The 60,948-nt window shown below is 57.3% G+C and overlaps 1 protein-coding gene across 5 annotated transcripts; it reads right to left on the reverse strand.

Annotated features, from left to right (window-relative positions):
- Positions 1 to 14,141: 14,141 nt before the first annotated feature.
- On the reverse strand, positions 14,142 to 59,005 carry CELF5 (CUGBP Elav-like family member 5). Of its 5 annotated transcripts, none has more exons than XM_086699552.1 (12): positions 58,710 to 59,005; positions 40,156 to 40,238; positions 29,927 to 29,978; positions 27,601 to 27,729; positions 25,333 to 25,412; positions 23,280 to 23,426; positions 22,538 to 22,679; positions 22,293 to 22,439; positions 20,684 to 20,746; positions 20,017 to 20,100; positions 17,232 to 17,375; positions 14,142 to 15,039 (listed from the first exon to the last, which is right to left on the reverse strand). In XM_086699552.1, exons 1-12 carry the CDS (start codon positions 58,966 to 58,968, stop codon positions 14,912 to 14,914), a joined length of 1,458 nt encoding a protein of 485 aa, XP_086555678.1. In that variant the 5' UTR covers positions 58,969 to 59,005; the 3' UTR covers positions 14,142 to 14,911. The 5 variants fall into 5 exon arrangements, with proteins under 5 accessions (XP_086555678.1, XP_086555676.1, XP_086555680.1 ...); XM_086699550.1 differs by having other exon boundaries at positions 29,930 to 29,978; positions 58,710 to 58,970; XM_086699553.1 differs by having other exon boundaries at positions 14,882 to 15,039; positions 17,232 to 17,334.
- Between the last annotated feature and the right edge of the window lie 1,943 nt (positions 59,006 to 60,948).

Consider the following 60,948-nt stretch of genomic DNA (forward strand, 5'->3'; position numbering starts at 1 on the left):
TGTTGAATGGATGAATGAGGGAATAAATAAGGGGTCAGGCCTTTGCCAACAATGGCGTTTCCTGCTGACTGTTACAAAAGGCATTTTCATGTTGCCACAGAAGATGCAGGTCTGGCAAGAGGGGTGGGGAGGGGCCGGGGGCCGGGCGAGGCCACGCCCCAGCCGTCTCACCCAGCAGAGGCCAGCGCAGCCCCGCCCAGCGGACGCTGCTCGCCCACATGCGGGCCCCCGCCCGTAACTATAATTTGCCTCAGTACCTTGTGGTCGCAGGAGACAATTACCCCACAGATGTGCGGTCGGAGTAAGGCATTCAGACGGCGGGTCAGAGCCCGGGCCTTGGCGGAAGGCAGATGTGGAAAGCCGGCTTCAAACAAGGAGGGGGGAGAGAGTGCGCGCGAGAGAAGCAGAGAGAGAGAGAGAGAGAGAGAGAGTGGGGGAGAGAGACACAGAAGGTGAAGAACAGAGACACGCACACGGGGGAACGGAGGAGGAGAGGGGGCAGTGAGAGAGAGACACACAGGGAGAGGCAGAGACGAGCAGAGACAGAGAGACAACATGAAACAGAGAGAAAGACCGAAACACAGAAAGAACCAGGAAGGCCAGGAGACAGGCACACCCCGGCCACGGCGGCAGGCTGGGGGGCTGCTGGGTCACATACCATCCGCTCCCAGCCCCACGGGCCTGGATTCTCAGCTACAGTTTCTGCTCAAGGAAATTGAGACCCCTGAGGACCGGCCCAGACCCTCAGCAGCACCTGAGCTGGGCCAGGGCCTGGGCCTCTGTGAGCTCCCCTGCCCTGACGACCTGTCCCCCCATACCAAGGACAGAGGGCCCAGGTCCACAAGCCTTTGCCCACTCCGTGCCTCAGTTTCCCCAGCTGCCAAATGAGCAGGCTAGTTTAGGGAAGCCCTGCTTTCTTCTGTCATCCACAGACTACTCTCCCCATGTTGTCCACGTATTACTGAACATTTTTTTTTAAGTTTATGTATTTATTTTTGAAAGAGAGAGAGAGAGAAAGGGAGGGACAAAGGGAGAGAAAGGATCCCAAGCAGGCTCTGGGCTGTCAGCACAGAGCCCAATGTAGGGCTCGATCTTAGAAACTGTGAGATCATGACCTGAGCCAAAATCAAGAGCTGGGTGCTAACCGACTGAGCCACCCAGGCGCCACTGAACATTTTTCTTTCTTGTTTTTTAAGTTTATTTATTTATTTTTGAGGGAGAGAGAGAGAGAGAGAGAGAGCGAGCATCCCAAGCAGGCTCCATGCTGTCAGTGCAGAACCTGATGCAGGGCTCGAACTCACAAACCATGAGATCATGACCTGAGCTGAACTCAAGAGTCAGACGTTTAACCCACTGAGCCACCCAGGCACCCCAAACACTTTTCTTTTGATCAAGCTATTTATATTTAAAAAAAAGATGTAGATCTATTTTTCCTTCCCTTTTTGTTTTCATTTTAGAGAGAGGGAGAGCAAGCAGGGGAGAGGGACAGAGGGAGAGAGAGAATCACAAGCAAGATTCACACTCAGCATGGAGCCTGACTGGGGGTTTGATCCCACAACCCTGGGATCACAAACTGAGCTGAAATCAAGAATCGTACACTCAAACTGACTGAGCCACCCAGGCACCTCGAGACTTAGATGTATTTAAAGAAAAAAGGATAACTCATCACTCAGGCTGCCATTGAGTCAAGGTCAGCTGTAAAGGTAAATGTAACAAACACCTCAATCTTATCCAACTCTGACCTGAGAGCAAGCCTAAAGCCTGCTCTGTCTTCGTTAAGAAGATAACCAAACATTGGAGAGGTGTTACAGACAGGTCAAGAGCATCCAGGGGCTGTGGGACAGGAGCAAGTGATCTAACACATGTGTAATCACAATCCCAGAAGGAAAAAAAAAAAAAAAAAAAGAATCCCAGAAGAAGACAAGAGGCTGAAGAATATTTTAAGAGAGAATGGCCAATAACTTTAAAAAATCAAAGACATTAAACCACAGATCCCATAGCTCAGAAAATACCAACAGAATAAATACCCACCCAAGCACATACTCAGGTGTCATATTCGAAAAGCATAAAATTAAAGATACAGAGAAAAATTTTGAAGGCGGCCGAGGACAAAAAGACACATTACATACAGAGGACCATCAATAAGAATCACCACAGATTTCTCATCTGAAACTGCACAGGCGAGAAGACAATGGACTGGTATCTTGTGGATGGGAAAAGACTGTCAACCCAGAATTTTATACCCAACGAAAGTATCATTTGAAAATGAAGGAGAAAGGAAGGCTTTCTCAGCAAACAAAACAACTGGAAAAATTCGTGATTAGCAAGACACTCACTTTAAATATAAAGACAGATAAAGTGAAATGACGGGGGAAATGTATGAGAGAACACGAATTTAAAATATACTGGAGTGGATACATTAAAGCCAGACAAAGCAGACACGGTAGCAAGGTACATACACTGATGATGGGGTCAATCTGCCAATCCTGAAAGTGTGTGTTTTTACACACATACAATCAGCAAACGATCTCACCAAGGACAATTACAATACAGGAAATGAAAATGAATAGAGCTTAATGGAGAGTTTGGCGAACCTACAATTATACTTGGAGGCCTCCACACTATTCCCTCGACAATTGATGGGGAAAATGGACAGGAGGTCGGCAAGGCTGTGGAGGACCCAGACAATGCTGTCAACCAGCTTGAAATGACATGGACAGAACATTCTATCCAACAACAGGACAGTGTGCATCCTTTCCAAGTTCATCTGGACCATTCCCCAAGAGAGACCCTATTCTTTCATTGTATTCACCAAAATAGGGCATGAAAAGAACCTTAATAAATTTAAGAGAATTCAAGGCCATAACAAAACTATGTATCAATAACACGAAGACATGTGGGGAAGAAAAAAAAAAAAAAAAAACAAAAAAAACCTCTCCAAACAACCAACTTCTTAATAACCCAGATCAAAGAGGAAAGCATAAAACATGAGAAAATACTTTCAAATACAATTATTTATTTATTTTTGAGAGAGAGAGAGAGAGAATGAGTTGGGGAGGGGCAGAGAAAAAGGGAGAGAGAGAATCCCAAGCAGACTCTGCACTGTCAATGCAGAGCCCTATGCGGAGCTCGAACTCATGAACTGTGAGATCATGCCCTGAGCTGAAAACAAGAGCCAGATGTGTAAGACTGCACCACCCCAGGTGCCCCGAGAAACTACTTTTAATTCAATGAAAATACAACATACCAACATGTATGGGATGCAGCCAAAGCAGGACTTCGGTGAAAAATTATAGCAGTAAATGTTTATATCATAGATTGCGTGAATGTGCTTAATGCCATTAAGCTGTATGCCTAAAAATGGTTCAAATGGTAAATTTTATGTCACACTTGCTTTACCACAATTGAAGGAAAAACACAAGAGGGAGAAAGTAACCTGGCCATGAGAAGGAAACCATCACCCTTGCCATATTCTCTTGGTTGGAGCAAGAGGCAGGTCCTGCCCTTGCCCAAGGGATGGCATGATCCAAGGGCAGGTCTCAGGGGATCAGATGCGCATAGCGCTCTTCTCCGCATGGGACAGACTTACCAGCTCAGGAACTTTCCCCCTGACCCTCGAACCCCACATGACCTTCCCGTTGGGTGGCCAGCTGGATTTCATCCTTTGCAATCACATGACTCAACGCTTGCTCGTGCCTTCCTGTAGCCCTTGTGCTGGCCCTTGACCCCTTACCCTCACCCTTCCAGACCCCCCTGAAATGCCACCTCCCATGGATTAGGACCTTCCATGACCACCAGAGGGCTCTTTTGTGTCTGCCTGGCTTTGTTCAGGCAAACTTCTTCCCTTCTCTGAGTCTCAATTTCCCCACCTGTAAAATGGGTCCGATGATGTTTTCTTTGCAGCTTTGTTGTGAGATTCAATGCGATGTCAGATGCCTCCTAACCAGGGTTCTGAGCATGAGACATTCATTTATTCATTCATCAGACTTTTATTGAGCACCTTCTGTATGCTAGGTCCTGTACTGAGCCCCGGGGAACACCGCAAGACTGAGGCAGACCCCAAGCCTGCCTTCAGGGAGCTCACAGTATGTTGGGGGAGATGGACATTAGATAATTGTATATTGTCATATTTAAATGATAAAGGTGACAAATCCTGACAGGGGGGCTTCTGGGGAGCTCTGGCCTCATCTAAGCCACACCACTGTTTGCCTGGAAGCCAACATAAGCCTCCTCTTTTTACTCAGCTTCCCCTGCACTATTTTCTCCATCAGTCTCGTCCTGAGGAACATCCGCCTGGAGATGTTGGGCAGATTCTTGGATCAAGAGCTGGGCTCATTTGAGGCTTTGATGGAGGGCAGACAGGCAGAGAAAGAATAGGCCCTTGTTCCTGTTGGGCTGGCTGAGGACCTGGGGTTCTTTCTGGATCCTGTCCCCAGAACCTCGCCACACAATCCACCCACCCACACAGGACCCTCTGGCCAGGCCCTGGATCTGTCCACGACCCCCGGTGCTGAAGCTCCGGCTGCAGGCAGCGAACCCGGTGCTGGAGTGAAGTGCTTGGCAGGGAGTGAGCGCTCGAAACCTATCCCAGGGCTTCACCCAGGTGCCATTGGTCTCTATGCTCGGCACACCCCAACTTGCATTGTATAGACCTCCAGAGAGAGGCAGGCTCCTTTCTCTACAGGCGGTTACTGTACCTTTAAGGATCACTCACTGCGTCACTCTTTTTTTTTTTTTTTTTTTGGAAATTAATGTGTTTTTTTTTTAATTTTTCTAACGTTTATTTATTTTTGACACAGAGAGAGACAGAGCATGAACGGGGGAGGGTCAGAGAGAGGGAGACACAGAATCTGAAACAGGCTCCAGGCTCTGAGCTGTCAGCACAGAGCCTGACGTGGGGCTCGAACTCACGGACCGTGAGATCATGACCTGAGCCGAAGTCGGACGCTCAACCGACTGAGCCACCCAGGCGCCCCAATGTTCTTTTTTTATTTTTTTATTTTTAAAAATTTTTTTCAATATATGAAATTTATTGTCAAATTGGTTTCCATACAACACCCAGTGCTCATCCCAAAAGGTGCCCTCCTCAATACCCATCACCCACCCTCCCCTCCCTCCCACCCCCCATCAACCCTCAGTTTGTTCTCAGTTTTTAAGAGTCTCTTATGCTTTGGCTCTCTCCCACTCTAACCTCTTTTTTTTTTGTTTGTTTTTTTCCTTCCCCTCCTCCATGGGTTTCTGTTAAGTTTCTCAGGATCCACATAAGAGTGAAAACATATGGTATCTGTCTTTCTCTGTATGGCTTATTTCACTTAGCATCACACTCTCCAGTTCCATCCACGTTGCTACAAAGGGCCATATTTCGTTCTTTCTCATTGCCACGTAGTACTCCATTGTGTATATAAACCACAATTTCTTTATCCATTCATCAGTTGATGGACATTTAGGCTCTTTCCATAATTTGGCTATTGTTGAGAGTGCTGCTATAAACATTGGGGTACAAGTGCCCCTATGCATCAGTACTCTTGTATCCCTTGGGTAAATTCCTAGCAGTGCTACTGCTGGGTCATAGGGTAGGTCTATTTTTAATTTTCTGAGGAACCTCCACACTGCTTTCCAGAGTGGCTGCACCAATTTGCATTCCCACCAACAGTGCAAGAGGGTTCCCGTTTCTCCACATCCTCACCAGTATCTATAGTCTCCTGATTTGTTCATTTTGGCCACTCTGACTGGTGTGAGGTGATATCTGAGTGTGGCTTTGATTTGTATTTCCCTGATAAGCTTCTGCACAGCAAAGGAAACAACCAACAAAACTAAAAGGCAACCAACGGAATGGGAAAAGATATTTGCAAATGACATATCGGACAAAGGGCTAGTATCCAAAATCTATAAAGAGCTCACCAAACTCCACACCCGAAAAGCAAATAACCCAGTGAAGAAATGGGCAGAAAACATGAATAGACACTTCTCTAAAGAAGACATCCGGATGGCCAACAGGCACATGAAAAGATTCTCAACGTGGCTCCTTATCACTGCATCACTCTTGACGTCACAATTACCCAGGGTCGATAGACTGGCCGGAGTTCCGGCTGCGGATTGGCTGATGGATCATGAATATATAGATCACCTCCACCTCCACCTCACTCTGGTAGGCTCGGGGAAAGAGAGGGGGCGGGGTGAAGGCGGGGCTGGGGCGGGGCGAGATGCCTAGATGCCAATTGGGAATTCTGTGCATTTTGTTTCCTGTTGGACCGCCAGGACCTACACCGCGTGTAGCATACAGCAGGCGCTCAATAAATGCTGGCAATCCAGCAGGACTGATGTCTGGGAGTTCGCTTTCCTGATTTGGAAGGAGGTTCTGTTTTGTCTTGTCACCTTACATTAAGTTGACAACGGCTGTTATTTATGTGCCTTAATTAATCTCCCTGATGGTCTCCACAGTCCTGGATGGGGCGCACTATCGTGAGTCCCATTTTGCAGATGAGGAAACTGAGGTTTGGAGAGAGAAAGAGGTTGCTCGAGGGCAGGCAGGCCCCGACTTGCACGTACTGAGAACCCAGAGGTGAGCGTCCCAGTCCGTGTCCTGGGGGTGGGGGTGGGGGGCCGCAAGCCCCGTTTGACCACCATGCACCCTGCTTGCGTCCTCTCTGCAGTCCTGAGGCCAGCCAGGCCAAGGGCCCCCTGTTCCGTCACTAGGACCTGGGAAATCCCTACCTGTCCACCTTAGCCACGGGTGTTCTCTGTGCTCAAGAGACTATGTGTGCCTCCATCCCAACCCGGCATCTCAGAAGCCAGGGCGGGGAGGAGAGAGAAGGGCTGGCAGCTGGACCACTGTCAACGTGGGGAGGAGCATGGGTAAGCGGGAGGTGGGGCTGATCCCGTTGACTTTAAGGGATAGGGTAGCCCTTGTACCCAGCAGAGAGTCCAGGGGTCCCCTCACCACCCCCTGCAGCCCGCGGAGCACTGCGTGGCACACAGTGGGTGCTCAATAAATGCTTGGTGGCATTTCAAAGTGGTGACGCCAATCCTGCACGAAGGTGTGGGTCTCTGCTGCCCCCTGCTGGTGTCCTGGGAAGAAGCCTTCGGAAAGGAAACTTCAAAGGGATTGATTTGACACCTCATAGCGCTTGCTCCAGGCTTCCTTAACATCAACTCATTCGTTCCCACAACAACCCTCAAAAGGTGGTGTCCGATTAGCCTCATTTTGCAGAGGGGGGACACAGAGATCTGAGCTGAGGGATTGGCCACTGGTCTGACAAGTGTCATAGTTGGGATCCAAACCCTGGGCAGAAGGCCTCCAGACTTAACCACTCTGCTTTTAGGACGTGTAGTTTTTACATTTTTATTTAAAAAAAATTTTTTAATGTTTATATTTTGGAGAAAGAGAGACAGAGCGCAAGCAGGGGAGGGCCAGAGAGAGAGGGAGACACAGGATCCGAAGCAGGCTCCAGGCTCTGAGCCGTCAGCACAGAGCCCGATGTGGGGCTCGAACCCGTGAACTGCGAGATCATGACCTGAGTCGAAGTCGGACGCTTAACTAACTGAGCCACCCAGGTGCCCCTCGTTTATGTCTTTCAATAAAATATTATCATTTTCTCTCCAGATTCTTCTGAGGCTCATCCTGGGCATTTTGAAGCTTTTGCTGTGCTTGATGAGGTTTTGTTGATGTGTTAGCTATCATAGCTGCATAGTGACTTCTCTTAACCTTAGTGGCTTAAGCCACTGATGATCCAAGTTTCTGTGGGTCAGGAATCTGGGGGTGCTCAGCAGAATTCTGGTTCAGGCCTCTCATGGGCTGCAGTCAATGGGGTGGCCGGGGCTGGGTCTCATCTGAAGGCTCCACGGTGGAAAGGCCCACATCCAACCGTGTGTAGTCATTGGCAGGACTCAGTTCCTCATGGGCAGCTAGCCTTGGCCACGTGGGCGTCCCCGTAGGGCAGTGGAGCAGGTATGTGAAACATAGATACTTTCCCCAAAATGCCTCCCATACCTGCCTCTTCCATTCTTTACAAAATGTATTTAAAATGAGGGGCGCCTGGGAGGCTCAGTCGGTTGAGTGTCCCGCTTCAGCTCAGGTCATGATCTCACAGTTTCTGAGTTTGAGCCCCACATCGGGCTCTGTGCTGACAGCTCAGAGCCTGGAGCCTCCTTCGGATTCTGTGCCTCCCTCTCTCTCTGCCCCTCCCCCACTCTTCCTCTGGGTCACAGGGAAGCCAGCTGCCAGGTCACGAGCAGCCCCACAGAGAGGCCCACGTGGTGAGGAGCTGAGGCCTCCCACAAGCAGCCCCGAGAGGGCATCAGCAAGAACGGCTCTTCCGGCCCCGGTCCAGCCTTCAGATAAGGCAGCCCCGGCACGTCTGTGTTGACCACAACCTCGTGGGAGACCCTGAGCCACCCAGCGAAGTTACTCCTGGGCTCCTGACCCACAGAAACTGTGACCTAATAAATGTGTATTGCTAAATTGGGGGTGGGGAGAGATTTGTTTTGAGTGACAGCGAACCAATACACCCTGGGTGTCACTTTGCCTATGCCCCTGGATGAACAGTGACATCACAGCAGGGCTGGGCCGCCCCAAGCATCCCCCTGTTCGCTCCATGGAGACACCCAGCCGGAACGGCCGTATTGTATGGCTGCAGGTTCCAAAACGTTCAACAACTCTGAGTTACACTTCAAAGCTTAAATTGGAGTGTTATAATGACTTGTATTACAATCTCATACATTTGAATTTTAGCCACTACACACGGAAGTGAGATAGCCCAGTGGTTAAGAGACCAGCCAGAGAGCCAGGATTCGATTCCTGCTGTGCTGCCTCAGGCAGGTGCTTAATCTCTCTGGGCCTCAGTTTAGTAGCTCATAGAATGAGGCTATCATCGGGACATACCTCCCAAGGTGGTGGCAGGTGAAGTGAGTTCAGTCACATAAAACACAGCCCAGTGCTGTCCGGAAAGACATGGAGCGATTGAGACCTTGAAATGTGGCTTAACTTGGCTGAAGAAGTGAATCTATGATTCGGTAAACCAATTTAATTTTTTAAAATTTATTTATTTATTTTGAAAGAGAGAGAGAGAGAGAGAGCGCCCATGCAAGCGGGGAAGGGGCAGAGAGAGGGAGAGACAGAATCCCAGGGAGGCTCCACGCTGTGGGTACAGAACCCAATGCGGGGCTTGAACTCATGAACACTGAGATCATGACCAGAGATGAGATCAAGAGTCCGATGCTTAACCAACTGCGCCATCCAGGTGCCCCTTGATTTAAATTTAAATAGCCAAGGGGTACCTGGGTGGCTTGGTCAGTTGAGTGTCCGACTTCAGCTCAGGTCATGATCTTAGGGTTCCAGAGTTCGAGCCCCGTGTTGGGCTCGCTGCGGTCAGCACAGAGCCCGCTTCGGATCTTCTGTCCCCATCACTCTCTGCCCCTCCCCCGTTTGTGCTCTCTCTCTCTCTCTCTCAAAGATAACTAAATCTTAAATAAATTTAAATACCCACATGTGGCTAGCGGCTACTGTAGCGTATGGCTCAGGCTTGACACAATGCTTGGCAAATAGTAAGCGCTTAATAAATGCTGGGTAGGAATGTTATCCTGCCAAGTTATCTGCCAGGGTGCCGATTTCCATCCCATAGCAGCATGGAGGTCACCCAGGTGTCCTCATACCTGACTCTGATCAAGAGCCTCTCCCCTGCTCAAAGCCCTTTTGTGGCTCCTCACCGCCCTCAAGATGATGGCCCAGCTTTGCTAACCTCACCGTGGTTATGACTTTTGGCACACGCTGCAAGTACTTTTTCCTGCAGGGGTGGGCACTTCTGATTTTTGCCCACCTTTCTCCTCGACCAGGGGCTTGGGAGGATGGGGACAAGGCCTGGCACTGGGTAGATGCTTACTCACCAGAGGCTGTCTGGAACTGAGTCTCTATCGCCTCTGCGTCCACCTCTCCACCCAGTGCCGCAGTCAAGTCTTAGCCCACCGTCCAACCGCCACAACATCTCGGCCTCTGAGCCTTTGCCTAGGCTGTTCCTTCCACCCAGAAAACCCTTCCAGGCGGACTCAGACTCCTCTTTCCAGCTCCCACCCCGACTGGGCCTCGTTCTTTCTGCAGTGGTCCCTGTTTCTGAATTTCCTCAACTCCAAAATGGGGTGCGTTATCGATAAGGTTGAAAGACAAGGCTACTTCCAGGTGCCTGGTAGGGTCTTAAGTGCCTCATTGGTGGGGGCATCAGCTGGGGGGTGGCCGTCTCCACTATTCACGCCCCCGCCCAGCCAGACCCTGTCCCGGAGCCTGGCGTCCCCCAGCGAGGCCTCCCCAGGAGCGCGGCAGGCCCCTCCTTCAGGCCTCACCTCCGGAACACCACTGGGTCCTCAGCTGCTTCGGTCCAATTGCGGGATTTGTCTCTACCGCGCAACTGGCGTGGGCAACGGTGCAGAGAAGGCGGAGCCCCGGGCCAGGCTGGCGGGGCCGCCTCGGAGACTGGCCTGGTGGCGCCTCAGAGACCTCGACACCCAGTGAGCGACCCAGCAGGTCCCCGCGCTGTACCCAAGGGGACTCAAGCAGGAGCTTCCCCGCACACGCGCGGGTATTCATAGCGGCACGATTCACGATGGCCAAGAGGTGGCAACACCCCAAGCCTCCAGCAGACGAATGGCTACGCGCGTCCACCGCGCACGCGCGCGTCCACAGATGAGCGTGTCCACTGCGCACGCGCGCGCCACTCAGCTGTGTCCACTGCGCACGCGCACGTCCTTCGGCCGCGAGCAGGGGCGAGGTGTCCACACCCGCTGCCCGGTGTAAGGATCTCTGAACACACGACGCTCAGGGAGAGAACCGGCCACGAGAGGCCACACGGGGTGTGAGTCCACATTTGTGAAATGTCCACAACAGGCTCATCCACGGACGGGAAGGGGGCTCGTGGGAACCAGGGGCTTGCGGGGGGCGGTGACTGTTCATGGGGTTGCTTCCGCAGGTCAGAATGCCTTGGTATTAGAGGTCATGGCCGCACAACCTTGTGAATGTACTTAATGCCGGGTTGTAAACTTACTTTAAAGTAGGAAAAATGGTGGATTTTATGTTCCATACATTCTACTTCAATTTATTTTATTTTTTAAGCTTATTTAGTTATTTTGAACGAGAGTGAGAAGGGGAGGGGCAGAGAGAGAGAGAGAATTCCAAGCAGTCTCGATGCTGCCAGTGCAGAGCCTGACGCGGGGCTTGATGAGATCACGACCTGGGTTGAAACCAAGAGTCGGACGCTCAACCGACTGAGCCACCCAGGTGCCCCGATTTTACTTCCGTGTAAAGAAAATGCATATTGTGTAGCGTCTCTCTCCTCCGATGGGCCACCTCCACAAGGGCAGAAACCAGAGCCACCGGGTCTCCGGTCTGCTACTGCGGCAGCCCTGGTGGCCAGGACACGGACGGGCACACAGTAGGTGCTCAGTGTTTGCAGAATGAATGAACGCGGGAACCCACGAACACAGGCACCTGATCTCCTGGAGGAGGAAAGGTTCCATTTCCTCAACTTCTGGAAGAATCAGATGGATTCTTCAGACCTCCCTTCTCGGAGTATCTCCTCCCGCATCCCCTCACTTGAAACCTGGGTTTTTCTCTGGCCCCGGGGAAACTCTCTGGGGCCGGACGCACGCGGGCTTTTGCGGACGAGAGAGGGAAAATCAGGGAGGACCGGTCCTTTAGCAAGTAAAACTTTTATTAAATAAACTTTCAGTTTCTCCAGACCAAAGAGAGGCGTTTGGACATTAAGATGATGGTTGCAGCTTCTCACCTGAAACACACCACAGTGCCAAGGACCTCTCCAGCCAGAAATGCAAACCCAGTCCACCCAAAGTTCCCTGTAAGTTCCTTTCTTGTCTTCCTTTTCTGTGTGTGTGTGTGTGTGTGTGTGTGTGTGTGTGTGGCGATTTGTCTCCAAAAGTCGGTTTGCAAGTTGAAACTTCATGAAATTACTCGTAGCAGAAATAAAGTACATCGTACAAATCACGTAGGTCTTCGATGTGGAGTATAAAAATGGTATTTACAGCCAGTAAACATGGACCAGAAGGACACAACGCCACTGCACGCCAGCACGCTCTCCCAAGCAGGCCTGGCCGGGGCTGGGCAGGTGCCGGGGACGCGGACGAGGCCCCCTCGTGGCCCCTGAGCACACGCTTGCACACGCAGACGCACAGGACACAGGCACGCTAGAGTGTCTCGGAACAATTATCAAACTCTGGAATATCGAAACAAGTTGGTCATAAGATTTTTTTTTTCTTTTCCTTTTTTTTTTTTTTTTTTTTTTGCTATGTGGTTTTTTTTTTTTTTCTTCTGGGTCAGTCAACACATTTTGGTAGAAACAAAAGGGAAGGCTGTTTTTTCTTTACAAATTTTTTTTTTTCTTGAGCTTATGAAGTTCTCTGGTGCCTCATTTGGCAAGAGGCCCCACTGGACGTCCAACGAACTTGACTCTGTGCTTCAAGATGGGTTTTCGCGGTTTGAGTAGCTATACAGAGGCGCCCCACAAGACCTCCCTCCCCGCCCCAACTAGGAAACAAAAATCCGCTGTTGTCTGATTTTTTTCCCCATTTTTTTTCTCTTTTCTTCTTTGTATCTTCTCAGAAAGACCAAAATTCAAAAAAAAAAAAATTATTTGTAGAGGTATCTCTGGTAAAGGGGTGCTGGGCCAGAGCGGGTTGGGTTTGTCCAACGCGCGTGGCGATCTTGGTCATGAGATCGTGAACTCCAGGCTGGTGATCCGAAGGCAGGGAGGGCGGCTGCCTGCCCTTGGGAGGGGGCGCGAGGGGCAGGGGGGCTCCCCCGACCCTGTCTGCCCCTGACGGAAAGCTAAGGGCTATTGGTCACATGAGTAAGGCTATGACGGGGGTGGGGGTGGGAGGCCAGGGGGGGTCTCTTCTTTGCCTACGTCGGGGAAGGCAGGGCCCTGGGGTGAGGGAGGGGGTAGGGGTTCCAGAAGCTGCAGCTAAGACCAGGGACACTCGAGCTGGCCGAGCCCAAGGGCCTGCGAGAACGTCGGTGGCAGGGGCCCAATGTCCTGGAGGTATATCGCGTTGGCTGATGATTCCCAGTGCTTCTCCGTGCCCTGGTCTGACATGACAGCGGGAGGTGGGGACACACTGGGCTGCCCGGTCATCCTCAGCCCTTCTTATGTCCCTGCTGAGTGACCGGGCCAGGGTCACCTTCTCTTGGATGGAAGGAAGTCGGAAAAGTTTGGTCCCATGATCTATACTCAAAAAATATATATACTGTCTATAGCTCTATATATATATGCATATATATATATATAGGAAAAGTTGTGATTTAATTTGGGGAAGCCACCAAGGGCGGGGGCAGTGAAGCCCTCGGCCCCCAACTCAGGAGCCCCCCTCCCCAGCTGGGGCGGATCACGAAGCCCCCTTCCCACTCCGTGTGGCCCGCAGTAGTGTTTCACATTAGGGGGCGGGCGGAGGGCAAGGGGAGACGGGAGGGGGTGGGGCTGGTGTCCAAACTCGGTTGTAATTTACGGAAAAGTCCGGGGTCGGTTGGAAGCGGGAGGCCCTCCTGGGGTGGGAAGGCCCCTCACCTGGCGGAGAAGGGAGGGGTGTTAGGGTGCGGTGATGGGGGGCATGCAGGCCGACGACATCGCCCCCCGCCCGCCCCCTTGCCCTGGCCAGGCTGGGTTCCAGGAACCCAGGGGCCCCTGTCTGCTCAGAGAGAGTCCATTTCCAGGTTCAGAGGCCAGCGGTCCACCTTGGAAAAGGACTGGCCACCGAGGCTGTTTCCTCATCTGGCAACCCCCGGGGGCAAACAGTTGTGTTTATTCTTGTCTCATCTTGTCTCCCCTGCTCCCTGCCACGAAGGCAGTTCTCCCCCAACCCCCGCCCCGTTTCTGGTCATTCACAGCTGTGTCCCCGAGCGCTGTCCCCAAACAGTGCCTAGCGCATAGTAGGTGCTCAGAAAGGATTTGCTGTCCCAGGGTGTTAAAGTGCATGGGTCGCCTGTTAGTTGCCTGATCCCGTGACCTTCGACTCTGCGGGTGCTGATTTGGCAGGGTCTGAAAAGCATGCGCAGCCCCTAACTGAGCATCTACTTCGCGCCAGACCCCAGGCGCGGCGCTTTGATGACGACGGCGCTCATGATTAAAAACAAAACAAAAACAAAATGAAAACAAATGATCAAGAGCTTTCCAGGTGGCGGGTCCTGGGCTCAGCTGGGAAAACACCGCGTCCCCGAGCGGATCCTCCCTGCTGCTTCTGGGGAGGCGACTTTCGTGAACCCATTTCACAGATGAGGCTCATCAAGGCTGTGGTCAGTTATGTTTCCCTACTGGCCCCTTAGGCTCACTGTTCATTCCCCCAAAGAAGGTGCTTAGTTGTTGATAAAGTTGTTCTCTCTGGTGGCAAAATACGCTCTTGGGGATTTGTTGGGGGGGGGGTCTCTTTGGGGGGGGGCATGCTGGTGAGCGGGGCAGACATTCCACTTTTTCGCCAGTTCACTGAACGCGGGTGACACCAAATGAGGAACTTGGACAGGGGCCCAGCTGGGAGAGTCACAGGACAGGACAGAAGCCCCTCCCTCGCAGCATGCCCCACCCCAGACCAAACCTGGCCTCTCAAGTGAACTTCTATTCATCCTTCAAAACCTTCTGGAAGGATTCCCCAACCCCCTTCTACTCTGGTTCCACCCTCTGTCCCAGCCCTGATCAAAGGGGGGATTGGAGGGTGACTCTCTAGCTCTGTCCCCACCATCCCAACCTGGGGGCTCCTTGTGGTCTCCAGCGGCATCCCCCCTGGGGGGTGGGGAGGGCATGGAGAACGAGGGGGTGTTTGGCCAAGACGGGGGGTGGGGTGGGGGGCAGGGGTGGGGGCGGGTGGGGCCGCCTGGCGGCTCACCTGGGCCAGGCCCGCAGCCTCCGGGCGGCTGTGGGCGCGGTCAGTAGGGGTGTCCCGGGTCTTTGGGCCGCTTCAGCTGCACTTTGAGTCTCTTCATGCCGATCTGAAAGCCGTTCATGGCCTGGATGGCGGTCTGCGCGCTGGCCGGGTTGTCAAAGCTCACGAAGCCTGTGGAGACCGGGGCGGAGCCGCGATGGTGGGCCACGTGGGCGTCCTCTGCTGGCTCCAGGGCGGCAGCCCAGGCTTCCCTGGGGTCCTGGGGGCGGGGCGGGGGGTGCGCTGGCAGGGGCAGATGGGGCGGCGGGGAGGGGTGGGGGGGGGGGGAGGGCTGGCCAGACACACACAGCAGCCCGGGCCTGGTCCTGTCCCCCTCTGCACTTGCTTCTGGGGATGGGACGCTTGCTCCTTACCTGGGGTCTGCTGTGCTGAGACTTCCCGACCAGCGACCAGCGGTGGGGGACAGGTGAGGCCGCATCCTCCCTCCCTCCCTGTCCTGAATGGTTGCCTCCATCTAGACCCCGGATGCTAACCGTGTGGCCCCTCCAAGACCACTATCCCTCTGGGGTCCTGACGGCGCATGGGACTCTCTCTCTCTCTCTGCAAATGTCCTGGGTCTCTCCTCTCTGTCCTTCTTTTCTCCCTCCCTCTGCCTTTTATCCCTCTTTCTCTATCTCTGTCTTTGTCTCTGGCAGTCTCTCTACCCCTGTCTCCCCTGAGGCCATGAGAAACATTCCAGCCTGGGGTTCCTCAAACTTCCACCCCCCCAGACCACCCTGCCCTACTCCTGGCCCCTCACCTCTTGGTCCTCGATGGTGTGGAGGCCACAGGGGCTGGGGGGCCCTCTGGGGCGAGTCTGCATGCACAAGCATTTGGAGGTGGGGGTCCCTGAGCTCCGTGTAGGAGGCCGGGTGGGAGGTCAGGCGGAGCTGGGGGCAGGGCTGAGCAGTCTTGCTGAGGCCCATGGGGAGCCATGGGGGAATGAGGAATTGGGGAGGGGTGACATCTTATCTATCATCTCCCCTAACACCTGTCCCCCATCATATGGATGAGGAAACTAAGGCTCAGAGAAGGCATAGGACCCCTCACTGTGGAAAGGGACTGAGTGCCCCCCCCCCCATTTCCGTCTTCCTCCTGGAAGCAGGATGCAGAGGAGGGACCTAGGCACTGGCGGAGGGTCCTTCCTGGTGCGGCTGCTGGGCCACTCTGTGCCTCTCTTTCCTCCAAGGATATTGGGGCAAAGCTTCTTTTTTCTTTTTTGGAGATTTTTTATTTTTACGTAATCTCTCCACCCGACGTGGGGCTTGAACTCACAACCCCGAGATCAAGAGTCACAGGCTGCAGCTCCTCTGAGCCAGCCAGGCACCTCTGGGGGCAAGTCTTCTATTTTACGGTTGGACACGGAGTATATACAGGAAGTGCTTAATAGGCAACAGTTAGCCTTTTGAATAACACAGGGTGGGATTAAGAGTCCCGAGTTTGGGGTCAAACAGACTGGTTCTAATTTAGGTTCTGTCTCTTTGCTGCTGTGTGAACTTGGCCAAGTTGCAGTGCCTCTCTGAGCCTTAATTTCCTGTGTCCGGGGACAAGGAAGTCCTCCCAAGGCCTTGCACGACGTCCCCTCCCTGCCCTCCCCTCCTCCCTCTCTTCCCCTTGCTCACTATGCTCCAGCCACATGGGTCTCCCCATCGCTGTTGCTCCAACATGCCAGACAGGTCCTGCCCCAGGGCCTTTGCATGTGCTGTTCCCTGGAACCCTCTACCCCACATATCCCTTGGCTGGAAAATCTCCTCATTTGGGTCTCAGTTGAAACATCACCCCCTGCAGATCAGTTTCTATTTCCTTACTGATGGCGTTCTGCATTCCATCTATAGCCCCCTGGCCTATGTCCCGCTTTATTTCCAGCTCCTACCCAGAAACCTGTGCTTTTCAACGCCCTCATCGCTGACCACAGGCGGTTATTTAAATTTAGATTTAATTAAACATTCCGTTCTTTGGTTGAACTGCCACACTTAAGGTGGCTGGTAGCCATGTGTGGCTGAGGCTCGGGTGGCAGAGACGCGCAACATTCCCGCCGGTGGAGAATATTCTGTTGGACGGCGCAGCAGGACTGCGAGCTTTCGAGGGCAGGAGCTTTGTTGGTTTCCCTCACTGCCGTGTATCCGCACCCAGCACGGGGCCTGGCACACCGTAGGTGCTTCATAAGTGCTCACTCTAATTCACAAATGTGATCCCTTTGGACCACACTTGTCTCCTGCCTGACTACGCCCTCCCTGGCCCCTGTTCCTTGGCAAGCGGAGTGGGGGACGGGGCGGGCGGGGGCGGGGGCGGGGGGGGGGGTGGTGCCTGCAACAGGGACTCACCAAAACATTTGCTCTGGTTGGTGGCCCGATCCATAAACACCTTGGAGGAGATGATATTGCCGAAGGGCAGGAACATCTGCGTCAGCTCCGTGTCTCCAAACTCCTGGGGGAGGTGGTAGATAAACAGGTTACAGCCTTCGGGACCTGCAGGTGGGGGAGAGAAAGACATAAAGCCCCCAAGGAGAGGAGGCGGACCCCCCCGGGGGAGGGGCGCGGGACCGGAGCCCACATCCGGCATCTCCAGCTGTTGGCGGACGGCGCCGTGACGTCAGGAGGGAGGGCGTGGCGATGGCGGGGAGGGGCGCGGCGTGTGCCTACGTTTGCCTGTCTCATCCCACGCTTGGGGCCTGCGAACCTCCGGTGGCCCTCAGGCCCCGGATAATTTACAAAATTGAGCCGGTCCCTCCCCCCAAACCTGAGACAAATCCCTCAGTGCCAGACCCTGGATAATCCCCAAATCCCAGACAACCTGAACCCCCTGAAAACCCCCTGAAACTCCAGACCGTTTACAACATGAGATGAATTGGGGGGGGGGGGGGGGGTATACGGACACCCTGTACTAGCTTTGCACTAATTCTGTAAATCTAAAACTGGTTTTAAAATAAAATGTTCATTTATTTTTCCCCCTACAAGTCCGATGATCACAGAATACAGTACGACAACCAATTCCTGGTCCCAAACCCCAAATATCTAGATGTTTTTCAAAACTTTGGCTAATCCTCCAAACCTTGAATCATCTTCGAAACTCAGACGACACAAAAGTAAAATCAAGTAAAAGAAAAAAAAGAAAATTCTCTAGTCCCCAGACCCACATATCCCGAGACCGCCAGGTCATTTTAAAAATGATACACGACACCACCCGGAAAGAATTTTTTAACGGCACAGCCACGTCTCCAAACCATCCCCTCTGCAAATAATCCCCAACGCATGACTCATGTAGAATCTGTAAATAATAATCCAATTAAAAAACCTTCATTGTCTGGAGTCACGAACATTCTCCAAACCTGCCCCTCATCCCAAACCAACAGATGCCCTTCCCCCCGGATATGAGCACTCCCCGCCCTGGCCAATGTTAAATCCCAGATGACACGTTCACATCCAACCCTTCCTTCCTGATTAGGACCCGAGTTCTAATCATGCTTGTTTTCAAAATACAAGCGTGTTCCAACGTGATCATCGCGACTGACGCGGGTGGCACGGTTTTGACCGTAACACAAATTTCACGTTTGCTTGTGTGCTATCTCATGTCCACGACGCGGGAGGTGAATGCAGAAGCCGCACCCAGCTGAGTGGGACCTCGTGGGAAAACAGTGTGCGCACCCCCCCCCCCCCCCCACACACACACACACAGGTGGCTCCAACACCTACCACTTTCTCGGGCCCCGGAGCATGTTGCGAGCCACACGCATCCCCCTCTGGGGATCCGACTCCCCTTCTGACTTCAGACAAGCCTCTTTCTGTCACTTAACAGCACCTCACAGCTGCAGCCCTTCCTGTGTCCACGTCCACGCGTGAACGAACGTGAGGTCTTTTCCAAGAGAAAGTGCCACCTCTATTGTATTTTTTTTAAGGCCGCTAACACGCATACCGCTGTGCTATCATTTCTCTTAGGGTTCTGTCTTTTGTTTTGTTGTGTCACGGACACAGCTTTTCAACGGTGCATCCTGGCCCCATTCAAGCAGGAACCTTGTAGATTGTGTTGCGAGGGTCTGCATGCTGGGCAGACTCTCCAGAACCCGCGGCTTGACTGCATCTGAACTAACGTTTACCTCCTCGGCCCAGGGTTGAGGGAAGTTGGAGAAGGGAGACACCCAGGTCCGAGCCATCAGACCTGAGACACCTGGGCCCTCTCTGAAGCTCCCACCGGCCCTCCCTGGGGGGGGGGGGGAGTGTTGGGGGGGGAGGTTATTGAAAGTCATAGCGGAGGTGCAGGCACTGCCAGATCCTCCTGTCTGCTGTCTGTGACTTTGACCACAGAGCCCCCTGGAGGTAGAAAATCTGGGAACCGGTAGCAGCTGCTGGGCAGAGCTGGGGACCCCTCAGCCTAGGCCTCACCTCCAAAGCTCAGCGCCTGGACCCTGGCAATGCCTCCCGGCCTTTCACAGGCCAAGGGCAAGGGAGAAATGGGGCAGGGCCTCAAAGAACTCAGTCTGCGGGACTCCCCTGGCCATGGGAGTGTCTGGGGGCTTTTCTAGCTGGTCACCTCTTCCCCACCCTCACTAGCTGCATGACAAGAGAAAGGGCCTTGGGGGTGCTGAGCCACACACTCTGTGTCAGGACGGGCCCCGTCTACTTCCCAGTAGCGCCTCTTGACGCGGATGGCTGCTCCCGCTGCAAGTGAGGAAACTGAGGCACAGGGCAGCGAGGCGCTTTCCTTATGATGTCACAGTCAGAACTGGGTGCGTCTTAACCCCGGTTGTCTGACTCCAGAATCCACCTCCTCCCTCCTTCCACTTTGCTGGGGAGGCCTCAGCTCACCCCAGAGACGTCATCACCACCGCCCCCCACCACCTCGAAACGAGTGTCCTTTCCAGAAATTCAGGGAACCATCCATCCCGTCTTGCAGAGGAAGGCTGGTGGGGGTGGGGTGGGAGGAGGGTCACCGCTAGTCCTAGGGGGTCGAAGCTAGCACGGTTCCCACATTCCAGAAGAGGAACCCGGGTCTGTCTGGCCCGCGGGCCGCACTCTTAGAGAGCCGCGGTTCCCTGAGGTCTCGGGGTCCTGGAGGTGGAGGGGGCGGTCAGAGGGCTGGGCTGGCGCCCGGGGGAGGTCGCGGCCCCCTCACCTTCTCGCTGCTGCTGCTGCAGGAGGGGCGGCGGCTGGGGGACGCTGTGCGCGATGGGCGTGATGGCCGCGGTGGGGTACATGGCTGCGGAGACCGGGAGCGAGACACAGGGCGGAGGCAGGTGTAAGGCCGGTGGGCGGGGCGGCTCAAGGCGGGCGGGGGCGGGGCCACGATGGGGTGGGGCCACAGTTGCCTTGGGAGCGGAGAGGGGCGTGCCCACGACGGGGGGGGGGCGGGCCCAGGGAGGGGCCAGGGCACGGGGAAGAATGGGGCGGAGCCATGATTCGACGGCGTGGGGGCAAGGCCTCCTAGCGGGAGGGGGCGTGGCCACAGCCGAGGCCGGGCCTGAAGGAGGGGCCAAGGCCACCGAAGATCCGAGTGGGTGGGGCCAGAGCTTGACCAGCAGGGCCACGGCCGAGGGCGGGGCCCTGGCAGGACCCAAGAGGCGGGACCAGAAGCTGCAGGGGGCGGGGCCAAGACCTGGGATTGGGCCGGGGCCAGAAGTAGGAGGCGTGGCTAGGTGCAGGCGGGAAGGCCGAATGAGAGGGCGACCGCCGAGGGGCGGGGCCAGAGGCGGGGTGTGGCTAGGGGCGTGGCTAGGCCAGGGGGGAAAGCCGGGGCCCAGGGGCGGGGCCACGCCCGGACCGGGCTGGACTGCCCTCCGTACCTGTGTACTGCTGGACTCCGGAGAAGGCAGGATGGAGGGTCTCGGCCACGGTCGGGCTCTGAGCTGCGGGGCAAACGGAGGGACTGAGTGGGACGGGGGCAGCAGAAGTCTTCCAATTACCCCCGAAACTTCGGAGCCAAAAGGAGAGCAACATCCGCCCCAGCTTCACCTCCGCATTAACCTTTTACAGGTGTGGCCCCCATTTTACAGGTGGGAAAACTGAGGTTCAGAGAGGTGAAGCAACTGGCACGGGGCCACTCAGATAGATAATGGCGAAGTCGAACAGGACTCCAGAGAGGTTAACCATCACCCCCATCTCTCTGTCCCCATCTGGACCCTTTCCCTCTTCCCTTTTATTCTCTGGATTCTCCAGGACTTCAGGCCTCTGCTCCCCATCACCCCCCACCCCTATCCCTTTCCCTCTCTCGCACCCCCACATGTCACTCATCAGACACCCTTTGGATCCCTCATGTGGCTGTGACCACCCACCACCCAACTGCCCCAGGGCGGTGCGGGGGGGGGCGATGGTGGAGGTAAGGGGAGGGGAGAAGTTGTCCAGACCACTAGAGCTGGTGCCTCCGGGGGGAAATTCAGCTAAAAGATTCTGCTCGAATGGAGAGAGGCTCCTAGAGGACGGGGTGGTGGTGGGGTGTGCCCCTAAAGGGGTCACACGCACCAATCCCTCTGTATTGATGGAGAAGTTTTGTATCTTGATTGTGGTGGTGGTTACCCAAATCTATACCTGTGATAAAATGGCACAGAATGCCCCCCCCAACACACATACAACAAGCGAGTGCACGTACAAAGTGGCACCCTCTGAGTAAGATCTCCAACTCCTGTTGAGTTCATCGTACCCCACCAACGTCAGTTTCCTGGTTTCAACAATGTGCGGCGGTTATGTAAGATGTTAGCATGGTGGGCGGGGGTGGGGGGGTGGGGGACTGGGTTGGAGGTTCCGGGACCTCTCTGTACTATTTTTGAAACTCCCTGTGAGCTCCAATCATTTCAAAGTAAAAATAAGTTCTCCTCAATGGTGGAAACACAGAGACTGCCAGATACTGGCAGATGCTTGCCTGGGGATTGTGGTCTAAGAAAGGGAAAGATGGGGCCCCTGCTTCAAGGCAGGGCCGAGCCTAGCTCAGGGCATGGTTAGTACTGAACGAATGAATGAATGAATGAATGAATGAATGAGGCTACTGACGTCTTCCTAAACAGCAATGATTAATAACTAAGATTGGTGGTGCTGCTGTTGTCAGTACAGGTGACACGTTCAGCATTTGATACACTGATTCCACTGTCCGTGCAACCTCATGAGATGTCTGATGTTATCTGCCCCATCTCCCGGGTGAGCAAACTGAGGCCCAGAGACTCACAGAAACCATTTAGGGCCGCCAAACTGGAATCTGCACCCATAAATGCCTGGGCATAACGTTCCCATGTTTACGCACCCGGCTACAGCCCCCTTCTCTGTGCCCACCGCTCACATGCGTCCAGCTGAGACCGCCTCTGTTTCCCAGGCACCAGGGGGCACAGGAACTCCGCTAGTCCCGGAGATGCCTTCCCGGCCCCACCCCCTCTCCTCGGCCCCTGGGGGAACCACTCACGTTACCTGGGTAGGGCACGAGGCCATTGGCATACACGGTCTCTAGGGCAGGGTGCCCCCCAGGGAAGGGCACGACACCTGCGAAGCCATTGGTGATGGGAGCCACGAGCCCGGGCACGGCAGTGGAACCAAGCAGCGGGGGCGAGTGCAGTCCTGTGGGGCAGAGGAGCGCGATGGGGAGCCTGAGCCTGGCCCTGGCCCCGCCCCGCCCTGCCCCGCCCACCATCCGCAGGCCCCTGGCGGACTCTCACCAGAGGCAGGGGCGATGGGTGTGGCAGGCAGCCCGTTAAGGCTGACGGCGCCGATCTGCTGGATGTGGCAGGGTGAGAAGGCCACGCCAGGGCTCAGGTAGCTGCCCGACGTGGACAGGACCGTTGTCTGCTGCTGCATGAGCTGGGGGTGGAGAGGGAGTCAGCGTGCACAGTCGGGGTGGCACCTGCCCTGAGGTCATGACGCCCTGGGGGAGGCCTGGCCCTCTGGTAACTGGCGGGGGTGGGGGAGCGGTCAGCCTGGCTATCGTGGCTCAGGCCTCAGTTAGGAATTGTGGGGCTCAGCCTGGGATCGAGGGTCAGTCTAGGATCAGGGTTCAGTCTTCAGGTCAGGGCTGAGTCAGGAATTTGGGCTTGGTCCGGGATCCGGGATCAGCCAACACTGAAGTCAGCCAGGGTCGGGTCTCAGTTGGGAGTCAGCCTGGATTTAGAGGCTCCTCTTGGAGCTAAGCATGGGCTTGTGTCAGTCCAGAGTTGGGGTTCAGCTTGGGCCTGGGGCTCGGTTCGTGGCTGGAGGGCTCGGCTGGGGCTGGGGCTCAGGAATCAGCCTGGATCTGGGGACTCGGCCGTGGCCGGGATAGGACCCCGAGTCAGACAGATTGGGCAAGAGACAGGAAGAGGAGCAGAGAGGCAGTGGCCCTCGACAGAAGGCAGAGAGAGAGAGACTGAGCTGAGCCCCCAGAGTGGCCTTGGGAGACAGAGTGCGTCTGCCGGGGTCACTCACGGCCTGGGCGTAGGCACTGTAGGGGCTGAAGGGCAGGGTGAGGGATGGCGTCAGGATGCCCAGCTGGCCCACCATCTGCTGCATGCGCCGGAGCGTCCGCTCCTTGTCCGTGTCGGCAAACTTGACCACCAGGCTGGAGGAGGCACCCTGCAGGGGCGGTGGCGGGCAGGGAGGGAAAGAAGGAGGGAGGTAGCCAGGACTCTGGGTTCCCGGAACCACGCCGGCTCAGGGCCTTGGCCGCGCGCGGTGTAGATGCCGGGCGCTCTCGATCCCGCCCACGGGCCCGCCGCCGCGGGACACGCAGGTCGCGGCGAGAACAGCTCAGAGCTCGGCGTCCCGGGTCTCGCACTTGACCGTGCGGCCGCCTGTGCGCACAGGTGGGGCCTCTGGGCCCCGGGGGGTGGTGTCCGGGGCCCAGGAGAGGACCCGGACTAACAGCCACGCTCTCAAAAGTGGAGAAGCCAACTGCTGGAGAGGAACGACGGGGACCTATAACTGACTCACACCTGAGAACAGGTGAGACACCGACCATCAGAGAGGTTGCCCCCTTTGATGGTGAGCTCACTCCCTGAGACACCTCCTCACTGGTCAGCTCCCTGCAGGAGAAAGCCTGAATGAATCCTGCCACTCTAGGGACTAAAACTGATGCTCAAGTACCCAGAGGGCAAGGGACCGGAAGCTCTGACACTGTCCTGCCCTTCACACCTAGTTTTTTGGGGTTTACTTATTTATTTTGAGAGAGAGAGAGAGAGAGAGAGAGAGAGACAGGGAGACTGAGTGGGGGAAGGGCAGAGAGAGGGGGACAGAGAATCCCAAGCAGCTCTGTGCTGACAGCACACACATGGGGCTTGAACTCACGAACGCTGGGGTCACGACCTGAGCCGAAATCAAGAGTCGGATGCTTAACCGACTGAGCCCCCCAGGCGCCCCCCCGCACACCCATTTTGAGACCAGCTGAGAGCAGAGTTGGTTCCGGAAGGCCTGTCGTCCCCTGGCAGCTTTGGACATTCACGTACAGTGATGGTGGCCCCCGGCGCCTGCTTCCTAGGGGGCAGGGCCACTCCCAGAGCCCGGCTGGTCCTCCCCGGCCTCTCCCTGCGCCAGTCCTGCCCCCTGCCCATCCCCACCCTGGACCAGGGGACGTGTCCAGACGGCCTTCCCTCCCCTGTCAAAACTTTCCGTGGCCTAAGAAGCCGTGCTCCTCAGCTTTGGACCGCAGCCCCTCCAGCCGCCCCCCTGCTCCTCCGCTGCCCCCCCATCCGTCTCGTCATCCCCCACGCCCCACACGTGCCCCTGCTGGCCTCGACAAAGCCAAACCACCTCTCGGGATCTCGCCCCTCCAGGACACCCTCTTGTACACCCACATGCGTACACATGCTCACACACACACGCACGCGCGCATACTCACACGCATACCCACACACGTGCACACAAATGCCACCCATGCAGACTTACACGCTCACACACACGCATACACTTGCCCTCACAGATTCCTGCAGATGCACACATACGCCCCTGCCCCCGCGCCCCCCAGGCACACTCACACATACACACGCATGCACTCAACACACACACGTGCCCCCACCCACGGACGTACTGCACCGTCGACTCGCACAAAAACACCCACTCGACACACTTACACGTGTGCCAGCACACACACTTATCCGCACGTCTTCTCACACGCACACAGCTCACGTGCACGTTAACAATCACCCACTGCCAGGCACACACACACGCACTCACACCCACGTATTCTCTCCCTCGCACACACGTGAACAGGCACACACGCGCTAGTCCACGCGCAGCCCCACACTCACTCGCACGCTCGCGTCCTCGTACGCCCCGCGCGTGCGCAGTCACCCTCGTGTGCGTGCACCCGCCCACGGCGCCATCAGAGACGCGCTCCTCCTCCGCCTGTGCCTCGCTGACGACCAGCCAGAGGCCGAGGACGGCTGGGAGGGTCGCGAGCGCTGGGACGGTCGCGAGCGTTTCCGTCCCTGTCCCCTCCCCCCTCCCCCCTGCCCGCCCCAGGGCCCGGGACAGTCCTACTCACCGGCATGGTTTGGCTGCCGTGCAGCGCGTGGATGGCCGCCTGGGCCTCGGTGTGGGAGGAGAACTTCACAAAGGCACAGCCTGCCCCAAGAGAAGGAAGGAGAGTGCGTGAGGGCAACGGGGTCTTTCCGGGGGGGGGAGGGGGGCAGGGGCCGCAGGAGAGGGGACCGGGAGCCCTGGACGGCCAGTGTCAGACAGGCAGCCGGAAGGCCAGATAGTCAGAACAGAGAGACAAGCAGTCATGTGTCCAGACAGACAGCTGGACAATAAAGGATCAGGCAACGAGACGAACACACAGCCAGCCACAGAGGTCGACATCAGCCAGTTGGCCGTCCATTCACTCAGAAAGCCAGGCAGCCACACAGCTATTTGTCACACGCACAGTCAGACGGATGTCGCGAAGGGGTGCACAGTCGGGGAGGCAGGCCCTGCCCGCTGGAACAAGGCAAGGGCACAGGCTTCGAGAACACCCGCCAGCCCCTGGCACCATGAGACCCAGAGCTGAAATCAGAGAAGCAGAGGGATGGTGACAAACCTTCAGACACAGGCACAGAGATACAGTCCTGTGGGTACAGTCAGGCACAGATACATTCAGACCCAGACAGATATGCCCATGTCACCAGAGTTAGAGAGATGGGGACCAGAAAGAAAGAAAGAAAGAAAGAGAAAGAGAGAAAGAAAGAAAAGAAAGAAAGAAAGAAAAAGAAAGAGAGAAAGAAAGAAAGAAAAAGAAAGAGAAAGAAAAAGAGAGAAAGAAAGAAAGAAAGAAAGAGAAAGAAAGAAAGAAAGAAAAGAAAGAAAGAAAAAGAGAGAAAGAAAGAAAGAAAAAGAAAGAGAAAGAAAGAAAGAAGAAAGAAAGAAAGAAAGAAAGAAAGAAAGAAAGAAAGAAAGAAAGAAAGAAAAGGAAGGAAGGAAGAAGGAAAGAAACCAGACACGGCAGACCCAGCTGGCTAGTCACACAGGACCAAATCAGAAATCGGGCAGACAGATAGCCAGGGACCACCAGACATAGGTAAATTCAGACACACAGTCATAGGGAGAGACCACTAGACATAATTCCAGAGAGAGTACTATGGAAGAGCCAGGCAGGTGGGGTGAGACAATGGAATGTTCTGGAATTAGAGAGTGGCAATGGTTGCACAATTTTTTGAATATACTGAAAAGCACTTCACTGTACGTTTTAAAAACGAGTTTTTACAATATATGGATATCAATTTTTTAAAAAAGAGAGAGAGCCAAGCAAATAGGGACCATGGGATACATTCAGTCCTAGAAGAGTAAAAGTTGCAAGAGCCAGAGACAGGCAGGCTGAGAGTTGGTGCCAGACAGATGGACCAAACGGGTAGAATCAGGTAGACAGACAAAAACTACCAGACTCATGAAAACCCAGACAGCAATAGTCATTTAGACACTCAGGCATAACGAGTCAGAGACTAAGAGAGGCAGGCGTCCATAGTCACATACAGCCACATGGGCAGACAGGGAAACATTGGAGACCATTAAAGTCTTTCCTGGATGGTACAGCCAGGATCAGGCCGACAGTCCACAGGAAACTGTCCCACAGAGCCAGGTGGACACAGGCAGCGTATCGAGACATGGCACACAGTTAGGACCCCGTGGGACGTGACAGTCCCGGCCACCCAGTCCGCGCCCCCAGCCGCCCTGCCCCACTGCCTTCAGGAGTCAGTCCCGGCCCATCAAGTACCTGTAGGCCCCACCCCCAGGAGCCAACCCCGCCCTCCCACGTGCCTGGCCCCGCCCCCAGGAGCCAGTCCCGCGTTCTCAAGTGTCCAGCTCGACCCCCGGGAACCTACCCCGCCCTCTCACGTGCTCTCCTCCCCCCCCCCCCCCCCCGCCCCCAGGAGCCAGTCCCGCCCCTCCATGTGCCCGGCCCCGCCCCCGGAGCCGGTCCCGCCCCCTCAAGTGCCCAGCCCCACCTCCTCAAGTGCCCTGCCCCGCCCCCAGGAGCCAGTCCCGCCTGCCCACGTGCCAGGCCCCGCCCCCGGAGCCAGTCCCGCCCCCTCAAGGGCCCCGCCCCCAGGAGCCAGTCCCGCCCTCTCACGTGCCCGGCCCCGCCCCAGGAGCCAACTCCGCCCTCCCACGTGCCCGGCCCCGCCCCCGGAGCCAGTCCCGCCCCCTCAAGTGCCCCGCCCCGCCCCCAGGAGCCAGTCCCGCCCCCTCAAGTGCCCAGCTCCGCCCCCAGGTGCTAGTCCCATCCCCACCTACACGCCCAGCCTCGCCCCAGGGCCAGTCCCGGCTCGCCGGTCACCTTTGCTGCTGCCGTCAGGCCCGCGGAGCACGGTGCATTCGTCGATGACCCCAAAGGGCTGGAACAGCCGCAGCACGTCCTCTTCCGACTGCTGCTTGTTCAGCATCCCCACAAACAGCTTCCGGTCCCCTGTGGGCGGAGACACCCCCTCAGCCGAGTCCTGGCCTCCGGGAATTTCTCGGTCCCGCCAACCGAACGGAGGCAGCAGGGCCCGGGGGGAGCACTGCCGGCCCCTGCTCTGCCTGTGAGCGGGAGGACACAGCCACGAGCTTCCCCGCCCCGGGTCTGTCCCCCCTCCCACGTGCGCTGCTCGGGCGCATCTTGGAGCCTTCGCTCACGCAGTGCGCCCCTCCTGGAACGGCCTCCCTTCAGTCCTCAGGGCCACCGCTCACTGCTCCCCACCCTCGGGCAAAGATGCTCTCTCCCTCCTTGCCTTCAGAGCACCCACACACAGTGCTGGCGTGACAACTGCCTGGCCTGGGCCCCTGTCTGTCTGTCTGCCACCTAGATTTCCCCGTCGGGGGTGAGCGCCGCTGGCTCCTGCATCCCCAAAAGGAGCCGGGCAGGTGCCTCCCGAATGAGTGAGGGCATGTGTGCGCCCAGGACCGGGGGCCTGGAAGCCTGGAGCCCCCGTCTGGTGGGGTTGGGGTGGGTGCCTGGCTGCAGGCCTGGCTGGGCCGGCGTCTCCCGTATGAGGCACCAGAGTCCTGCTCCCTCCGGTAACTGCGCTGCCCCCCTGTAATCAGGAACGTGGCAGCTCCGTCTCCCAGGGATGCCGAGCCGGGTTACTATGGAAACCTGTTCTCTGGCAGCTGTCACTCATGAGGGTGGGAGGGAAGGAGGGACAGACGCGGAGAGACTGAGAGTCAGGGAAAGAAACAGGTGAGAGAGAGAGAGAGAGAGACTGAGAGAGACAGTAAGAGACAAAGCGAGACACAGAGAGAGGAGTACGGAGAGAACCAGAGAGACAGAAGGAGAGAAAAAGATAAGGAGAGAGAAAGAGGTATGGAGAGGGAGAGAGGGTGAAACAGAGAGAGGAAGGAGGAGGAGAAGAAGAAGGGAGAGGAAGGGGAGGGGGGAAGGGGAGGAGGAGAAGGAGGTAGGGAAGGAGGAGGAAAGGGAGGAGGAGGAGGGGAGGAGGGGGAGGGGAGGAAGAGGAGGAGGGGGAGGAGAGGAGGGGGAGGAGGGGAAGGAAGAAGTGAAAGAGGAGGGGGGAAGAGGAGGGGGTAGGGAAAAGGGGAGGAGGGGAAGGAGGAGAAGGAGGTAGAGAAGGAGGAGGAAAGGGAGGAGGAGGAGAGGAGAAGGATGGGGAGGGGAGGAGGGGGAGGAGGAGGAAGAGGAGGAGGAGGGGGAGGAGGGGGAGGAGGGGAGGAGGAGGAAGAGGAGGAGGAAGGAGGAGGAAGGAGGAGGGAGGAGGGGGAGGGGGGAGGAGGGGGAGGGGAGGAAGAGGAGGAGAGGGAGGAGAGGAGGGGGAGGAGGAGGAGGAGGGGGGAAGAATTACTAAAAGAGTGAGAGAGAAGGGGAGAGATGGAGAAACACAGACCCCCTCTCCAACCCCTGCCCTACACTCGCAGCCAGCTTGGAGAGTGTGAAAACAGGCCCCAACCCAGGTGGGCTGTCCCAGGCTCCTACACACACACAGGAGTCCTAACAGCCCTGCCCCGCACGCCACCCAGTCCACCTGAGATGGGGGGGGCGGGGAGGAAACTCTCCAAGAATGACTAGCCCCGATGCCACTGGGGACAGCCGAGCACGCCCCCGTGGGCAGGTCCCCAGCAGGGTCCAGACCTGCAGCCGGAGAACCCGCTCGCCCAGCCTCGAAGGTCAAGCACACACGCTCGAACACGCACGCCCACGCACAGGCGTGCGCACCGGCAGGCAGGCACCCCCACCACAGGAGCCGCAGAAACGCGCGTTGCACATGTGCGCGTGCTCACGCACATCTGTACACAGGCGTGCCAAGGCATGCGTGCTCCCACGCACACGCACAGAAAAAGCGATTCCCCTCAGGGACCCCTGCAGGGATCCCATCCCCTCTGCGTCAGAAGACCCCCAGTTTTGCACCCTAGGGGAGGGGTGTGTTTCAAGCTCTAGGGGCCAGCGGCGGGACCCAGCCAGACCCCCTACTCCTGACTCCTGGGCTTGGAAGAGAGGACAGAGCCCCCCTGCTCTCCTGCCCCTACCCTAGCTAGGGGACTCTGCCTCTCCCACCACCACTAGGCGTGTGAGCGGAGAGGTGACGGCTACATCCTCCTGATCAGAGATTCCCCTCCTTCCCCGGCTCCTCCGCCGACCCCCAGCCTGGTGGCCACGGACAGATGACAACTACCTCCGCGGCTTTCACTGTCCGCAGGCTTCACCTGGATCGGCCGCGCCATCTGTGGAGAGAGAGGGGAGGAGGAGGTCAAGGCTGGCAGCGGGGCGTGGCGGGGGGGGGGGGAGGCTACGTCCGAGCCCCGCCGGGCACCCCGTCCCCCTCCCCGGGCTCAGCACCCCACCAGCTTCCAGCAGCAAACCAGCCAAACTAAACGGACACACGGTCCCCGGTACAGGGCTTCGCTCATGTTGCCTGGAAAGCTCCTACTTTACCTTCAAAACCCAGTAACAATATTTCTTGCTGCAGGAAGCCTCCTTGCCTTCCCAAGTGCTGTATGCTCCTTGGAAAGATGCCCAACTCCTCTGGTCCCGTGTGTGATGTGACCTTGCAGTTTCTCTCATCAAAGACCGCAGTCTATTTCCCCACCCTCTGCATCTGGACTCGGCCTTGTGACTTGCTCTGGCGAGTGGAGTGTGGTGGCAGGGAAGCGGGGGGAGTTCCGAGCCCCGGCCTCGAGAGACTTTGCAGCTTCCTCTTTTGGGACCCGCGCACTGCCAGCTGGACAGGCCGAGGCAGGAGAGGAGGACGGGGGACCTCAAGCACTGAGAGGCCCAACGACAGGCTGCCTGTGGGAGGAAGGCCGTCCTCTCCCGGCCCGTCCCGCAAGCCCTGACTGACTGCCACGGCGCGAGTGACCCCGGAGCGACCAGCAGAAGAACCGCCCAGCTGAGCCCCGTCTGTGCTCGCCGACCCGTGGAATCATGACCAAGTAAGGGGGTTGGGTTGGTTTGTTACTGAGCACCAGCTGACTGACACCAAGGCAAATCCTTTCAGCCAGCTCTCTGAGCCTTGGGTGGGAGGACTGTCGTACCTGAGTGGGCCAGCTTTCAATGTGGACTCGGTGTTCTGGACCCTCCTGTCCTCCACCTCCAGCACCGAAAACGATGCTCGATGGAAGAAGTCCTCCTGTAATCCCCACCCCCAAACTCACCCAGCCGTGGGGAGGAGCTAACGTGGATGTCTGAGAACCAACTCAAGGGATGTGGGACGTGGGTGACATTTGCTTCTCCACTGCTCTGAGCATGGGATCCTCCTCCAAGCCCAGTGCTTCTGGCGAACTCTAACTCGTCCTTCAAAACCCCGCTCAAAAGCCCCACGCTGGCAACCCTTCCTCCCTCTGCTTCGGGGCAGCGAGCGCCTGGGTCTTGCGTTCAGAGCAAGCTTGCCGAACTGAATGGACCAGGGGGAGGCGGCCAACACACAACAGCATAGAAGGAAGGGCACCAGGCCTGGGGTTGGAACACGTGCCCGTCCCAGACCCCCTCCAAGGTCAGACAGTCCCCGTGGCCATTCGGAGAAGGTGCTTGGGGGACGTCAGCCCTCTGGTCACTGTGCAGCTGCCCAGAGAGCTGCAGCTTTCCCCCCAGGTTTTACACATGTCAAAACCGAGGCCGGGAGAGCGTGTGTGTCCAAGGTCATGGTGGGTGAGTGAAGGCACTAAGCCTCCCTAGACTTCAGCTCTAAGGATCTTCCTACCCAGGCCCGTGAGTAGAGACCGCTCTCCAACTGGGAACCCCCAGATCTCCTTCCCCTTCCCTTAGACCCCGAACTGCCCCACACCCCCGGTCTGAGTCCCCTCCCTCACCCTGCACCCTCTTTCCCTGCGCCCCCTCCCCCTCTCCAGCTTCCCTGCCCTCTCTGAGCCCCTCCCCATTCTGCGCGCCTATGGGCGGCCTCGATTTGAGCTCAGCCTTGGGAGCCCCAGAAGCAGAGAGGCCTTCCAGTGTCCCCAGTTCCTGCCACCCACGCAGCCACATCCTCAGAGGGACCCTGACCACCTGGGGAAGGCTCTCCCTTCCCCCACCACGTCCACACACACACACACACACACACACACACCCCGGGCCCTCTCCACCTGGGTACCACACCCAGCTAGCTGGAGGCGGGAGGGGAGATTTTGTTCAACCAGATGGGGCCAGGTTCTGGGCTGCGGGCAGACTGAGTTTGTGAAGGGAGGTGGGGAGACAGGGGGCACCTGAGCTCCAGCCTCCTGTTCGCCCCCACCCCTCCCACCCCGCCTCCGCTGGCCCTCACCTTCCCACCGCCCCCCCTGCCGCCCAGCACCTTGGGCAGATGAGGATGGGGTTGCCATGGCAACGCTGATTCACCACACGGAAGCTGGCAATTGTTGTTGCCATGGAAACCGCCTCTTAGGGGCGAGCCCAGCTCCTGCCTTGCACAAAAGAGATATTTAAATATAATCTTCTGGAGATGGATGCGCTGAGGGAGGGAGCGAGGTGGGGGGGCCACGGGGAGGGAACCTGTGCCCACTCTGGTGGCCTGGATACCTGCGCCCCATCTCCCCCCCCCCCCCAGCCCGGTTGCGGAGCCTGGGACCTTCCGCCTCCTGGGAGGCCCCTTCCCCCTCCTGGGTCAGCTCGGCGCGGGGCAGCCGCGGGGGTCTGGGTCTGGTCCCGAGAAGCCAGGCGGGCAGTCGGTCCCCTCCTCCCCGGTCCCCCACTCGAAAGCCGAGGCTCCGAGGCCTGGCCGTCCGCACCCCGCGGCCCGCCTTACCCACCGGCCTGGAGACGCGCGCCAGGCTGGCCTCGTGCCGCCGCCCGCCCGGCCCCGGGGCGCACAGGCGCGCACACGCCGCACGCACGCACCGGCCCCGCGCCTCGCTCCCCGCGCCCGACGCCCGGCGGGCGCTGACGATCCGCCAGAGCCAGAGGCCGGGCCCTGCCGGCGTTGCCCGCCCGAGCCGAGCCGGGAGGAGGCGTGCGGGGGGGAGGGGGGGTTGGGGGGGGGAGCTGGGTCTCCCCACACCCCTCCTGTCGCCCCTGCCCGCCCATCTGGCTCTGCCCACCTCCTTCCGGCTCCCTCTCTCCATCTGTCCCACCGAGGTCTCTGCCTAGTGCCCTCCCTCCCTCCTCCACCTTCTCTGGCTCCCCATGGCTGCGTCCCTTCCCTCCCGCCTCTCGTCCCCCTTTCATTTATTCCACAACATTCCCAGCGTGCCCCATGCCGAGTCAGTCTGCGACCCCAGGGAGGACCCCAGGAATCTGGCCCAAGGGGGGACACAGGCAGACGCGGGCACTCCCAGACCTGAGAGGTCAGGATTGAGCCAGAGCTAGGGATCAACGGCTCCTGGAGACCCCAGAGCTCAGAGCAGTGAAGAGCCCAAGGCTACCGGGGCCACACTGGAGCTGGAATGGTGCAGTGGGTTTTGAAGTATGAGTAAGAGTTTTTGGGGGGGAGACAGTTTCTCATGCTGGAGGAATACCTACACCCCCTGACTCATTCAATCTCCAAACAACTTTATGAGACGGAAACATTCGCGTTTTACAGATGGGCAAATCAGAGAGGGAGAGGAGAACGTCAGAAGCAGAGTCCGGGTCTCCTGATGGTTTCCTCAGGGTCCCCTTAGGATCCAGCCAACCCTTCAGCCAAGGGTCCTGTGGGCCGGGGCTCTGGGGGGCGTCTGTGTCTCTGGGGGCGGGGGGGGGCATACATGACGTAGCTGAGGTCCATTCCTTGCTCTGCCCCCAGATTTTGCTGGGTGACTTCAACCAAGTCATACGTCGTTGAGAAACCGGGGTCCCTGTGTCTGACCTGTGTGTGTTACAGATGGGGAAACCGAGTCCACTGGGGAAGGGACTGCAGGAGGCGCCTCTGGTAGTCGGGCTGGGGCCCGGAAGACGGTCCTTTAGAAGACGTGGGGGCCCGGGAGAGGCCCCAACCGGGTTGTTTCTGGGTAGTATGGAGGAGAAGAAAGCAAGGTGGGGCCCAAGCCACCATTACAGCCTCCCCTTCTCCCACGGGGGCCCCCGCCAGCCTCTGTCAAACACCCAGAGCAAGCCTCTCTCCTGCTCTAGGCGCTGCTGTGGCTCCCTACTGTCCCGGGAGTCGCATCCTGGCATTCCTCCTCTGCCTTCCTCCCATGCCGCCGGGACATCACTGCAACTCACCCCCCCCACACACACACACACCCCATCCTCACTGCGAACAGGCCCCTCCGAGGCCACCTCTCCCTGAAGGCCACCTCTCCAAGTGCATCTGCTTCAATGCTTTGTCCAGGCATCACCTTGATTGTGGCACATGCCCCAACACACACACACATTGTCCCTCTTGGGTGACTTCCTAGGGGCAGGGGCCGAGGGGCTGTGCGCCCCTTCCCCACCAGAGGCCCGGCCCGGGGTCCCCAAATGGCAAGTGAAATGAAATGAGACAAAACCTATGGCTTCCAGACTCCGCAGAAAGTGAAACCCAGTCCCTGTCCCCGTGGGCAAAGAGCAAGCTGGACCCGTGCTGGGCCCAGCACCCCGTGTGGGGAGTAAGTCAAGAGCTTGGGCCCAGCTGTGTCTACGCTTCAGGGGGAGAAGCGGGGCTTGGGAAGACGAGACTGGCCCAGAGTCCTGCAGGCTTGACTTGCCTGTGACAGTTCATTCATTCGTTCGTTCGTTCGTTCATTCATTCATCGCGGATGTGCCAGGCTCCTGTTGCCAGGCTCAGCAGCTGGCAGGTGTCACGCCCAGGGCCCTCAGAACACTTCTGCAATCCCATCCACAAATGAGGAAACTGAGGCCTGGGAAGGTCAAGCCACCGTGGGGCCCCTTGCGCCTTCTCAGGTTCGGCTTGGCTCTGACCCAAGTCGTGGGATGTGGGAGGGGGTCTTGCGGGGGGGGGGGTCACCTCAGAAACCCCTGTGTGCATAGAAGGGGTGGCAGGAGGGGTCCGTCGGGGGGATACGCAGCCAGACGGACAAACCTATCCCTTTCCAGGGTGCACACAAGAACAGGGGGGCAGCCGGCAGAACTGGGGTGTCCTCCACCCCTCGAGACCTTCATGAAGAAAGGACGGATGGTGTCGTCTTTGATGGCACGGCCCCCGAGAGACCCAGCTGGACCCGCTGTCTCCACGGCCCCCCATTCCAGGTCCAGGAACCCCATCCTGGGGTCGGACGGCCCAGCGGAGAACATCAGCTCGATCCGCGGCATCTGCCCAGCGTGGACTCCCGGGTCCTGCGGTCCGTTCCGGGTCCTATTCTGGGCTTCTGTGATTAATTTAGGATCCTACTCCAGAATGCTGAGATTTGATTAAACCGCATCCCCCACGGACACCGCTGTCACACGCGACACGGGAACCTGTCTGCTGCAGAAGCGGCAGCGTGGCGGGGGGGGGGGAGCACAGAGCCAGCGCTGGACCCGGCGCCCCCCCCACCCTCCCCGTCACTCTTCCTGCAACGCGCGGACGAGGCGTCAGCTCTGGCTCTGAAAGGCTGCCGGTACCGCTGCCCTGGGGGGAGGAGGTTCGCCCGCGAGTCAACCCCCTTCGTGGCTTGGCGGGGGGGTGTCGGCCACGGAGGCCGCAGGCCTAGGTCCTCGGGGGTCCGAACTCCCGAGTCGGCGCCCAAAGGAGACGCGGCACATGTCCATCAGAGACAAAGCACGGCAGGATCTCTCTCGAAGGTAGAGATCTCTCCTGTCGGTAACGGCCCACCCACAGGACAGTGGCAAGTTGTGTGGGCCCGCTGTGGAATACTACACGGCCACGAAAAAGCACCAGCCACTGAGAGACCTGGTGCCGACGGGGGACACTGGGTCTCAGCAGCAGCACAGTCAGTGACAGAAAAAAATGCAGGCGGTAAAGACTACATATGATATGATTCCAGTCGCTTTAGGTAAAAAGCAAAACGGGAAAAGGTTACCCGGTCTTCTAGAGATAAATTTATAAGCACGAAGGACGTGAGGAAAAACAGGGGTCGGTTACCGTGAAAGTCAGGATGGTGACTCCTCCAACAGGAAGATGGGGGCTCAGGCGTGGGGACATGACAGGCATGGTTTCTGGGGACTTCTAGAGATCTTCCCTCCCCCCCCAACCACGAGCCCGTATCAAAAAGAGACCCCCAGACTCCACAATCTAGACATATGATGACATTGCATCATGTTCCTGGGTCTAGAACATTCTAGGTCTAGAATGCCCTGTCTAACGTGGTAGCTGATCCCTGGTCTAGAACATTCTACATCTGTGCTATCCAAAACAGTGGCTGACTCCTAATCTAGGATATTCTAAGTCTGAACGCTCCAATACAGGAGGTGACCCCCAGTCTAGAACATTCTACATCTGCTGCCTAACACAGTAGTTATCCCCTGACCTAGAACATTCTAGGGGCACCTGGGCGGCTCAGTTGGTTGAGCATCCAATCATGATCAGCTCGGGTCATGATCTCACAGTTTGTGGGTCCGAGCCCCGCGTCGGGCTCTGTGCTGACAGCTGAGAGCCTGGAGCCTGCTTCGGATTCTGTGTCTCCTTGTCTCTCTGCCCCTCCCCTGCTTGTGCTCTGCCTCTCTCTCTCTCTGTCTCAAAAATAAACATTAAAACATTAAAAAATATATATTCATTGTTTTAGTAACAAAGAATGCCATTTAAAAAACACCTTTTTTTTTTTAGTTTATTTATTTTTGAGAGAGAGAGAGAGACAGAGAGACAGAGAGACAGAGCGCGAGCAGGGGAGGGGCAGAGAGAGAGGGAGACGTAGAATCCGAAGCAGGTTCCAGGCTCCGAGCTGTCAGCACAGAGCCTGACACGGGGCTCGAACCCATGAACCGTGAGATCACGACCTGAGCTGAAGTCGGACGCTTAACTGACTGAGCCACCCAGGCGCCCCCCAAGTTTATTTATTTTTAAATTGGGGGGGGAGAGGGTCAGAGAGGGAGAGAAAGAATCCCAAGCAGACCCCATGCTCAGTGGGGAGCCCAGTGAGGGGCTTGAACCCACGAACTGTGAGATCATGACCTGAGCCCAAATCAAGAGTCAGACACTGAACTGACTGAGCCACCCAGACGCCCCCTCCTGGAAACATTTAAATGTTAAATGTGGCTCGCGTTCTAGATCAATGGGCACTGCTCTGGAACCTTCCCTGCTCCTTATTCTCCTGATCAATGGATGCCAGCAGCATCTCCCAGTCATGACAATCACAAGTGTCCCCAGACGTCACTCAGGGTCCCGCGGGGGCAGAATCACCCCCGGGGCTGAGACCCCTCCTCTGACCTAACGTAAACTCCTCCACGAGACAGCGGAGGCCCCGCTGTGTCTCCCGCACTCAGCAGCTCGCCTGGCACATTCCCACCTCCCGGCTCGGCACACGCCGTCCCCACGCCACCCCTGTCTCCATCTGCCACAATCTTCCCCATCTCTCGAGACACGACATGGCTCAAATGCCCTCTCCTCCGAGAAGCCGCCTTGTTTGCCGCACGAAGTCACCAGTGCGGGGGGCCCCGGCTCCCCCCACCTAGAGCCACCGCGATGCTGTCCCGGCCGCCACACATTCGCTGCTCATTTTGTGCTCGCCCGTCATAGTGGGTTGAACGGGGACTTCCCTGAAATATGTCCAAGTCCTAACCCCCAAAACCTGTTGAATCTGGAAAAGGTGTCCTTACAGATGTGAGTAAGTCACGGATCTCGAGATGAGGTTTAGGGTGAGCCCTAGACCCATCGACAGGTGTCCTTATAAGAGAAAGGCAGAGGGGGAGGGGAGACGTATCGACACAGAGGGCGGCCACGTGGCCACAGAGGCAGGGATTGGGGCGATGCGTCCACAAGCTGGAGAGCCACCGGGAGCTGGAGAGACGTGGAACAGAGTTCCCCACAGCGTGGCCCTCCTGCCACGTCGCTTTCAGACTTCTGGCTCCCGGAAGTGTGACAGCATAAATTTCTGTCGCTTTCAGCTCCCCAGTGCATGGCGCTTTGTTACAGTGGCCCCGGGTCACTAACCCGCCCCCCCACCCATTGACTCCGACCCGGAAAGCTTTGCTCCAAAAGCATCCCGAACCCCTCATCTCTACCTGCGCTGTCCCTGCCCGAGCCGCTTGCCCGAACAACCACAGCTCCCTGCGGTCCCTCTGGCCCCTGATGCTCAGAGAAGGTCCCTGAGCTCCCTGTCGAAACAGAACCCGCATCCTGAGTCTGAAAATCGCTCTGAAAGTCCCCCCGCCCGCCCCCGTCGCCTCTGGGCTCCGTGGTGTCCTCACCACCGGAAGTCCTTTCATTGGGTTGTTCGTTCAGGTGCTCAGTAAATGTCTGTTGAGTGAACCCATGGGTGTTGAGGACTCGAGGGGCCCCCACTCTAGGGAGAGACCCCCCCCGCCTTCTGGCTTCCCTCCTGGCTGCTGATGGAACCCAGAGCCCAGCTTTGGCCCCCAACACAGAGGGCGCTGCTTCCCAGGCCCCCAGGGCCTCAGGCAGTGGAGACGGAGGCTGGCTTTGGCTCTCAGTGATTCCATCAGTAAAATGGGAGCAGAAGGGAGCTAAGAAGGACTGAGCTGGGGGCACTGCTAGAAATCTTAGCAGATCTCCAGGTGGGTACGGATTTCTCCGGACAGATGGTTCAGAGCCCCCAGCCGGAACCTGGTGCCACGTGCCAAAAAACGGTCCACAGACACGGAAGGGCTGGGCGCCCACACAGGGTCGGCCGTCAAGTCCCCATTCTGCCGTTTGCTGGCTGCTCGATCTTGGACACATCCACTACGAAACCGGTTTCTTCCTCTAGGTGCCCAGTGCCCCCAGAGGTTCCTGCCAAAGGGAGTGTGGCAGACAGCGTGTCGCTCCAAGACGAGGCGCGAGGTGGTGCCTTCCTTGCGCCCTGGGGGAAGCCGGCCGCCATGCTGGGAGGCTGCTCAAGTTGTCCCCCTTGAGAGGAACTGAGGCCTCTTGTCCACGGCTGCCCCAGGGGCCAGCACGGAGGCGGATCCCTGAGTCACAGTCAGGAGAGACTCTGAGCCACGACCGTGCGGCCGACTCATTCCCTAATTCTGGCCCCCCAGCCACTGGGATCACTAATGCTGGCTGTTTGAAGCCACCAGGTTGTGGAACAATTATTAGGCCACAAGAGATAACTAATGGGGTCCACAGAAACTCCACTGTGCCCCCCGCGGCCAGCCTGCACGGATGCACCTGCCCTCCAGTCCCCAGTTGGTTCGGGGAGGTGATGGCAGAAGGTCCAATGGAGGGAGAACTGTGAATCCTTTCTCGGATGTCACCTCCTCCGTGAAGCCTTCCGCGACCCCCTTCTCTACAGTTTCCTCCCTCCACCCCACCCCGTTATACTCTTCCAATGCTGAAGATCAGAGAGGTTGAGGCACTGGCTCACTGCTGCTCAGCAAGGACTGCTTGCTGCCACATCACCTCCACCCCTCTTGTCTTCACCCAAAAACGGGCACTTTGTTCCTGACTATGAGGTTGAGGCCAGCCCCTGGGCCATTTCTGGTGCTCGTTCAGACCCAAGTCAACCCTTGCCATGATGGCATGTTCCCGGCAGGGGCACCCAGTCAGCCCTGTTGCACCCCAATTCCCAGCACTTGTGTCTGCAGATGTCACCCAAGCAGCCCCCAAATGTCTCTGATGCTGAAGAGTCCACGAGAGTCCCAGAAGGAAGGGTGAACACCCCAGAGCCCATGGGATGCCATGGGTCTCACTGTGCTTCCTTTGATCTCCGTGAACAGACGCTGCCTGGGGACCGGGCTCAGCTGGCTCAGGCAGACCACCCTGCCTGCACTGGGGACAGGGGCTTCCTGCCCACCCCCAGAAGGCAGGGCTGACAAGGGAGAGCCAGCGAGACGGAGCCTGGGCCAGCCTCCCCTGGGGGTGGAAAAGCTGCCCAAATGCCCCCTTCATCAAGGGTCCGTAGCTCTATTTGCTTGTAAGGATGAGGGATAAGAAAATCCCTTTCCTTTTCATATGGAGAAGCAGGCAGCGTCTAAGCTCCTCCTGGAGGCCCTTAAGGCCCTTGGGACTTGCCCCGTCCCCTCGCTGCCCTCCCCTCCTCCCCCTGGCTCCCTCGCTCACTCTGCTCCAGCCGCACAGGCCCCCTTGCTGTTCCTCCAACGTGCCAGGCACGATCCTGCCTCAAGGCTTCTGCACATGCTGTTCCCTTTCTCCGCTAATGCCTCCTCGTCCTTCAGGTCTCGGCACAATGACACTTGCACGCTGGGCCAGGCCTTTGTGCCGTGTGCAACCTGCACAACCACACACAACCGCTCTGGTGTGAAGCAGGGAACATGGCGGGCAGTAGGCACTCAATAAATGCTCTCCCTGGTCACTTCTGCCCCTCTGCACCTTATCCCTCTTTCTGAGTCCGGAGGCCCGCGGGCCTCACCGCTGACCCCAGGCAGGGCCTCGGCCTTCCCCAGGGTGAGAGCGTCCCCTCCGTCCCCACACCCCAGACAGCACCCAGGACTCACCCCGGGCAAGGTCTTCTGTTCGTGCAGGGCAGTCTGAGCTTTGATGGCGGAGTCCCTGGCACAGTAGGTGAGAAAGGCACAGCCTGGAAGGGAGACAAATCGGGGCGTTAAGAGAAAAGGAGATCGCAGACCCAAGTCCACAGCAGCATTAATCCCAACGTCCAAAAGGGGAAGGGATAAATGAACACAGTGTGGTCCGTCCACACCCTGGAATATCATTCCGCTTGGAAAAGGAAGGACGTCCTGCCGCCTGGCACCACGTGGACGGACCCCGAGGACACTGTGCGGTGACAGGAGCCGGACACAGAAGGACACGTCCCGCGTGACCCCACGCACAGGGGCTCCCCAGAGGAGTCCCGTCCACAGGGACAGAGAGTGGATGGTGGGAGCCAGGGGTGGGGAGTCCGTGCTTCGTGGGGACAGAGCCTCAGTCTGGGGAGATGGAAAGTTCTGGAGACGGGTGGTGGGGGCGGCTGCACGACAGTGTGAGTGTGCCTGATGCCGCTGAGCTGTGCGCTTGGAAAGGGTGAGGAGGGTGAATTTAATTGTATTTAACCACATTTTTAAAAAAATGGAAAAGAAGGAAAAATCGAGGTAGATTTTATGTTCTTTTTTATTACAAGCCAAAAATAAACAGGACACTGGAGCCAACGGTATGGGGGGGGGGTGGGCAATAGCCGTGGTCCAGCCGCCCCTCCCCCTCGGTGAGCTAGGGAAGGGGAGAGCAGAGTAGCTGTTAATTAAACCCGCGTCCGACGCCAGATGAAGAGAGAGGCAGAGCGCGGGGTGAGGGCCGGTGGGGCAGTGAGGCCGCGGCTGCCCGGGGAGGACGGTGGGGAGTGCACCTGCAGCCCCAAGGATGCAGAAGGTGCTCCAGCACTGGGAGGAGGAGCACGTCGGCTCTGCCACGCACCTGCTTCGTGGCCTTGGGCCGGGCGCCGCCCCTCTCCGGGCCTCAGTTTCCCCGCTCCGAGAGGATGCTCCCAGAGCGTTGAAGGATGGGGCGGGGCGGGGGCGGGGCTAGAGGGGGCGTGGCGCATCGGAGCCAATCAGGAGAGGACAGGGGGCGGGCCAGCCCAGAAGTGGTCCGGAGCGAGGGTGTGATTGGTTGGACGCCGTCCTGGGCCGGGTGGGGGCCGGGGAGGGGTGCGAAGCGTGAGAACCGCAGAGACCAGAGACACAGAGAGAGACGGAGGGGGGCCCCCAGAGAAAGACCGATGAGATAGACCAATGGTGTTTTGAAAGATGTCTGCCTGAGGCGGGGTGTGGGATGCAGGCAGGTGTCAGGTCCCCTGAGATGGACCCAGGGGGCCGGGCCTCAGCCCTGGACTCTGCCTCTAACCTCTGTGGACCTCACGTTCACTGCGTGTGAAACGAGACCCTCGTCGTCTGCTCTGGCGCCGTGGACCCTGTGCCCACCACCCCCAGCTCCCCCCTGGAGCCTCTCTGCCTCCTCCGACCCCTAGGGCCCCCTGTGCAGAGAGAGCCCCTGGGAACAGCCCCGTGGTGCCCAGTTTTGCTCCGGGCAGGAGCTAATTAAAGCCGCGCGTCCTTCCTTCTGGGATGTGGTCACCACGCTGCCATTCCCACCGGCTGGGCCGGCTGCGGGGGAGGGGTCTGCCTCAGGCCCGAGGGGTCCTCTGGTGCCCTGGGGAGCAGGGCTTTCTAGCGTACAAAAAACATTCGCGGTGAGCACGTAAAACGGTGCAGCCCCCGTGGAAAACGGTTTGGCGTTCCTCAGAAAAGTGAAACATAGAATTATCGTAGGACCCAGCAACTGCACGTCTGGGTCTCTACCCAAAAGAATTGAAAGCAGGGACTGGACAGATATTTCAAACAGATATTACGCGTGTTCACAGCAGCATTATTCACAACGGCCAAAAGGCGGCACCACCCAAGCGTCCGTCAACAGGTGAACGGGAAACACAATGGGGTCCATCCATACGCTGGAATATTATTCTGCCTTAAACAGCGAGGAATTCTGACCCCCGCTGCAACGCGGATGAACCTTGAAGGATGTTATTATGCTCAGCGTAATAGGCCAGGCACAGAAGGACACGTCCCGCGTGACCCCACTCACAGGGGGTCCCTACAGGAGTCCCGTCCCCAGAGACAGAGAGTAGACGGTGGGAGCCAGGGGTGGGGCAGGGGGCGGAGAGCCCGTGCTTCAGGGAGCCAGTTTCCATTTGGGAAAATGAGAAATTCCAGAGACGGATGGCGGGGATGGTTACACAACAATGTGAGCATGCCTGATGCCACTGAGCTGTGCACTTCGACGCGGTTAAGACGGCGAATTAAAAAAAAATTTTTTTTCAACGTTTATTTATTTTTGGGACAGAGAGAGACAGAGCATGAACGGGGGAGGGGCAGAGAGAGAGGGAGACACAGAATCGGAAACAGGCTCCAGGCTCTGAGCCATCAGCCCAGAGCCCGACGCGGGGCTCGAACCCACGGACCGCGAGATCGTGACCTGGCTGAAGTCGGACGCTTAACCGACTGCGCCACCCAGGCGCCCCAAGACGGCGAATTTAATCTTATGTGTGTTTTACCCACAATAAAAAAAATTGTAATGGAGATATATTAAAAACAACCCCCCTCCCGTGGGGCGCCTGGGTGGCTCAGTCGGTTGAGCTCCTGACTTCGGCTCAGGTCATGATCTCGCGGTCCGTGAGTTCAAGCCCCACGTCTGGGTCTGTGCTGACGGCTCGGAGCCTGGAGCCTGTTTCGGATTCTGTGTCTCCCTCTCTCTCTGCCCCTCCCCCACTTGTGCGCTCTCTCTCTCTCTCTCTCTCAAAAACAAATACTAAAAAAAATCATATATATATATATATATATATATATATATATATATATATGCCAAAAAAGTGCAGAACTTAGAAGTGTGCAGTGTAACAAACAATTATAAAATCACGTAACCATTTTCCACGTCGAGGAATAGAACATAGATGCTCCCAGAAGCCCGGGTGCTCCCATCCCATGACAATCTCCCCCAGAAGTCACTGCTACCTAGCTCTTGTGATAATCACGTCACTGTTCTTCATTATGGTTCCCTGATGGGGCCGGGTGGGGGGGGGGGGTCACTAATCAGTGTAGCTGAGTGCTTCCTGCCTTTGAACTTATATAAATGGAATCATAGCATATGTACACTTTGTATCTAGCTTCTGCCACTCAACAACAGGTGGTTGTGTGTATCAGGGGGTTAATTCCTTTTCCTGGCTTGTAGTGTTTTGCCCTGTGAATATACAGCAAGGCTATCCATTCTCTTGTGGATGGGCGTTGGGGTTGTCCGCTGTTAAAGGCTATCATGAATAAACGTGCTGTGGAGCGTTCTTGCACAGGTACTCTGGTGTGCAAAGGCATATCCGGAAATGGAATTGCTGGTTACAAGGTAGGCTTATGTTTAGCTTTAATCGATTCTTTCAAACAGTTTGCCAAAGTGGGTTGTGCCAGAGCATTCTCCAACCAACGGGTCTGACAGTATTTATGCTTCGTTTTCCCCAATCCTTGGTTTTGCCAGCCTTTTAGATGTTAGTCATTATGGTGGGTGTATCATTGTATTTCATTGAGATTGGCACATACATTGCTATAGTTATTAATAAAGTTGGGCACCTTGTGGCTTTGCAGGAGTTCTTTATGTGGTGTGTAAATAAAGAATACTTTGTATTCTTTTATGGTTACATCTGATGCACACATCTTCTCCCAGCCCATGGCTGGTCTTTCTACTCCTTTTTTGGTGTTTCTATTTTCTGAATTTAATCCCCCAAGGTCTTCCGGAAAAGGAGAGGCGCTAAGACAAGTAGCCTAGGGCCTGAGAGAAATTAGGCACAGCCAGAAAGAAATTGGACTGCAGGGAGATGTAAAATAGAGGCAAAACCCTTCCTCCTTGGGTCCTCTCTTGCCCGTGGGGCCTCATTTGCAGAACATGGAGTGTGCTGGTCCTGGGAGGGGAGGGTGGGACCCCCGAGCAACCTTCAAGGCCATGAGCCTGTGGGTCTGGAAGGTTTGCAGCCAGAGGGACGCAAACCAGATTGCGTGCCGCTGTCCTCGGTGCTGAAACGCTTCCCTGTTCTTTTGACCCGCTCTCTTCCTGGCCTCTTTCTCTGTTCTGGTTGGTGAAAATGTGTGATGTTTACCCCTTTCTGGCTAAATACAGCCTCGATTTCCAGTTCTTATTAGGGCTGAATTGTGTTCCCCTCCCCAAAACTCATATGTTGCTGTCCTAAATGCCCCAGGACCTCAGAATAAGACCCATTTTGGAAATTGAGTCATTGCAGATGAAATTAGTTAACCTGGACCAGATTCTCCTTTAGTCTCAGAAGGAACCAACTCAACCAACACCTTGATCGCAGACTTCTGGCCTCCGGGGAGGTGAGCAAACACGTTTCTGTTTTTGAAGCCCCCTGGTTTGTGCTAGGTTGTTTCTGCAGCGCTCGCAAACTAATACAATCCCCAGTCAGCACAGACTTGGTAGTGATGTTAATAAAGCTCACTGACTTCTAATCCGAAGAAGCTTGTACTCCATAGCGACTACTTAGTCCTTACAACAAACCCACAAAGTAGCTGCTAGTGTTGCCCTATTCTGCAGATGAGGGGCCAGGGCACAGAGTGGGGGTGTGACTTGCCCAAGGTCACACAGATGGGGAATGGAATATCCAGGCCCCATGGGCTGTGCTAACCACTGGGGTACACTGCCTCGAGCTCGCATCTTTTCTAACATTTTCCCCAAGGCCTAGGGGAGGGTCATAGGCACCTGAGCTGCCTCTTCATGAAAGGAACTTTCAGATAGTGCCAGGATCCAATGCTGGATCAAATGCCATGAGCCCCATTTCAACTGTTACATCCTAGTCCCAGAGGGACCTTCTGACAGAAGTCACAGCCCATGCAAAGCCTACGCTGGATGAACCTCTCAATTCCAGCCCTGGCCCCCCCTCCTCTCCCCACCCCCCACCGGCCTCATCGATGACAAGGGGGCCAGGTCTTGTGTCCAGCAGCTCCCTCCCATGCTGGCCAAGCCCTGCATTCTTCCCAGAATGCTTGGCTCTTGACCATCCCTTCACACCCACATGCATTTTCAAAGCCTGGACCAGGGTTGATCTGGGGGGTGGGGGGGGGGGTCAAGGCCTGCAGATCTCTCTGGGCCCAAGGGCAGAGCAGAGGCCAAAACGAGGGAATCACCATCTATATGAAAGTTTCCTAATAACTAGATCTTTCTCATCACGGCTCCTTTGGGAAAGGAGGGAGTTCCCCATCTCTGGAGGTAAGCACCAGTGGCTCCCCAGACAGGAAACCTCCTTGCCAGAGACTACCGAGAATCCCTGCTCATGCTGAGATCCCCTGCTCTCTGCTCTCAGTTCTGAGCCTTTGGGGATCTCATGGCTCAAACCTGTAATAATGATAAGAGTCGATGTCCCCCGGAGCACCAGGAATCTTGCAGGGGCTCCCCACCCATTGCAACCCTTTGAATCCTCAGACTAGCCCAAGAGAATGGCATGATTGTATTCGTTATTATCCCCGTTTCACAGATAGGGAAACTGAGACAGCACCTCGTGAGGAGTGCGCCTGAGGTTACATCGCATCGGGGCCAGAGGCGGGATTTGAACCCCGGAGGACTAACTCCAGTCTGTGCCTCCTCTGCCAATATTGTCCCTCTTATAAAGGTAACAGTAGCAGCCATCACAGCTGATTCACAGGGCACTTCAACAGGGTGGCCATTATCCTGGGAACTTGGCTCTAGGACCCCTCCTCTCTGCAGGAGCCCTACCAGGCGGGTATTATGCAGAGTATGCAGGAAGCAGCGGGTAAGAGTTGAGCTGGAATTTGAACCCGGGAGGGGGGGGGGGCTGGAATATGACATCATGGGCCTCCCTGCCATCCACCGTGCTTGGAGGCTTTGATCCCCAGGGTGTGGAGCCACAGCGGCACCCGATCCTGCCATCTTCCCTGAAAGTCGAAGCCTTTAATATTTTAAGACAAAGGTGGCCTTAAGAGCATCTACGAAAAGACAATCATACTCCACCTACAATCTAGTGTAGACACCGACTGTTTGTATCCAGATAGACTGAATCAGTAGGGGGCTACTTAAAGATACAGGCCTCCCAAACATGGGGCCCTGGGGTAACTCCACAGAGCCTTCGAGAATAGTGCCCAACTTACAGACGAAAAGTCTGAGGGTCACAGTGGCCCAGGTCACCCACAGGTAGCGACAGAGCTAGGACTTGAGCCCATACCTGCATGACCCCCTTGCACAGGGCTCTTTCCCCAGCCCACGAGAACACTCCTGTCTCCGGCCTTGGAAATGCCGTCTCTGAGGAAAGGAGCAAAGGTGCCTGTATGGTCCCTCCATTGCAACCTGTCTCTGCTCATTCTGCGCTCTGGGGACAATGCCCTGACTAATGGGTGACGCTGACAGCTCCCAGGCTGGGAAGAGGCGCATCGACGCACCCCCATGTGTGGTCAGCATAGAGGGAGGACTAGAGCACAGGACAGAAGTCAAGGTGGGGGGCAGAGCCGAGGGCAACATGGGGCAGGGCAAAGACTGAGCCCGGGCCAGGCGGGGCAGAGAGGAAAGACGGATGGGACACTCCAGGCAGGGCTCGGACGCCCTGGCCGTCCCTGGGAGGGGGTCGTGGATTGTCTTGTCCCCCGGAAAAGTCGTGTGTGCATTCCACACCCTGTGCGTGGGACCCAACTTGGAAAAAGGGACTGTGCAGATGTAATTAAGGATCTGGAGATGAGATGAAGAGGTGGGTCCCAGATCCACCTGGAGGTCTGGGGGGCATCAGGGGAAGGACCCCCCCCCGGGACTGACTAAAAATCCCCCAAAAGGCCCCGCAAGGAAGTGCCACCAGCACACAGAGCCAAGTCCTGGGTCAGACCTCCCCCCGCCCCTTAGCTGGAATCCTCACTCCCCCTGGCAGTTATTTTTATCCCGTGTTACAGATGCGTGAACCCAGGCTCAGAGAGGCTTAGTGCTTTCCTGAGGTCACACAGCAAATCAGAAACGAGCCCTTCAGCTGAACCCAGACTCAGGGTTTGCGGCTGGGGGGGAGGGGGAGGTGGGAAAGAGCTTTTGAGTTTCAGAAAATCCCAGAGTGCAGGAAAGAGGCCTTAAGGGGCCTAAAGAAAAATTTGTTTGAAAATGAAATAGGGGGCGCCTGGGTGGCGCAGTCGGTTAAGCGTCCGACTTCAGCCAGGTCACGATCTCGCGGTCCGTGAGTTCGAGCCCCGCGTCGGGCTCTGGGCTGATGGCTCGGAGCCTGGAGCCTGTTTCTGATTCTGTGTCTCCCTCTCTCTCTGCCCCTCCCCCGTTCATGCTCTGTCTCTCTCTGTCCCAAAAATAAATAAACGTTTGAAAAAAAAATTAAAAAAGAAAATGAAATAGAACAACAGAAATTGTTGTTGTTTTTTTCCTTCTTGCTGTTCATGGTCGTCACTTACGTGGATAAATCTGGGATTTCTGTCGCTTGCGCGAGCTGGGCAGGTCTGGGCACCGGCCATGGCCACGTGCCTGGCTGCACCCTGTCCCCCTCCCCTGCACCCCACGCTCGGCATCTCCCCTCCCCCACCCCCGCCCCGCACGCGGCGGCTCTACCGCTCTTCCCGAGCCTGTGCGGGGCGCTCACCGCCTATCCTGTCGGGAGTCATTCATTCTCCCCACGGGACAGGGAGCTCCCTGCGGGTGGGAACCAAGCGTGCAGGCCACCGACGTGTCCCCAGAGCCCAGCACTGCGCCCAGCGCGCTGTGTGCGCAGCAAGCACTTGGGGGCAGCTCACGGCCTCCAGGCTGGTCCAGTGCCCATCCACGCCCTCCTGGAGCTGCGGTCCCCTCCGCCCCCGGGTCCCCCCTTGCTGCCGCCACCGTCTTCGCCACCCCCCCACCCGCCACGCCCCCCACAAGAGGGCGCCCGTGAGCATTCCTCTGCCCCCAGCCTTCAGGGGCTCCCACCTCCCTGGGGGTAAAAGCCTCAGTCCTCTCCGTGGCCCCCAAGCAGGACCTGCCCTCCCCTACTCCTCTCTCCCCCTCGTTCACTCTTTCCCAGCCACACATGCCTCCTCTGTTCCTCCAACACTCCAGGCCCAGTCCTGCCCCAGGACCTTTGCATGGGCTGCTCCAGAATGCGCTCTGCCAGATCTCTGCACGGTTCACTCCCTTCCTTCAAATCTTGGCTCAGATGTCACCTCCTTAGTGAAGGCTCCTTAAGCACCCTGTTTAAAGTGACGGCCCTCAACCATCCGCTCACCCTGCTCTGTTTTTCCAGGGCCCTTACAGGCCGCATACAGGTTTCCCTCGCTATCCGAAAGCAGAGCGTTCCTGTGAAACTTTCCCGTAACTTTCCGTAAAGAAGCAATTGCCACTGGTCTACGTGGAAAACTTTTGAACATTCCCAGACCCCCGAATTGGCCTCTCTTAGGCCTTTCTGATAGGTTAGGACACATCTTGCTAACGGAGGCACAGAATCAAACGAGACAAGGCCCAGATGCTTGCAGACACAGTTCAGAGCTCCGGCTGCAGGCCTGCCCGAGTGTGGTCCCGGGGAAGGCGCTCCGTGGGGCTGCCCTCGCTGCTGGGGGCTCGCACTGCCTCTATAAGCCTTCCCCGAGTGCAAAGCCAGAGCTGAGTGCTGTTTTCGCGTTTTGCCTTTTTTCATAAAAGCACAAATCTCCTTCGGATTTCTTTCGGTTACCAAAAAAGGTACTCATGTAGGCCCTTCATGAAAGCTCAGGGAATAGCATAATACGGACTTTCCAGGAGCAGAGGGTACCTGTATTATATTTACTTCTGTCTCCCCGCCTCCCCCAGCCCACTGAAATGTCCTGTCCACAAGGACAGTCAGTTTTTCATGGTTTGTTTTTTTTTTTCCCCCCAGGGTTCCCAGGACCTAAATAGTGCCAGGTACACAGCAGGCGCTCAATGAATACTTGCGGACTGAACGGATGTGTTTTCAAACCGACCTGCTCACATGGAGACAATCTCTCTGAGGGGCAGCGACATTCGATCCCTTTTTATCCGTCCCCTTTCCTCCCCCACGCCCAGCACGGGGCCATTCGAGATTTCCTGAACACCTATTATGTGCCAGCTGTACTGTGGAAACAGACGCAGGAAAGACACCCTTGTTCGTCTCTGATCGCCAACAAGGACCGCACCACAACAGGTCGAATCCCTTTGTTCCCAAGCCCGCTGCATGCCAGGCGGCCCACCTTCTTGGCCGTTAACCTTGGCTCTGGGATCTAGCGGCTAAAGATGGGCTCAAAGCCTGCCCGATGCCCCTCTCTGCTGTGTGACCTCGGGTCACGTAACCTCTCTGAGCCTCCACTACGGACTACGGAAGACATCTGCTTGTGCTGTGGGGCCGCTCTTCACCGCCACCTGCCCCCCGCACCTTCTCTCCTCCCCCCATCCTCTTAGCCCCAGACTGTCCCCACTTTGCTAAGAACAGTGGGGCGGACGGCCTCTCCTGTATTCATCGCCCCTCCCCTCCCCTGCAAACCCGCTGGCTCCTGTGCAGAGGGCATGACTTCATGCGCATGGCTCACACCCCTGGACCCCTCACCCCAGTGCATCGTCTCTGGGGTGACCTTCTGCCTCCCTGGCCGGGCTCCTTAGCCTCCACCGCTGACACCTCCTCTGCCCCAGACTTACACATCGGGGCTTCTCAGGCCTCGTCTGGACACACCCTCAGTCTCCTGCCCCCAGCCGTCTTGACTCCTCCCACAGACTCTCACCATTGCCGCACCACGGTTCCATCCACAAACCACCCACCCATCCGCCTGTCCATCCCGTCATCTGTTTTCCATTCATTTATCTACCCGCCTGTCCATCCATCCATCCACCCACCCACCCGTTCACCCACTCACTTGTCCATCCATCTGTTCACCCACCCACCTGCTGTGTCCCAGGCACTGTTCTAGGCCCTGGGGACACAGCGGTGGACACAGAAGGCAAAAAGCCTCCACCCGAATGCTGTATTCACTCTAAGGGTGGGGGGAGGGAAAAACAAATAGCATAAACACAAAACCTATGATCTATGGTGTGGCAGGAGTCTTCATTTTCCCAGGAAAAAAAGGAAAGAGGGGTCTGGAGTGCTGGAGGGTGGCTGTGATGATAAATCATTTCTGCAGGGAGGCGGCACTGAGAAGGTGAAGGTTGAAAGGCAGGAGGAAGGAGGCATGTGAGTATCTGGGGGAAGAGGAACATTCACCAAGTAGGTGACATCTGAGCCAAGACCTGAAGGAAGTGAGAGAGTGAACGCTGCAGAGATTTGGGGGAACAGCATTCCAGGTAGCAGAGACAGCTCATGCAAAGGCCCTGGGGAAGGACCGACCTGAGGAACAGCCAGGAGGCCCGTGTGGCTGCAGCAGAGTGAGCAAGGGGGCGAGAGGGAGGAGGGGCGGCCAGGGCGGGGATGGGGCTGCGTCCCCAAATTGCGGTAGAATATACATCACGTAAAATGTGCCACCTTAGCCGTCTCTCAGTGCACTGGCATCAGGCACACTCACGCTGTCGTGCAGCCGCCCCCACCACCCGTCTCCAGAACTTTCCATCTCCCCAGACTGAGACTGCGTCCCCATGAAGCACGGACTCCCCGCCCCCTGCCCCACCCCTGGCTCCCACCGCCTGCTCTCTGCCTCTGTGGACGGGACGCCTCTCGGAGTGGGGTCACGCGGGACGTGTCCTTCTGTGTCTGGCTCCTGTCACCGCGCACCGTGACCTCCGGGTCCGTCCACGCGGTGGCAGGTGGCAGGACGTCCTCCCTCCCTGGGGCTGAGTCACATTCCGGCATGTGGATGGACCACACTGTGTGTACTGACTTATCCACCAGGGGACACTTGGGGCGTTCCCACTTTGGTGCTGCTGTGAACACGGGCGTGCAAACAGCTCTCGGAGACTTTCAATTCTTCGGCTCTGTCCTCAGAAGTGGAACGTTCGGGTCACACGGTAACTCCGCGTGAAGGTCCCTGAGGAACCGCCAGACGTCTCCCTCAGCACTGCCCCTTCCCACTCCCCCCCCGCCCCCCCGCCACTCATCACCTCCGTCCGTCTGTCCGTCCAGGCCAGCGCAGACATCCTGCCCACCGCTCAGAGCACTGGACTCCCTACGGACACACGCCAGGTTTCGATCCTGAATGTAGCAGGACTCAGGAAATAGTGGAGAGAGGGGGCGAGTAGGTGGGTGAAGAAATGAGCCCCAGCCCCAGCCATCCGCCTCGGGTCGCTCTAGATGATGCCAGGTCCCTTCTGGCACGTGACGAATTTGCCGTGTGTCCTGGGGGAGGTCTTCCCCCCTCTCTGAGCCTCTGTCTCTCACTGTGCATGAGGTTGCTCTAGGGCCCCCAGCCACGGGGCGGGGGGGGGGGGCGTCATCTGCAGAGGGTCAGGGACAAGGAGTCTCTCCCCTAGCGCTGGCCACGCCTCCAGGCAGTTTGCCGTCCTCAGGAGCCCCTCAGAGGGACCGGGTGCAGCCATGATGGAAGGAAGCTCCGTCCCACACTCTGGGACGCTCTGTGCCTTAGCTTCCCCATCTAGAAAACGGAGAACCCAGAGTCCATGGTCTCCAGATTCTGGGCTCCGTATGGGATGCTGTCCTTTCCCTGCCCACTGCCTTCCAGGGCTCTCACCTCACTCGGAGTAAGACCCACGATCCTCTCCAAGACGCACGAGACCCTGAGCGACCTACCCTGTGTCCTCCCTGCCCTCCCTCCTTCCTCTCTCCCCTTGCCCTCTGTGCTGCAGCCACACACGCCTCCTCACTGTTCCTCTCACAGGCCAAACTCATTCCGACCTCAGGGCCTTTGCATGTGCTGTTTCCTCTCCCGGAATGCCTTTCCCTTGGCTTCAGAATCACAGCTTTCTCATCTGTCATTCAGGCCACCTGCTCAGAGAGGCCATCTTTGGCCACCCAAGCTGTCACCTCCCAACACACACCTTACTTTTATTTTCTTCATGGCGACTCAATCCAATCTAAATCTTACTTGTTCGTTACCCAGTTTATTATCAGCTCCCCTCTCCCCTGGAAGGGTTTGTGTCCCTAGACCCCAGTTCAGCGCCTGGCACCTCACAGAGATATGGAAAACAATTGCTGACTATCTGACTACCTGACCACGTACTGAGGACACCTGCAACATGAAGGACATCGCTCAGAGTATGTGCATTAGTCACATTATGTAAGTGAACTCCAATTTCTGCAACCACTCCGGAAGACAGCTTTCAATGTTCCTTCTCTTTTACAAATGAGAAGCCAAGACTCAGAAAAGATGAGGTGGCTTGTTCAAGATCACAGAGAAGAAACACACACACACACACACACACACACACACACACACACAACCAGGAACAGAAACCAAGCCTGTGAGACCACAGACCTGACGGGTCATTCCCTTTTGTCACGTGTGGAGGAAGGTGGCCAATGCTGGGAACGTATCCCTCCACCCATCCATCCCTCCGTCTTTCATCCATCCATCTGTCCATCTGTCCATCCCTCCACCCACCCAGCCCTCCAGCCCTCCATCCAGCCATCCTTGCATCCATCTACTCACTTATCCATCTATCTGTCCGTATCGTAACCAGCCCACCCTCCCATATCCGACCATTCCCCATCCCCACCCCCCAACCTCTCATGCCCTCATCCATCCACATGTTCCACTTCCAAATGACAAACAAGACACAGTCCCTGCCCCCACAGAGCTTACGTATCAGTGAAATCCCCATGACCCCAGGCCAACAGCAGCCCCTTCCTCTGGCACTGGTCGCCTTCAGTCCAAGGACAGCCAGTCTCCCTTGATGGCCCTCACCCTGAATCTTCACCTCCACAATCACATCTCTTTCTTTGCCTCCTCTACTCCTCTTCCAAAGTGGGTCAAGACTCAGTCTGGGAGGTGGAACGCCTAGCTCTATTGCTGTGTGACTTGGGGCTGAGTGCTACGCCTCTCTGAGCCCCAACTCATCCTGTGATCCATGTGAGGGAGGGGAACTTGGTCCCCTGAGAACACAGGTCTGCTTCTTTGCATTTCTAGTTTCCCCACAGTGCGGGCTCACCCCAGGGGGAAGCTTCCTCTTTCTCCATCCTTCTGCGTAAGAAGCAGGCATATCCTGAATGAGGCTGGGAGGCTGGAAAGGGGCTGGCAATGGCAGGTGAACAGACATGAAGCGCCCTTTCCACCCAAGTCTGAATTCCTCCCCTGCTCTAAATTCTTCCATGGCTCCCCAGCGCCCTCAGTTTAGGATCACAGGCCCTCCGGGGTTCAGCCCATGCTGACCCTCCGGCTTCACCTCCCAGGTCCCACCTAATTCCTTCCCTCCTCCAGGTGTGCCCTCCACACCTCCAGGCCTCTGTAAACCCAGCTCCCTCTGCCCACATGCCTGACGACGTCTGCCTAGCTGACTCGCAGCCATGCGCATCCCAGGGCCAGGAACACAGTCCTTGTTTCGGCGAATAAACAAACGAAGCGCTTCCTTCACCGGGCAGCCTCCTATCTTCCTTTCAAAGCCCCTGTTCCGCAGCCCCTCGTCCACACCGCCGGAGCTCCCAGGCAGAGCCCCAGATTGCTGTCCGGTTCCCTCAACCCTGCCTCCCTCCCTCCGACCCAGCCCTGACCATCACTCTGAGTCCAGTGCCTAGCTCTGCCTTGCCATCAGAGACCTTCGCGTTTCTCGTGCCCAGTAGCGGCCCCAAAAGGCTTTCAGGAAGCGTTGGCCGAACGAACGAATGGGCGTGTAGGCATGGCCCTGCCTAGTGGCCAGGCTCTCATCTGCCAATGTCAGGGGTGAAAGAGAGAGACAGGAGCCTGTGTCAGACACCCCAAGTGCCAGAGCCTCTCAGAAGAGCCCCCCGGGCTCTTCTGAGTCCCACAACAGAAGGGGCCGCTGGGGCTCCCAAGACCCTTTGTTCCTTTCTCACCAGGGCAAACCCCCCACCCCCCTCGCCAGAAGTTTCCAGAGGTAGCACTGCTCTGGGCCTTTGCACATGCTTTTCTCTGTGCCAGGAACACCTGTCCCCACCAACGGATCCTTCTCACCCTGTAGGCGTCAGCCCAGTCCCACGATAAGCCCAGCTCCTCCTGACCAAGCACGTATTCTGTGCCCGGCTCGCGGTCCTCCCCTTCCCCACTGCTCTGAGAGTGAAAGCCCCGCTGTCTCCCGACCCTGTGGGCGAGAGCACGGTCTGCCAGCAAGATTAGAGAAACCAGATCATCTCAATGCCAAGCTCAGAACTGCTCTTTTATACTGACCACCTCCTCCAGGAAGCCCTCCTGGTCCCCACACCTGCAGGGGCTCCTCTGGGCTGTGTTCCCACCATCGCAGCCTGAACATCAATGCCTTTAACCTCCTCCTTCCTCACTGAGTCCCTCCTACCAGACTGGGTTTTGAAGGCAGGTCAGGTCTTGGCAGGGGAGGGTAATCTGTGATGCCCAACATCATATCCTGGGTCTGGAACGGCGCCTGGCACACAGCAAGTGCTCAATAAATGCTGGTTATATGGGGAGATGGATTCGTGTCTTGTTCAACCCATCGTGAATCCACAGGGATGCCTGGTTGCACGGATTCCCATCTCCCCACGAACGCTGCACACAGTAGGTGCTTACTCAACACTCTCTGCCCGAAGGAGGGCAGACATGATGTCACAGTACGGCCTGTAAGGCCCCGGTTAAATCGGGGAAGAACGGGCAGCTGGGGAAACTGAGGCACGGGGAGGGGCACGCCCAGCTCAGAGTCAGGCAGCCGGCCCTGGCGGCCGGCCCCCAGCACCCCCCCCCCCCACGCGCCGTGCTCACAACTCCTCCCTCGGTGCCCCCGCCAGGCAGCCCTCCGTCTCCCTGGGGCTGGCGCGTCACCCTCGGAATCTCACGCCTCAGAGCTCAGCGTGCTCCAGCCTCCCCTCCTGCCGCGGAGTGAGCAGCTGGGGCTCCCATGGAAACCACAGGCCTCCACCCGGCCCCCCCACCTGCACCGGCCCCCCTCACAACCTCCGCTTTAAGACAAATATTGTCATTAACATGCAAATGCATATGTGATTACCATAAATGGGGGGCCTCTGGCGGTGGCTGCCGAGCCCTAGAGCCCTATCGTGGGAGCCTGCCCCGGGCGGGGTGGGCATCGACCCTCCTTTGGCCCCCATTGGGAGAGAGAGGGACAGCCCGGCCACGCCAGGCACCCCCGTGGGCCCCCTCTGCGGGAGATGTCCCCTGGCCGGAGCCAGGTGGGGGGACATGGGGACACCGGCTGGTGGGAGCCCCCCAGTTCGGCCCGAGCTCCTGGCTGGGCTCCCTTTCTGGTCTGAGTGAGGAAGCGGCCTTGCAGCCTCCCTGCTCCCCCTTCTCCGTGGCTCTCCCTGACTCCCCCTCCCTGCCTCTCCCTGGGTGTGTGTGGTGGTGGGGGGGGGCTCTACTTGCCTCGGTTTCTCTCTCTGTCTGTGTGTCTGTCTCCTTTCCTGCTCTTGCTGTGTCTCTCCTGGTCTCTCCTTGTGTCTCTAAATCATTCCTCTGTCTCCATCCCTTATCTTAAAAACAAAACAAGCCAGCGCCCAAGGGCCTGCCCTCTTGCTGAGGACCCTGTCTTTCCCATCCTGCCCCCTACCCCGACACTCGGGTCCCAGAGCCCCCCCTCTCCCCCGGCACGGCTGGACCTCCCACCTGTCACTCGGTCTCACGGGGGCCCCACAGGCCATCAGGCATCGGGGTGCCTCATGCCACAGCCCCTTCCTCCCCAACACCATCTTTGAGGGGGGCCCGACTCTTGGCTGGGGGGGGGGAACCTGTCACCCCTCCATCACACAGATGTACTTTTGTATTCCCCGGGTTGGAGGGGACACGGGTGGGAGACAGTGAGGGCCCAGGCTCTGGTGGGTGTTCGGGAGCCAGTACTGACCCCTCCCGGCCTCAGTTTCCCTCCCACGTGAAATGCGCTGATGCTCGCAAGCCCACCCCAGTGGCTATCCCTTCGGTGGGGGCCTGAACAGGCCCCAGGTATGACAGTTAAGGATGAGATGATGGTCAGGACAGGGATGATGATGACCCATGCTGCTGTCCCTTTTGGCACCCCTGGTGTCCGTCGTCATGGGATCCCCTGGTGTTCGGGAGCCCAGAAGGCTCTGGGGCTGGGGGGGGGAATCTCTCCCCCCACCCTCACCCCCGCCGGGGCCACACCCCCAGCCCTCGCTGCTCTCAGCCAGCGCCAACAGCAGGCATCCTGTGCCCATCGGCTCCCCAGAAATGAAACCAGGGAAGTGTTGGCAGGAGGCGCCTGAACACCCCCTGTACTTCCCATTCATGACTGCACCTCCCTTTGGCTGAGACCCAGAGAGGGGCAGCCACTGGCCGAAGGTCACACAGTGGAGCCATCATCCTAGCTGCTGGCCCTTGAGACCCCCTCACCTCCAGCTCCCTCCCACGGGTGAGGCCCAGCCAGGCCCAGCACAGGGGGTGTCAGGAGAGAGATCCGGTGTTGGAGGATGGGCGGGAGGAGACGTCCCCCTCCCCACCCCCTGCAGCCGGGGGGGCCCCCTGGGAAGTGGGGGGTGGGAGCTGGGTGTCACGGACACCCGGCTGCCTAATTGTCACCCTTCTGGGAAAGACCCCGAGACGCCCCTAAGCCTAACAATCCCCAGCCAGAAAAAAAATAACCCGACATTCAAGAGGCCCTGCTTTGCCGACAGTGGGGGAAACTGAGGCTCCAGCCCAGGCGGAAACCCAGCCACAGTCCGTCCCTTCCCCTGGTGGGGGTGGGGGGTGTCCAGGGGAGATTTAAAAATGAGCAAAGGGAGGAGGGCCACCCAGTGTGTGCACCCCCTGCACCCCATCAGCTTCCCTCACTCAGAGCCCACCAACAGCCTATCAGTTCAACATTTGGGGGGGCACGTGGACACCCCCTCCAGCCCCCATCAGAATCTTTCTAGAAATGGGCCCTTCGGCCGTACCGGGGGCGGGGGGCTTGTGCAAAGTGCCCTCCATATGCAGCCATGGACCCCTGAGCTTGACTCATGGGCAAATGGGAGCCCTCTGCCCTCCTAGTTCACATAGAGGAATTCGATTTTCCAAGCTTCCCCCCCCCTTTTTTTTTTTTTGGTGATGGTTGGATTTGAAAAGAGGTGGGGGATGGGAGGGGTTTCTTTCCTCCCCCTAGGATACCAGCTGGAGGGTCTAGCTACAGTGACAGGCCCTGGGTCCATCCCAACAGACTCTCCCTATGGCCTGCCCGGGTCCATCATCCACCCATTCATTCATTCACTCATTCATTCATCCATCCATCCATCCATCCATCCATCCAACAAGCATGTATTCATGCTTCCCATGGCAGCCACAGAGAAGAAGGGGGACAACGGGGTCTGAAATAGGTCATGAGCCCCGCTCCATCCCCAAGGAGCCTCCAGGGTCCTGCCAGGGGTGTCCAGCACAAAGCCTTCACTGTCCCCACCCTCGGTCACCGACACCTGATGGGAGAGCCGTCAAAGCCACCATCATTCAGACACTGGGCCCATGATCTGAGCCCAGGGCTGGGGCCACAGTCCCTGGGCGCCTCCTCCCAGCATCCCATCTGAGGGAGAATCAGGTGGGAGGGAGGTGGGCAGGCCTCCCCACCCCTCCTGCCTCCCCCACTGTGCTCCCGGGTCGCCCACGCCTCCCCGTCCACCTCAGGATCTGGGCTCTGCCAGATGGACGGTCCAGGCTCATCGTCTTTGGCCTCAGACCTCAACACATTGCTAACAGGCTAGGCCAGTTTTAACTTGAGCCAAAGGTGGGAGCAGGGAGGGGGAGGGCAGAGAAATGGAGGGGGGATGCTGATCCAAACAGAGAGGATGGGCGGCGGGGGTGGGGGGGGAGGGCAAACCATAGCATTTTAACCACCCAGGGCTGGGGAGGCTGGCGCCCACCCCCCCACTAGCCTGGCTCAGCTCCCTGATACCCCCACCCCGCTTTCTTTGTAGTTACCGATTAGCCCGGGGTCCTGGGCATCCGTGTCCCCTGCGGCTGGCCGGACCTGCCCCGCTGGCCTGGCTTTGTGAAAATGACCAAAGCAATGGAGTCCAGAGGTGCAAACTTCCCCGACGGGGCCTGGGGAGGCCGGATGAATGAGGGGGTGGGCAGGGAGGGGTGGCGAGGTCCGGGCAGCTCCTCCAGCAAAGGGGCAGGAAAGAGTGGGTGAGGGAGGGAGGAAGGGGTGGGGGTCCAGGGGGAATGGGAGGGAGAGGCAGAGAGAGAGAGAGAGAGAGAGAGAGAGAGAGAGAGAGAAGGATGCTGGGGGGGGGAGAGGATGGGAGGTAGAGGGAGATGGGAGAGGAGAGAAAAGGAAAGAGAGAGAGAGAGAGAGAGAGGATGCCGGAAGGTGGGGAGGGAGGGAGAGGGGGCGGAGGAGGGGAGGGGGCCAGCTCGAATCTGTCAGCTGCACCCCCAGAGGGGGGAGGAGGGGTAGGTGGAAAAGGGGGAGAGCAATGATGCTGTGGCGGCGGCGAGCGGAGGGAGGAGGTGAGGAGGGGAGGGCTGGGGGAGAGAAGATGCCGGAAGGTGGGGTGGGGAGGCCGAGGGAGGAGAGGGGAGGGCGGGGAGGGGGCCGGGGCGCCCACCTTTGTGCATGCCCGTGTAGGGGTCTTTGAGCACCGTGAGCTCGTAGATGCGGCCGAACTGCTCGAAGAGCGGCTTGAGGTCCTTCTCGTCCAGGTTGCGCGGGATCTGGCCCACGAAGAGCTTGATGGCGTCCAGGTCCTTCATGCCGTCGGGCTGCCCCCCGGGGGGCTCGGGCCCGCTGCTGCCCACGGGCGAGGGCCGCGTCTGCAGGAGCTGCTGCTGCTGCCGGCGCGCCTCGCTCTCCGTCAGGCGGGCCATGGCGGGCGGCGGGCGCGGGACCGAGCCGGCGGCGGCGGCGGCGGCGGCGGCGGCGGCGGCGGGCGGCGGGCGGCGGGCGGCGGGCGGACTCGCAGCTGGAGCGACGGACGCCGCCTCCCGCCTCCCTCCCGCCCCGTCCCCGCGCCCTCCTCCCTCCTCCTCCGCGCGCCCGCTCGCTCCAGCATCAGGACCACAAAAGGGCGGCTCCGCAGCGGCCCCTGGCGGCCGGAGCGCGCGTCGACGCGGCGGCGCCTCCCGCGCCCCGAGCGGGCGGGGGGGGGGGGGGGGGGACCGAGGCCGAGAGGGTGGGGTGGGGGGGTGGGGGGGGTGCCCGGCCGGCGCCCAGGGGCACCCGCGGCCCCCACCGCCACCAACAGGAAGAACGCTAAGGGTGGCGCGCGGTCCTGGGGGGGTGCCTCCTGGGCGTTTACCCCGTCCTTGGCGCTGGTAAGCGCGTAACTCGGTAACGGTGGTGATAGTTAAGAGTATCATGATAATAATAGTAATGAAAGTAGTAATACCCGCAGCAAAACATAAAGGAACACTTTATATATATATATATATATATATATATATATATATATATATACACACACACATACATGCATATATATGTATATATACATCTATGGATACAGGGATAGATGCATCTATGTATCTATACATATACGTATATACACACATATATGAGTTTAAAAAAATTTTATATATATAAAATTTTTATATATATTTATATTTATATATATGTATACAATTATTGTCAAGTTAGCTAACATACCACATATACAGTGTGCTCTAGGCTTTGGGAGTAGATTCCCATGAGTCATCACTTACATCCAGCACCCGCTGCTCATCCCAAGCAGGGTCCTCCTCGATGCCCATCACCCACTTCCCCCTCTCCCCCACCAATCCTCAGTTTGTTCTCCGTATTTCAGAGCCTCTTATGGTTTGACTCCCTCTCAGTTCGTATCTGGTTTTTTTTTTTTCCTTCCCCTCCCGCATGGTCTCCTGCTAAGTTTCTCAAGTTCCACACATAAGTGCAAACGTCTATCTGTCTTTCTCGTACTGACTTATCGCGCTTAGCAGAATACCCTCCGGTTCCATCCATGTTGCGCAAATGGCAAGATCTCATTCTTTTTCTTTGCTGAGTAATATTCCCTTGTAGAATATACACCACATCCTCTTTAGCCATTCATCTGTTGATGGACATTCGGGCTCCTTCCATACTGTGGCTCTTGTCGATAGTGCTGCTATAAACACGGGGGTGCATGTGCCCCCGTGAATGAGCACCCCTGTATCCTCTGGGTGTATTTGCAAATGACATATCTCAGATAAAGAGTATCCAAATTCTATAAAGAACTTACCAAGCTCAACACCCAAGAAACAAATAACCCAGGGAAGAAATGGGCAGAAGACATGCATAGACACTTTTCCAAAGAAGACATCCGGATGGCCAGCAGGCACATGAAAAGATGCTCAACGCCACTCCTCATCAGGGAAACACAAATCAAAACCACATTGAGATGCCACCTCACGCGGGTCAGAGTGGCTAAAATTAACAGCTCAGGCAACAACAGATGCTGGCGAGGACGCGGAGAAAGGGGATCTCTTCTGCACTCCTGGTGGGAATGCAAAGTGGTGCGGCCACTCTGGAAAACGGTGAGGAGGTTCCTCAAAAGACTAAAAATAGAGCTACCCTATGACCCAGCAACAGCACTACGAGGAATTTATCCAAAAAGGAACACTTCGATGCTACCATGGGCAAGGCACTGTGTTCAGGACTTTTAAGTCTATAGCTAACTGAGTAGAAATAGCAATCGTCCTCCGGGGATTTGGCAGCAAAAACCTCCCAAAAACCAAAAAACAAAACAAAACAAAAAACCCCCGAAGAACAAAGATTTTTTTTTAAAAAAAGAAGAAGAAATAGCAACCGTTGTGTTTTTATCAACGGTAACCAGAAATAACATTTTTTTCCCTCAC

The sequence above is a fragment of the Puma concolor genome, chromosome A2, assembly GCF_028749965.1.
Source record: "Puma concolor isolate L17-30 chromosome A2, mPumCon1.1.hap2, whole genome shotgun sequence".
Taxonomy (NCBI): Eukaryota; Metazoa; Chordata; class Mammalia; order Carnivora; family Felidae; genus Puma; species Puma concolor.

What these genes read in the sequence shown, in the direction of transcription:
- CELF5 (XM_086699552.1), bottom strand. Translation starts at nt 58,968, where the DNA reads ATGGCCCGCCTGACGGAGAGCGAGGCGCGCCGGCAGCAGCAGCAGCTC. An exon ending in ACCCATCGCCCCTGCCTCTG is followed by an intron (nt 22,440 to 22,537) that starts GTGAGAGTCCGC and finishes TCTGCCCCACAG; the next exon opens with GACTGCACTCGCCCCCGCTG. An exon ending in CAACCAGAGCAAATGTTTTG is followed by an intron (nt 15,040 to 17,231) that starts GTGAGTCCCTGT and finishes CGGTCTCCACAG; the next exon opens with GCTTCGTGAGCTTTGACAAC.